General features: G+C 34.8%; 10 protein-coding genes and 1 pseudogene across 26 annotated transcripts; 7 read left to right on the top strand and 4 right to left on the bottom strand.

The window, feature by feature from the left end:
* Window positions 1-11,808: 11,808 nt before the first annotated feature.
* Window positions 11,809-14,293, top strand: LOC130954689 (isoliquiritigenin 2'-O-methyltransferase-like; annotated as a pseudogene).
* A 4,235-nt stretch (window positions 14,294-18,528) lies between these two features.
* On the top strand, window positions 18,529-18,936 carry LOC130957856 (isoliquiritigenin 2'-O-methyltransferase-like). Its single transcript, XM_057884700.1, has one exon. It carries the CDS (start codon window positions 18,529-18,531, stop codon window positions 18,934-18,936), a length of 408 nt encoding a protein of 135 aa, XP_057740683.1.
* Window positions 18,846-25,236, top strand: LOC130954190 (uncharacterized). 2 transcript variants are annotated; one of them, XM_057880921.1, is made up of 11 exons: window positions 18,846-18,932; window positions 19,222-19,852; window positions 19,926-20,282; window positions 21,115-21,324; window positions 21,394-21,687; window positions 22,339-22,622; window positions 22,843-22,971; window positions 23,626-23,748; window positions 24,118-24,225; window positions 24,653-24,831; window positions 24,917-25,236. In XM_057880921.1, exons 4-11 carry the CDS (start codon window positions 21,192-21,194, stop codon window positions 25,038-25,040), a joined length of 1,374 nt encoding a protein of 457 aa, XP_057736904.1. In that variant the 5' UTR covers window positions 18,846-18,932; window positions 19,222-19,852; window positions 19,926-20,282; window positions 21,115-21,191; the 3' UTR covers window positions 25,041-25,236. The 2 variants fall into 2 exon arrangements, with proteins under 2 accessions (XP_057736904.1, XP_057736903.1); XM_057880920.1 differs by lacking the exon at window positions 18,846-18,932 and having other exon boundaries at window positions 18,945-19,852.
* Window positions 19,207-20,225, top strand: LOC130957855 (flavone 3'-O-methyltransferase 1-like). Its single transcript, XM_057884699.1, has 3 exons — window positions 19,207-19,540; window positions 19,788-19,852; window positions 19,926-20,225. The coding sequence occupies exons 1-3, from the start codon at window positions 19,207-19,209 to the stop codon at window positions 20,223-20,225; spliced, it is 699 nt and encodes a 232-aa protein (XP_057740682.1).
* Window positions 25,237-25,877: 641 nt separating the features above from the next.
* On the bottom strand, window positions 25,878-30,509 carry LOC130956303 (peptidyl-prolyl cis-trans isomerase CYP40-like). The gene is made up of 9 exons (XM_057883343.1): window positions 30,125-30,509; window positions 28,854-29,354; window positions 28,584-28,671; window positions 28,427-28,479; window positions 28,135-28,239; window positions 27,966-28,041; window positions 26,797-26,834; window positions 26,639-26,715; window positions 25,878-26,151 (listed from the first exon to the last, which is right to left on the bottom strand). The coding sequence occupies exons 1-8, from the start codon at window positions 30,293-30,295 to the stop codon at window positions 26,662-26,664; spliced, it is 1,086 nt and encodes a 361-aa protein (XP_057739326.1). The 5' UTR covers window positions 30,296-30,509; the 3' UTR covers window positions 25,878-26,151; window positions 26,639-26,661.
* Window positions 30,510-30,958: 449 nt separating this feature from the next.
* Window positions 30,959-33,765, bottom strand: LOC130954155 (pentatricopeptide repeat-containing protein At2g15820, chloroplastic). Its single transcript, XM_057880889.1, has 2 exons — window positions 33,091-33,765; window positions 30,959-32,997 (listed from the first exon to the last, which is right to left on the bottom strand). Exons 1-2 carry the CDS (start codon window positions 33,559-33,561, stop codon window positions 31,153-31,155), a joined length of 2,316 nt encoding a protein of 771 aa, XP_057736872.1. The 5' UTR covers window positions 33,562-33,765; the 3' UTR covers window positions 30,959-31,152.
* Window positions 33,766-36,161: 2,396 nt separating this feature from the next.
* LOC130955653 (serine/threonine-protein kinase SRK2E-like) lies at window positions 36,162-39,224 on the top strand. The gene is made up of 9 exons (XM_057882573.1): window positions 36,162-36,629; window positions 36,956-37,030; window positions 37,118-37,219; window positions 37,311-37,364; window positions 37,458-37,550; window positions 37,698-37,790; window positions 38,211-38,315; window positions 38,395-38,493; window positions 38,692-39,224. The coding sequence occupies exons 1-9, from the start codon at window positions 36,444-36,446 to the stop codon at window positions 38,980-38,982; spliced, it is 1,098 nt and encodes a 365-aa protein (XP_057738556.1). The 5' UTR covers window positions 36,162-36,443; the 3' UTR covers window positions 38,983-39,224.
* Window positions 39,225-39,707: 483 nt separating this feature from the next.
* Window positions 39,708-42,504, bottom strand: LOC130956160 (uncharacterized). Its single transcript, XM_057883204.1, has 4 exons — window positions 42,321-42,504; window positions 41,386-41,808; window positions 40,639-40,890; window positions 39,708-40,348 (listed from the first exon to the last, which is right to left on the bottom strand). The coding sequence occupies exons 1-3, from the start codon at window positions 42,390-42,392 to the stop codon at window positions 40,684-40,686; spliced, it is 702 nt and encodes a 233-aa protein (XP_057739187.1). The 5' UTR covers window positions 42,393-42,504; the 3' UTR covers window positions 39,708-40,348; window positions 40,639-40,683.
* A 1,667-nt stretch (window positions 42,505-44,171) lies between these two features.
* LOC130954406 (putative disease resistance protein RGA1) lies at window positions 44,172-49,792 on the top strand. Of its 2 annotated transcripts, none has more exons than XM_057881144.1 (6): window positions 44,172-47,695; window positions 47,784-47,961; window positions 48,059-48,122; window positions 48,840-49,001; window positions 49,090-49,150; window positions 49,286-49,792. In XM_057881144.1, the coding sequence occupies exon 1, from the start codon at window positions 44,222-44,224 to the stop codon at window positions 47,681-47,683; it is 3,462 nt and encodes a 1,153-aa protein (XP_057737127.1). In that variant the 5' UTR covers window positions 44,172-44,221; the 3' UTR covers window positions 47,684-47,695; window positions 47,784-47,961; window positions 48,059-48,122; window positions 48,840-49,001; window positions 49,090-49,150; window positions 49,286-49,792. The 2 variants fall into 2 exon arrangements, with proteins under 2 accessions (XP_057737127.1, XP_057737126.1); XM_057881143.1 differs by having other exon boundaries at window positions 49,090-49,194; window positions 49,286-49,791.
* A 415-nt stretch (window positions 49,793-50,207) lies between these two features.
* LOC130956045 (uncharacterized) lies at window positions 50,208-60,979 on the top strand. Of its 13 annotated transcripts, none has more exons than XR_009076987.1 (5): window positions 57,824-58,328; window positions 59,093-59,295; window positions 59,603-60,149; window positions 60,238-60,344; window positions 60,444-60,979. XR_009076987.1 is itself a non-coding variant. In XM_057883066.1 (4 exons), exons 1-4 carry the CDS (start codon window positions 51,375-51,377, stop codon window positions 60,483-60,485), a joined length of 591 nt encoding a protein of 196 aa, XP_057739049.1. In that variant the 5' UTR covers window positions 51,092-51,374; the 3' UTR covers window positions 60,486-60,979. The 13 variants fall into 13 exon arrangements, 2 of the variants coding, with proteins under 2 accessions (XP_057739049.1, XP_057739050.1); XR_009076986.1 differs by having other exon boundaries at window positions 57,826-59,295; window positions 59,687-59,868; window positions 59,988-60,149; XR_009076990.1 differs by lacking the exons at window positions 57,824-58,328; window positions 59,093-59,295 and adding an exon at window positions 50,208-51,084 and having other exon boundaries at window positions 59,988-60,149.
* A 688-nt stretch (window positions 60,980-61,667) lies between these two features.
* Window positions 61,668-64,247, bottom strand: LOC130956043 (uncharacterized). 3 transcript variants are annotated; one of them, XR_009076978.1, is made up of 5 exons: window positions 64,078-64,247; window positions 63,149-63,571; window positions 62,400-62,651; window positions 61,871-62,110; window positions 61,668-61,779 (listed from the first exon to the last, which is right to left on the bottom strand). XR_009076978.1 is itself a non-coding variant. In XM_057883065.1 (3 exons), the coding sequence occupies exons 1-3, from the start codon at window positions 64,147-64,149 to the stop codon at window positions 62,472-62,474; spliced, it is 675 nt and encodes a 224-aa protein (XP_057739048.1). In that variant the 5' UTR covers window positions 64,150-64,247; the 3' UTR covers window positions 62,126-62,471. The 3 variants fall into 3 exon arrangements, 1 of the variants encoding a protein (XP_057739048.1); XR_009076977.1 differs by having other exon boundaries at window positions 61,674-62,110; XM_057883065.1 differs by lacking the exons at window positions 61,668-61,779; window positions 61,871-62,110 and having other exon boundaries at window positions 62,126-62,651.
* Between the last annotated feature and the right edge of the window lie 4,420 nt (window positions 64,248-68,667).

The following is a 68,667-nucleotide window of genomic DNA, read 5'->3' as shown; positions in this document are numbered from 1 at the left end:
ACATCAATGACTATGAAGTCTATACTCAGAGTCTTTGATTTTTCCCCTTTTCCAAAAGTAGTGTGAAGGGGTAAAAATCCTAGTGGTTTTATTGGCGTGTCCCCTAATCCGTATAGGGTGTCGGGGTAGGCTCTTAATTCTTTCTCATCTAACCCTAGTTTGTCGAAAGCGGGCTTAAAAAGGATGTCCGCCGAGCTTCCTTGGTCTACTAGGGTTCTGTGGAGATGGGCATTTGCTAGAATCATAGTTATCACTACTGGATCATCATGTCCAGGGATTATTCCTTGCCCATCTTCTTTTGTGAATGAAATGGTGGGAAGGTCGGGTGTCTCCTCCCCGACCTGGTAGACTCTTTTGAGATGTCTTTTGCGAGAGGATTTGGTAAGTCCTCCTCCTGCAAACCCTCCTGAGATCATGTGGATATGCCTCTCTGGGGTCTGCGGCGGTGGGTCTCTTCTATCCATGTCGTCTCGCTTTCTCTTTCCATGACCGTTCGACCTTTCTATGAGATATCTATCAAGCCGACCTTCTCTAGCCAGCTTTTCTATCACATTTTTAAGGTCGTAACAGTCGTTTGTGGAGTGACCATATATCTTATGGTACTCACAGTAATCGTTGCGGCTTCCCCCTTTTTTATTTTTAATGGGTCTAGGGGGTGGCAATCTCTCAGTGTTACAAATCTCTCTATATACGTCCACTATAGAAACTTTCAGAGGAGTATAAGAGTGATATTTTCTTGGCCTTTCGAGACCGAGTTCTTCCTTTTTCTTGGTTTCCCTTTCCCTTTCTTTTGTTGAGGGAGGGGGCCCAGGTCGCCAACTCAGGTCTCTTAATTTGGCGTTTTCCTCCATGTTGATGTACTTTTCAGCTCTTTCCTGTACATCACTCAAGGAGGTGGGGTGTCTTTTGGATATGGATTGCGAGAAAGGACCTTCCCTAAGTCCATTGACTAACCCCATTATTACTGCTTCGGTGGGTAGGTCTTGGATCTCCAAACATGCTTTGTTGAACCTTTCCATATAGGTTTGTAAAGATTCTCCGACCTCCTGTTTTATTCCCAGGAGGCTCGGTGCATGTTTCACTTTGTCTTTCTTGATTGAGAACCTCATCAAAAATTTCCTTGAGAGGTCTTCAAAGCTAGTAACCGACCTCGGGGGAGGCTATCGAACCACTTCATCGCTGCTTTCGATAGAGTGGTCGGGAAGGCCTTGCATAGGGGTGCACAGACCCGAACCGGCCCGGCGACCCGGCCCGGCCCCGAAGGAATTTGGGCCGCGAAGACCCGGACCCGAAGTGACCCGGGGTGGACCCGGGGAAAAAAAGTGAAATCAAAAGGGGAAGTGAAGCCGGGACCGGGCCATGGCTTGGGTCACCCGGACTCGGCCCGGTGGCCCGGCCAAATAAACATTACACACACAAATGCTGAAAGCCTGAAACGCGTTACTGGGCTAGGGCAACACGCATTCACAGCCTCGCCCTCGTGCCTCCTTCAGCAGCTCATGCTCAGCGCCTCAGCCCTCAGCCATTGAGGCTCACTCCGGCACTCCCCACGCCCCACTCCGGCACTCCCCACGCCCCACTCCGGCTCTGGCAGTCGCCACTCCCCACGGCGCAGGCTGATCCGGTGACCCTGACCTCATCTTCTCTCCCCACGGCCCACTCCAACTCTCGCGGCACGCAACACGCAGTCGCCGGCTCCTCCCTTTCTCATCTCTTCACAACCCTCCGTGTTTCACGCCGTCACCGCCGAAGCTCTTCGTTCGACGGACGACAGTGACGACGTACGGTGCTGCCCTGCTTCTCGGCGACGTTGCTCTGCTCTGCTAGTTCTGCTTCCTCTGTTCTGCTCTCTTCTCCGGTCTTCTTTTCAGGTCTTCTGCTCAGGTAAGTAATTAATTTTATTATGTCATTAATATTTTGATTAAGGATTAGGATTTTTGATAAACAGAATTTGTGAATTTTGGTTGTAGGTGTTGATTTTCATTATTAGAACTCTGATTAGGTGTGTGTGGCTGTTGATGTGTGATTGTGTGTTTAACTTATTTTTTGTAAGGGGTTTGAGAGAAAGGAGAGGTATGGGAAGCTTGAGAATTGGTAAAGGCGGCTCGATCTGGCCGGTTTTGTGAGGCTGCCTTTGAGAGACAATGATAAGTTGCATGCTAAGGAGGTTTTGCACAACTATGGACACAACAAATATATGATTAGAAAAGGCCATGGTTGCTTACTTGTTTGTTGGGGTGATAGACCCCTTTTCTCCATTTCAGCATGGAGTTTTAGAGGATTAAATCTTTCTTTATAAGATGGAAGCAATACCTTATCTCCTTATATATGTAATTATGTTTATCATTGTTCATTTGTTATTGATTCCAACTATTTATTACTCTTCTTATTATTAGATTGCTTGTAACTGTAAATGGATGTGGGATAGTTTAGTGCAGCACCTAAAATTTCTCATGCAACATATCTAGCATTGTTATTTTTTTTAATTATTATTTCAAATGGAAACATGTACATCTATTTCTATTTCTATTATTATTTGACTATTTGTTTGCTGTATTGGAATTTGAAGTGTAAAAAATTAAGTCTCACATTAGTCAAACTTAGTCTAAGTGAAGAGTATATATTGAATGAGTAGACATAGTTTCCATGTAAAGTGGATTCATAGAAACTGTCCTTAACTTCTTTCGTATCCTTAACTCCATCCACATTTGAATAAGAGTGATAACAGTATTATAGAAACTGTCCTTAACTTCTTTCGTATCCTTAACTCCTTAACTTCTAGTGTTTGTTTGGTTGATGATTAATTGTATATTTGTATGTAAGCATCTTTTTTTTTCTTTATTTTATAATCATTTTTGTTTGTTTAGTTGATGGCTTGATCATTACTTGTATGTAAGCCATTTTATAGAGTATTATAAACTAACTTTGGTTCTGGCCCCAGATTGGGGGTGGCGCTCTGATTAAAAGTACTTTACCAAATCTCACTTTCTAACATCCCTAGCAAGATCGAACATACATATATTAATAACGTTAAAGATATGGAGCATCTATAAGCATTGCTCATTATGATGTTAACAAAGATAGCCTGTCATGGGCCTCCACACTCTCTATATATTACATAACTAATTACTTTCTAGCTACAAATTTTGTCTTCACTTACAAATTGTCTCATAATTGACTCAATTCTTTTGCAGTTGATAATTAGTTACTGATTTTCTGGGTTTACTGATTTTGTACTGATTTCTAAATTTTTACTTGTGTTTACTGTATATTTACTGATTTGTTTTTTCATGTTTTATTATAAGATACTGTATATTTCTGATTTGCTGATTATTGTTGAATTTGTTCTTGATTTTGTTTGTTTAGCCAGTTTAGGTAACGAACAATGGAAGGAGGAGATAATTGCATTCCTTCAGAATTTATGGAGGAGAATAAAACAATGGAAATTGAAGCTGAAAATGTTGCTGATCCTGCAATTGATGCTGCCACAACTCCTGCTGAACCAGAAGCTATTGAAGAAAATTCTGATGAAAAAATGGAGAATCCAGAAGCTGCTCGAACAAGGGGAAAGAAATCGTATGTTTGGCAGCATTTTACTCAACTTCCTTGAACTGAGACAAAGGGACTGCACCAAGCTAAATGTAATCATTGCCAGAAAAAATACGGTTGTCATCCTACTAAACATGGCACAAATTCTCTAAATAAACATTTAAAGAGTGCTCATAAGTGGATATTTACAAAAGCGGGGAAGAAGGGTACACTTCATGGGTACATGCCCAAAATTGAAGAAGAGGATCTATGCAATGCTTTTAAGGGTTATAACTTAGAAGATTGTAAAAAGTCTGTAGCTGAGTTTGTTGTACTTGATGAAATGCCGTTTAAAGTGGTCGAGGGGATTGGGTTTCGTAGGATGTTAAATCGATTTGAGCCAAGATTTACGGTACCATCTAGGATGACAGTCTCAAGAGATTGCTTTCAACTTTATTTAGATGAGAATAAAAGGCTAAAAGAATGGTTGGCAAAGTCATGTGCTCGGGTTTGTTTGACAACAGATTGCTGGACATCAAATCAAAACTATACTTATATGAGCTTGACTGCACATTTTGTTGATGAAGAATGGATGTTACAAAAGAGAATTATAAATTTCTGTCAAATTGAGAACCACAAGGGTGACACTGTTGGAAGAGAAATCGAGAAATGCTTGAGAGAGTGGGGAATTGAAAAGGTCTTCACAATCACAGTGGATAATGCAACTTCGAATGATGTAGCAATTACTTATCTTCAAAGGAAATTAGGTGCAAGAGGTGGGTTAGTGTGTGGAGGAAAGTATATGCATGTGAGATGCTGTGCTCATGTTCTTAATTTGGTAGTAAATGAAGGAATTAAAGAGCAACACACTTCAATTGAAAGCATTAGAAATGCTGTAAGGTATGTTAGGTCCTCTCCTCAAAGGACTAAAAAATTTAAAGATTGCATTGAGGCTAAATTAATTGAATCTAAAAGTCTTGTGTGCTTGGATGTTCCAACTAGGTGGAATTCTACCTATCTAATGTTGGAACATGCCGAGAAATTTGAAAAAGCTTTTGATAGACTTTATGATCAAGAACCTGATTTTGTTAGATGGTTTGGAGAGGATAGTGGGGGAAAAAAGAAAATTGGTCCACCTACACCCCTAGATTGGCAACATGCTAGGTTATTCATGGATTTTTTGAGAGTTTTCTATGAGATAACTTTGACTTTCTCATCTTCCTTGCATGTTACATCTAACATATGTTTTCATGAAATTGCATCTGTTGCTTCTCAATTAACATCTTGGAGCCACAATCAATCTGATTTGTTAGGAAGTATGGCATGCTCTATGAAACATAAATATGATAAATATTGGGGACCGGTTGATAAATTTAATCCATTGTTACTTGTTGCTGTTGTATTGGATCCTCGGTACAAACTAGATTATCTCTGTTGGTGTTTGGAGGATGTCTATGATAAGGAAGTATCTACTAGCATGACTGGTGTTGTTAAACTCACATTAGATACATTGCATAAGTTTTATGAAAAAGAGGTTGTCGATGATAAACGAAGGGATGATGGTGGAGATTCATCTAGTATTGTATTGGATGACAATATTAAAATCTCAGCTGGTGCCAAGGGCGTTTCTGAAAATCGAGTGAATATGTGGAAAAAACAAAAAAGAGAGAAGGCTAATGCAGATAGCAAGTCAGATGTGGAGAGATATTTGGCCGAGGATACTGTGGAAGATGAAAATTTTAATATATTGACTTGTTGGAAAGTGAATGCTTCAAAATACAGGATTCTTTCTCTCATAGCCCGCGACATCTTGGGTATTCCGGTTTCAACTGTTGCTTCTGAATCATGCTTCAGCACCGGTGGACGTGTGCTTGATGTCTTTCGTAGCTCTTTGTCACCATTAATGGCTGAAGCTTTGATATGCACTCAAAGTTGGTTGTGCCCTTCTAAACAAGACGTTGGAGATCAAGAGTTTGATCAATTTGATAACAGTCAGAAGATTGTTGAAGGTATGTAACACCCTACCATACAGAGACTTATGCTTAAGTCATAATTCAGAGATGGCAAGGTATTACGACCTCTAAAATAAAAATTTAGTACGTATAGTAGTATGAATGATTGATTATAACTAGGAGCCTTTGTAGAAAAAGGGGTAAACAAAAACCGCAACTCAAAAGCGCAACACTCCGATCGAAAACGTAACGATTAAGGATAAACCATCGCGAGATTATATATATACAAAGAGTGTCAAAAACAGGAATATCAAGGCTCAAGATCCGGCTGCGAAGATAACCGGTCCGAGCATAGTAATATGTACATATGATAAAATAAGGAAAACCCCAAAGGAAACCCAAAGGGACACAAATACATAAAACCTATTCTCCAAAACTCTCCCATAAGAGGAGTCATCACAGTTTGTATTATTTAACGGAGATAAAAGTATCTAAGCAAAACATATAAACCAAAACATAGTCCCCAAGAACAAGGAATCTTCGCAAATCTAGAAGTCTCCAGCATGCCTCAGCGGGAAACCTCACGTCCTGCATCTGAAAACCACAAAATCCGCATGGGTGAGAACCAGAGGTCCCCAGCATGGTAACAGCTTCCACATATATAATACATAATAATAGAGGAAAGCCAAAGGCAATCCTAGAACTTCCTCCAGATAATATCAAAGCTTATAAACAAGCTAAACCATATAAGGGCATCTGACTAAAGATTCTTCAGTCTAACTAATACTTCCCTTTCCAATTCCTTCAAACCTCCCAACCACCAGCAGGAGTATAATATATCAAACACAGTTATATCAGACAAAGAATATACAAATAGGAGCAGTTAAGGCATTTAGACAATTAGCAAGTAATATGCAGTCAAATAGGCAATCTCAAACAATTCACATAGTATGCATATGATGAATGCCTGTCCCTAGTGGCCGATGATATCATCTTGTCGGTTATATAGCCAACCCGACAAGTCCTGGTCGCTAACCATTGGACTGTCCCTCTGTCATGCATCCCCGAACTCGAGTTATACTCGTTATAAACTTGATCATAAACATGATCCATATCCATCACCCTCACTGGTGAATATTTACGGGGGTTCGAGCTCATCCGGGCCTTTCACAGTGCCCGGCCAAACTTATGACATAGGGTTAACAGAGCTTCGAGTCTCAACCTGGATCACGTGGTGGCTAGCCACTGCTACTACCCAGGGAAACTCGTACCTCAGATAGTGGAAGTGCAATTCACAATTATCAATAATTCAGCATAAACATGCATGAATTCTCATCCATGGATCAACATCCATATCAGCCATCCGGCTCACGGTTAAATCCATAACCAGCCAATACTCATAGCATACACAGCTATTCCGGCTCACGGTTCAATCCAGAACCAGCCAATTCATAAACAATTACGGCCCTTCGGCCAATGGCATAACAAGCACTTCCACCACCACCCTCCACATCTCACGTAATCAGCAATGATCCTCAATGATCATTCATATTTCCCTTGCTTCACTCGCAAGTTACCTCATTCACTAGCTCCTTTCTAATAGCTAGGCATGTCATAATGATTTAAGACATAAATGGTGAGATCGGAGGCTTAGAAGTATGAGATTTGGCTTTTAAAACTCAAAAATCAATTTTTGGATGAAAACAGGGCCGCGCATACGCGCACTCCACGCGCACGCGTGGATGGCCTCAAAAACTCATCGACGCGTAAGCGTTCTGCCCGCTAACGCGTGGATTCCAAACTTGCCCATCGACGCGCACGCGTCACCTACGCGTACGCGCGGGTGTTCTCGTGCCCCAAGCACAACACCGGCACAGTTCTGGCATAACTCTCTGGAAAATGGCTGGGCATTGGGTGCAGCACAATCGGCGCGCCCGCGCACTTCACGCGTACGCGTGGATGGCACTTTTCGGAAGATCGGCGCGTACGCGCCAGGTGCGCCCACGCGCAAGGGGTCATTCTGCTAAAAATTTTTCTAAGTTAAAAGCTGCAGAATTCACAGATTTACACCCCAATCTTCCAACGGACATAACTTCCTCATTTTAAATCGTTTTTCACCCGTTCTTCGAACGGCATGGACATCCCGGATCCAATTTCATTTCTAAATAGATTTGGTACAAAACGGAGATCCGTAGTCCAAGTTATGTCCCGTCAAAGTATGCCCAAAAACCATATTTTCATACAAAACCACAATATGCCATTTTCAAAACAAACCACTTTCAACTCTTTTCAAAATCAATCAAAACATGCCAATTTCATCCCTTTTCTTTGAAATCAATCAAATGCATCAAATTTAACATCAAGCCTCCTCAACTCACACATTGACACATAACCACAATATACCAAATCACTAACTCATCATTTTAGCCCACTTCACCCAAGTGGCTCAAACTCAAACATATTGACATATCATATACTATTCCTCATGCCAATTCTCAACAACATCAATTCCAATAAATCATTATTGTACACAATCAACATCATACTCACCTTCAACATGGTCCAACCCACAATTCAACCATAACCAATCATCAAGCATATATCACAACATGCATATTTCTCATACATCATACCACCAAGGCATCAATAATCATCATCACATATATGACCACATCATATGTCTCAATCATTCAACAACATCCACAATTCAATGCCTATCTTAGGGCCTCTAGCCTAAGTATTTCCTACCACATTACATATTAGATACGGGAAACCGAAACCATACCTTAGCCGAATTTCCCAAGCTCCACCGGAGCACTTCCAAACCACTTAACCACAAGCTCTCAAGGCCTCAACACCTCCAAGAACAGATTTTTCACCACCAAACCCTTTCCAAGCTTTTCAAAGTCACCAATCAAGCTCCAATATTCACATTTACACAACCTAAGCCACAACCATTATACCCATACACAACATCTCAAAACCCAAACATCATAAAACAACAAAATACACTAGGGTTGAGAATCTTACCACACCCAAGGTCCAAGGAGACAAGATTAACCTTCTCCTTCAAGAGAGTTGGGTCCTATAACATCAAAGAACCCAAAATCTCAACATTTTACTCATGAAACTCGAAAATAAGGGCTGAGATTTCGAACAGCAACATGTGGCTTACCTCAAGATTGGTTGTATGGGTTTTGTAGAGCTCTCTGCGGTGAACGCGTGGCCGCAAACGGGGCGGCAATCGGAGCTCTAGATCAAAAGTTATGGTGGTTTGAAGATCAAGTGAGAGAAAGAACTTGAGGGAGTGTTCTTCTCCCTTTCTCTCTAATTTTCAGCTTGTGTGTGTAACAAATGAGGAGAGAGAGTGTTGAAAACTAGGGTTTTGGTTAAGTTATGTTGGGCCAAGGGCCCACTTTAGGTCCTATTGGCCCGGTTTGGCCCGTTCGGTCCAATCTTGGTCCGAATTCTATAAAATTGGTACCAAAATTCTCGTCTCAGTCTCCTCTATCACATTTAGCCATAAAAATCACATTTTAGGCTTTCTAGAATAAATTCTCATTTATGGGTTAATTAGCCGTTAATTAACCGGGTTTTACATCAGAAGATTGTTGAAGGTACATTTATGATATCTTTATTATTTGTGACTTATTTATTTCAAGTAATAATCATTTATATGAAAAATGAGTTACTTTATATGTTTTGTAGGTTTCACTAATGCATCCACATCACAAGGAACAAGTTGACAACATTAATGGCTATTGATAGAGGATGATTATTCTTATGTATTGTAAACCTTAACATTTTATTTGTATTGACTTAAATATTATTGTGTTATTTGTATTGACTTTAGACTAATGCATATTATTATGTTATTTGTATTGACTTAAATATTTAGTGTTATTAGACAATATTAGTATTGGACTATTGATTGTGATGATGCTTTGGTATTGATTGTGATTATGTTTTAATTTTGAAGAAGGGTTGGTTATGGCCCGGTTTTCACCCGGTTTTCACCCGGTTTAATTGTGGCCCGAAAGGCTGTTGGTTTCATCGGGTCTAGGGCCGGGTCCGGGTCTAATAAATAGACCCGGTCTATATTTCGGGCCGGGTCTGGGTCACCTAAAACCCGGCTTCACCCGGCCCATGTGCACCCCTAGCCTTGCATCATGTCGCGTCGGAAGCGTCAGCTAGGTACATCCGACTTTTAAAGTTGCTCAAGTGATGCTTCGGATCCGTGGTCCCGTCATAGAGGTCCATGTCAGGGCTTTTGAAGTTTCTCGAAACTTTAGCCCTCATGATGTCCTCGCTGAAGGGATCCTCTCCACCTAAAGGTGGCTCTTCGTGTTCATCGCGGGAGTTGCGACTTTTGAGGGAGGATTCCAACTGTAAGAGCTTTCTTTCTAACTCTTTTCGTCGTTCCATCTCCTCTTTTAGGCTCTTTTCAGTTTCCTTTTGTCGTTCTCGCTCCTGCTCTAATTGTTCCAGGCAGCTGTGGACTAATCCCATGAGTTCAGTTACATGGGGTGATCCTCCTTTTTCTGATTCGCGCCCTTCTGAGGAGTTCACCTTCGGGTTCTTTACTCCGGAAGTGCCTTCCCTATGTTGATTATCGATTTCTTGGTGGAGGGTGAGGTCCACATCGTTGTTGCCTGTGTCCAGATTCTCTTGTTCAGAGTCTGTCTCCACATGGCCTTCTTCGTGAGATCTATCTGCCATCGTTGGATGATCTCTCAGGTCCCCGGCAACGGCGCCAATGTTACGGTGGGTAACCGGAGATTAATAAGATGGATGGCTTTGGTTGGCCCAATCGTCCGCGGATGGTGGCTTCCGAGCTGGTTTGCACGTTGGAGCCTCCTTCCGACTTGCGCTCGTGAATGAAAGGGGGGTGGTACCTGCAAAGACACTCCAATGCCTAAGTTAGCAAGGGTGTGAGCAGGTCTAGAGAGTATTGGGCTTAGAGATACCTGAGGGGTGTCAGTGTATTTATAGTGGTGAGCCAATAACCACCGTTGGAGTAGTGCCATATTTTTAGGGTGTTAACCGTCCCATTATCTTAGGGAGGTTAAGATATGGCTCGATAAAGTAGTTAGAGAGATTTTAGGGGCAGTTACTCATTTGAATGAGTGCTTATCTGCCAACTATTCTCCATCCCGACTTCTTGGGAGTAAGTCGGGTTTGGCACCGACTTCTTAGCGTGAAGGTTGGTGCTTAGTAAGGCTCAATCCTCTGGGCTAGGCCTTTTATTTGGACCTGGGCCTTCATTATTGGGCCAGGGTATGAACACTTACAATATTTAAGAAAAATTTTTAGTATATCCTTTTGGAATATTCTTCAAATATTTGTTTTTAAAGATTCTAATTAAAAATAATTTAACATATATTTGGTGTGTGTTTTATTTTTATTTTCAATTTTTATATTTATTTTTATTAAAAGTTTTGTTGTTTTATAAAAGAAAAGAGACAATAATAAAAATAATAAAATCATATTTTATATTATTTTTACTTTTTTTTCTCGTTCACAGGATTTGGAAAATAAAAATAAACAAGAAAAACAGAGACCAAAGAAAGTCCATGCATGAGCTCAGTGTAGAATAATCTAGAAAGATGACTTTTCTGCTGTTAAATGTCAGCCTCCGCAAATGACGAAAGGCTACAATGAAAGCTCCATTACGTTTATATTCAACTTTTTAATGAATTAGGATGCCGTCTGATTTAATCTTTGACAAAGTGCTCAATAATTCATGGAATAACAGTACCAACAAGCTAAGTGAATGTTTCAACTTTCAAACGGTATATTTATACGGATCTCGTTAAAGAGACAATGGACTATTTATACAATGTGTATAATGGGCTATTGAGTTATAAAATGAATATCTTCCATAATATTTAGAATAATCATCCAAGTACTACGGATAATAAACATCTTTCCAAAAACTTAAACTGATTTTGGAGTTCACCAAGAATCGACTCTTTATCTTTCGAATCTAGCTCTCTAATACCATGTCATGATACTACTCATCCCAAAAGCTTTAACAAACAGAAAAAGGTAATACTAATTATTATATCTCTAATATTCCATAAACCTTCGTTACAAATATTCCATTGGATCCTCATACTTTCCTTATTTATATATATATATATATATATGATAAGTGATTTAGGTAGATTATTATTACTCCCTCCTCTAATTTGAAACATTCATTCATTATTTTAAAATTGTCATTCATCTATCACAAACAAATATTTAATTGAAAGAGCATGTAGTCAAATTTTATGGAATAAAAAATCTCTTAGCGTGTATATATATATAGAGAGAGTGATGAGTGACTACTGACTAATACATACACTAAATTAGAGTGAGTTTAATTAAAGAGTAATAATAATTAAGGTAGGTAGCATATATGAATATGATGAGTTCAATAACCACCAAGGAGGAATACGATGATGCTTTCACCAAAGCTTCTTCCTTCGCATTTGCTCAGGTGTTTCCTGCAATCTTGAACGCTGCTATTGATATGAACTTGTTTGATATCATATCAAAGGCAGAGAGTTCGTTAGGCATGTCAGCTTCTGAGATTGCATCTAAGATTCCAAAGCAACACAGTGAGATGGGTAGCAGACTTGAACGCATGCTGCCATCATTGGTGGCTCATTCTCTTCTGACTTGCTCCATTCGCACCATTAATGAAGACGGTGACACTGAAAGGGTTTATGCAGTTTCTCCTGTTGGAAAATACTATACTAGTCATGAACAACGAGGCTCCTTGGCTGCAATGTCAACTTTAGTATATCGAGGATACCGATCATCTTTGGTAATCTTACATATTTATTACTACAAAATGATATTTATACACTAAAATAAGTGGTATAAATATAAGTATGATTTAATTTATTTTTAATGTGTATTTATATTCTAACATATATTTTATACTGATGACTTGATTTGGTATATTTTGATATACATACAATATAGTCGTTATTACTTAATAAGTAATACTAGAGGGTCATCAGAATTTATTAGCTTTGATAATCAGTTAGCCCTCAATATTTATAAGTATGTGATAAAGTATGTTGTTGAATTACTAGACGAATTAAACTAAAAAAATTGAGTTGATGACTGAGGATAAAAATTAAGATGTAGCCAACTTAGAGCTAATTAGTTGAAAAATAATTTTGATTTTTAATTTTAAAATTCGAAAAACTGTTCAATTAGAATCAATTAGGAGAGTAACAAACTGGAATCAACTAGTTGAAAAACATGAAGTTTATTATAAAAAAGAAAAAACAACTGCCCACTACTCTAATTTTTCAAATTTTAAAACTAAAAATATAAAGAATTAACTTAAATTGGCGTATGTTGTAGTTATAGTTTTTGGAGATAGTGGAGAGTTAGTTTTTTTTTTTTTTGTAGTAGACTTATTTTTCAATTAATTGACTACTTTTTAGTTGATTTATAAGAAAATTGATTCTTTACTTATGTGTTGTCTTTTACATTATTGACCAAAATTTTAATTTCAATTTACTTGTCAAACCAAATAACACAATATAGACTAGGAGCATCATATATATGAAGAAAGTTATAAAAATTGAAAAGAAAGTATGTAAATTTTAATGATTCTTATTTTAAAAAAAAAAAAAAACAGGACAGATACAAAGGATGCAATATTGGATGCTAACAATGACAATCATTTCGAAAAAGTGTATGGAAAGTTGCCATTTGAATATATGGAGACAGATAAAGAGTTAGGTAATCTTTACGAGCAAGCAATGTCACAAGCTGGCTCTTTAGGAATGAAATCAACCCTTAATGCATATAAAGGCTTTGAGGGAGTATCAACGTTAGTTGATGTTGGAGGTGGATACGGACAAGTCCTCAAACAAATTCTCTTCCACTATCCATCAATTCAAAAAGCAATTAATTTTGATTTGCCTCGTGTTGTGACAAACGCACCCCCTCATCCAGGTAATTCTTTAGATGGAAATTTATGTACAGTCGACTTCATGTGAAGTTAATAACTGAGAATTGTTAGATGAAAATTCAATAAAATCAGTTAAATCATTTAACTACTCTTAACTATCAAATTTATGTGAAGTTTATTGCACCTGAATTTCTACCAATTCTTTATCACTAATTTCATCTCATGTATGCCAAATACAAAATGAAAAAATATTGATTTAGAGAGCATGCACTATTTTGCATGATCATTGATCAGGGATAGAACATATTGGAGGAGACATGTTTAAAAACGTTCCAAAGGGTGATGCCATTTTACTCAAGGTTAGCATTTTATAATAATTCAAATTTATTTATTATCTAAGTCATGAATATATTATATATTAATAAAATCTAACAAGTTGACATCAATATTATTTCAGCATGTATGTCATAATTTTGGAGATGAAGAATGTGTCAAGGTTTTAAGGAACTGCTATGAAGCTTTGCCACCACATGGGAAGGTCATAGTTTTGGATACTTTATTGCCAGAAATTCCGAAATCAACATCGTCTAAGGATACTCATGCTGTGGATCTGGATTTTCTTATCTTTCTATTTCATGGTGGAAAGGAAAGAACTGAAAAACAATTTGAGAAATTATGCAAGGCCTCAGGATTTTCAAGGTTTCAGGTTGCTTGCAATGATTCCTCAGTTATCGTTGCAGTGATGGAGTTTTACAAATAAAAATTAGAGTAAAATGACAAATAAATTTTTGAATATTCATATTTTAAATATATATATATATTAATTCTGAAAAATATATATGTATAATTAGTACTGTGAATGAATAATGATGATGGCGTCAAATTAAAGTTTCATATATGTCTATTTAAAATCCAAATCCTTATCAACTTGCATTAATTTGCTTCTTAATTTGTTGCTTTTCATTCCTCTTCAATTTTTTTTTTTAAATAAATTCTGCAAAACATTGAAACAAACTCTATGGCTACTAAGTTACATGGTATTCGATCTTTAATTTTTGTAACATAGAATTTACCCACCACACATGATTAGTCACAATATAAAATATATATTTAAATATAAATACATATTAAAAATAAATTAAATTATATTTATATTTATATACAAATATATTGATAATTAATTTTAATAATTAATTTTAATGTACAAATAATATTTTTATATATTTATATATAAATATATATAATTTAACTTATTTTTAATATATATTTTATATTTAATATGTATTTTATACTAATAACGAGTTAAACCCCAAAATGGTCCCTGAGATTGGCATTTTGCACTCAAATCGTCCCTGAGATTCCAATTGCACTAATTACGTCCCTGAGATTGAAAAAAATGCACCATAGTAGTCCCTGACCTATTTTCCATTAACGACGTGATGACATGACATGATGACATGGACTGTAAGTGACACGTGTCACTTCATGATTTGGCCACGTGTAATGGTAAGATGATGTGGTGACCAGTGACACGTGGCATGCTGACGTAGATAGTTGTGCCACGTGTCGCAACAGTATTCGTCCACGTGTCATCCATTATGCCATCGTTGTATATGCACCAAATTAGTCCCTCACTTTGCATTAAGTGACTCATTTTAGTCCCTGAAATTGAATGTCGCGCACCAAACTAGTCCCTTCATCAATTTTTTCTCATTTTTTTCTATAAATTCAAAATTCTCAATATTTTTGAATGCATTAATTTCAATTCTATTTTTTCACACGTTTTTCAAATAAAAGTGTTTTCAAGCACCTTCACTACCATCTCCAACCTCTTTCAGTACTTTTATAAAATATTTTTTTTCTTGCGGATACCTCTAATAGCCGCTGTCTTGGAGTTGACGTGAAGGCATTTCAAGCTTTCCTCATTATCATCTTCGACCTCTTTCGTCTAGACTGCAGAGATCAAAAGTGGTAGTGAGGGTGGTTGAAGTGCCTTCAATCTAGCTCATTTATACATAACGAAAACGTGTATTTTATAAGAAAAAAAATATTTATTTTAATTATTAATTTCTTGTTAAAAACACATGTTTTTTTATAAAAAAAATATGTCTAATCAATCATATAATTATTTTTTTATAATAACATACTTATATATTACAAAATTTACTAATATTAAATTATTAAAAAAAATATATAATTAAAACTAAAATCTTAAAATTTTTTATAAAAGCACTTGTATTTAAACGATATATGAAAAAATAGAATTGAAATTAGTGTATCCAAGATATTAAATTTTTAAATTTAAAAAAAATGAGAAAAAATTGGTGAAGGGACTAGTTTGGTGCACGACATTCAATTTCAGGGACTAAAATGAGTCACTTAATGCAAAGTGAGGGACTAATTTGGTGCATATACAACGATGGCATAATGAATGACACGTGGACGAATACTGTTGTGACACGTGGCACAACTGGACACGTGGCCAAATAATATTGTGACACGTGGCACAACTATCCACATCAGCATGCCACATGTCACTGGTCACCACATCATCCTACCATTACACGTGGCCAAATTATAAAGTAACACGTGTCACTTACAGTCCACGTCATCATGCCATTTCATCACGTCGTTAATGGAAAATAGGTCAGGGACTACTATGATACATTTTTTTCAATCTCAGGGACGTAATTGGTGCAATTGGAATCTCAGGGACGATTTGAATGCAAAACGCCAATCTCAGGGACCATTTTGGGGTTTAACTCTACTAATAACTGATTTTAATATTAATTTTGCATCAAAGTATTCTCAATTAGTGCTCAATAATCAACGCAAATAAATGATATGGGCAACCACGAATAAGCATTGCATTTGCAGCCGACAACACGGATAAATGAATGCTTCAACTTTCAACTGTATGTATTAAAATACAACGTGTGACATGCCTCAAATTTTGTATATTAACTTATGTATAAAAAATAATTAAATTAGATATATATTAAAATTAATTACTAAAATCAGTTATTAATATAAAATTTATGTTAAAATATAAAATATATATTAAAAATAAATTAAATAATATATATTTATATATAAATATATAATGACTAGTTCTGATTAATAATTTTAGTATATAAATAATATTTTTAATGAAAAAAACTCTATCCACCAAATTAGGTTCACCAATGTTCTTTTTATTTACGGTGTCTCAATTAATTAAGCGGAAAATATCCACTATGTCCAATGCATAACAACCGCCAATAATCATTATTTAATATAGGATTTAGTTAATTGATGTTTTAAAAATATATGTTAAGATTATAAATTAATTTTTTTTATTAAAAATATAAAAAAAATTAATTTATAATATATTTATTTTTTATTTATTTAAAAAATTTAAAAATTTTCACTAACATAAATCTTATTATATATTCTTAAGACACATGTTAATTAAATTCTTATAAAATCTAGGTGGTAGTTATCATTACTATCATCATAAATACACACAAGTCAAGTTGACTTTTTTAACATTAATTGTTTTTTGAGGACTTAGTGTGTGTTTGGATTACAGTTTGCAAACGGGAGTTTGCATAAAATTGATTTTGCAAACTTGATTTTGATCAAAAGTAAGTTTGTGTTAAAGTGATTTATGTTTGGTAATTTTTGTATCAAAGTGAATTATAGTAAAATAAATGTTGTTTGGCTTATACCATTCAAAATCACTTTTAGATAAAAAATTACTAAAATGGACATCAACTTAAATTTTTTTTATATTATCCTATTATTTTAATTTAGATATTTAAATACATCTTATTAGTTAATTTTATAATAAAATTAATATTTACTTACTAAAATAAAAATAACATATAAAAATAGATAAAATATATTTTTAAATAAAAATAAAAAAATATAAATTATATATATATAAAAGAATATTTAATCAAATATGTTACATTTTCTAAGTATTAAATGTTACTTTAGTATTTTTTACATCGTACTCTTATTCTAGTACTCTCAATAATCTTATTCTTAGTATTAGTTTGGAATCCAACGTTTATTATTATCTATAATTAATTTTTTATTTAATTTATCTTTTTTAATAGAATCATAATCTATATTATAAAAAATTACACTAAAACATAGTATACGAGAATTACAATTATAAAAGAGAATGCTAAAAATAATAAAAAAAATTAAATATTTACTTTATAGTGATTGAAACAAATCCAAAAATTTTTGATGATCTTTTTATATAATATATTTTTAGTATTTTTGGTACTTATTTTTTAGTATATTATAATTTGTTATTATTATTATTATTTACAATTAAGTTTTTATTTAATTTAATTTACCTAATAGAATTAATAAATTATATTATAAAAAAATAATAACAATCATAATACACAAAAATCACAATTATAAAAGTGTATAATGTTAAACAAATAATTGAAAAAAATAAAAATAATAAATAATAGAAAATAGAAGTATAAATAGAAATAACAAGAATTTTATAATTAATACAATAACATATACAAAGGATAAAGTTGGTAAAAGGTAAATAAATTGTTAGTATTTATGGCTAAAAGCCAGTTAAGAAAACGCAGAAGCTACAAATAGTTGCTTCCTGTAAACGTGGTTTTGGCAGCAAAATCACTTCTGCGTTCATGAGAAAAAAATTTGCCAAACCAAAAATTGAAGCTTTCAAAAAATTTAAACGTGCTTCTTCCTTTCAAACGGGTTTCCCAAACACACCCTTAGTAAATATATAATCTTTAGTTATTATTATTTATTTTTTAAAATCTTTTAGTTTAACAAAAAAAAAATAAATTCACAAAAAAATTAAATTTTTATTTTTGTAAACAAGTTTTTAATTACTAATATAATTGATAACAAGTGAGAAAAAAATATGTAGAAAATTTTGTTTTTTATATGACAAAAGAAAAGATGTACACTTTTTTTTTTTTATCCACAACCATTATTTGTTGTTGATAAATATTTCTAGCTTGTAGGCTAATTTGGTAATATGCTTATATGGTTGGATGCTATATATACAGTGAGCGTTAGTCAATCAAGCAAGATCATACAAAGATACACTATACAAATCAGTATATAATTATATATAGAAATATGAGTTCCAGCAATAATAATTCCCATGATGATGCTTTCACTAAAGCAGCTTCATTAGCATTTGCTCCAGTGTTTTCTTCAATCTTGGAGGCTGCTATTGATATGAACTTGTTTGATATCATATCAAAGGCAGAGAGTTCGTTAGGCATGTCTGCTTTTGAGATTGCATCTAAGCTTCCAAAGCAACACAGTGAGATGGGTAGCAGACTTGAACGCATGCTGCCATCTTTGGTGGCTCATTCTCTTCTCTCTTGCTCCATTCGCACCATTAATGAAGCCGGTGACACTGAGAGGGTTTATGCAGTTTCCCCTGTTGGACAATACTTCAGACCTAGTCATGATCAATCGGAAAACTCCTTGGCTGCAATGTCAACTTTATTCTTTCGGGGATATCGTCATGTTTGGTAACCATGAATACATTACTTAGCTTTAAGTTATTTACTTTATTCACAGTTCTTATAACCGAACAAATTAAATTATGTGTGTTAGAAACAAGAGACTAAATTGGAGAAAGAATTTGTGTATTATTGAGTGTATTCAAGTTGTCTATTCAAGTTGATACAATGTAAAAGAGTATTTATAGGTGCTAAGAGAATCGAAATAATAAAGACGTAATATCCTATAATAAATATTTAGATATGCTAAATAATGCTAATTGATCCTAATTATATTTTAACAATGTGTATAAATAAGAAAGATACGAAAGATGCAATATTGGATGCTAACAATCACAACCACTTCCAAAGAATGTACGGAAAGATGGCATTTGAATATATGGAAACAGACAGAGAGTTAGGTAACCTTTTCGGAGAAGCAATGTCTCAAGCAGGGCCTTTAGGAGTGAAATCAATCCTTGATGCATATAAAGGAGGCTTTGATGGAATATCAACGTTAGTTGATGTAGGAGGTGGATATGGACAAGTCCTCAAACAAATTCTCTTCCAATATCCATCAATTAAAGGAATTAATTTTGATTTGCCTCATGTTGTGAAAAACGCACCCCCTCATCCAGGTAATGTCCGCATTATTATATTTACTAATGAAGAGTGCTAGGGGCAGCAACTTTTGTGATTTGGAGTCATTAAGTAATTATTAATGATGTTTTTAATAGCGTGAAATTTCATCCAATGGTGTAGGATTACTCATTCTTCTTTTGCTGGTTACATGTTGGTCAGAATTTAATAAAGTTGTTGGCTCTCTGAACTTTTCCTTCACTAATTTATTTGATCTCATGTAATTATTTTATTTTACACATGAAGGCATAGAGCATATCGGGGGAGACATGTTTGAAAGTGTTCCAAAAGGTGATGCCATTTTGATCAAGGTTTGTAGCTGCAAAAGAATCATTTAAATTTCTTTATCAATCTATCCATTAAAATAATTGATTATTTGATCAGCGTGTATGTCATAACTGGGGAGATGAAGAATGTGTCAAGTTTTTGAGAAAGTGCTACGAAGCTTTGCCAGCAGATGGGAAGGTTATAGTTTTGGAGACTTTAGTGCCAGAAATTCCCAAGTCAACATCAAAGGATATTTGTGCTGTGGACATGGATTACAGTATGTTTCTAGTTCATGGTGGAAAGGAAAGAACCGAGAAACAATATGAGAAATTATGCAAGAGATCGGGATTTTCCAGATTTAAGGTTGCTTGCAATGATTCAAGTGCCATTGATGCAGTGATGGAGTTCTACAAATAAAAATGAATTCCCTTCTGTAACTTGTTATCCTTGTAAAATTTGGTGTAATTTGAGAAGGTGAAAATAATGAATCCAAACTAACATACAGTTAGTTACAGAGTTACTGTATATAGCTTATCAGTTATGTTGCAACTTGCATTACCTAACTAACTAACAAGTAACCATTACTGAGTCCCCTCTTGGCTCTTGCTATTTCATTCATTTGCCCTTGCACTAAAACTATCAATTGGATTCTTTCGCTTTTTTCTCTTAATTCATAATGTTAAGTGTCTTTTATTATACTTGTGCTGTGGATCTCCATTTTGTCATGTTTCTAGTTCATGATGGGAAGGAAAGAACTGAGAAACAATTTGAGAAATTATGCAAAACCTCAGGATGAAAAAGTAGTCTAATTAAAAAAAAGTATTATCTAACTTAGCTTGCATTGTATGTATCATTAGATTTATATTAGGACAATGTATGATAAACACACTATTTAAACTCCCTTAATCTAAATCTAACTTCCAAGTTAAAAGTGTGGCTTGGGTTACTTTGGAAATGAAATGAAATATTAAAATATATATATAAGTAGAAGTGGAACTTGTAAAGATTAACTTTTTTTGACAAAATGAATCTAAAGAAATATTTTAGCCTCTTAAAGGTTGATTTTGTCAGACAAAATTTATAAAAATCATTATATTTTAACGCAATTTTATACGAGTTTGTATAAAAAATTAAGATATTTTAATCTTTTAAATTTGATGATTTTATACTTAAATAATTTTTTCTTTTGAAAATTTCTTTTATACGAATGACCAAAAGTTTAGGGGGGGGGGGGGGGGGGGGAGTCTAATAAAAATCAAAATTTACCATAATTTTTAATCTCTAAATTAGTGTTTTCATTTTTCAGTTTGCATTTGGTTCAAAAAGATTTGAAGCGAAAGGTGAAGTGAACTAGTGAAGTGAGAGAGAGAGAGGAGAATAGCGATGGCTCGTTCGATCTCGCAAGAAGCGTTCGACGAGCTGGTGAGAGAGAACATTGACGACCTCGGAATGGAGCCTTCGGAGGCCCTCCAAGACGCCATCCACACCCTCTCTCTCCAAGGCGTCAACCTCTCCGGTTTCTCTCTTCTCATGTCGTTTCTCATTTCCCGCTGTCGTTTTGCCTTCTTACTTTTTTTTTTTGTAGGTATTGTGACTTGCCTTCCGGGAGAGACCAGTCCCGTCATCCGGTGCCTCGATAAGCTCAAGCAGCAGCTGCCTTCTCAGCTTCGCGATCCAGTAGACGACGTCGTTTGGGCTGACATCGCGGTGTCGTTTGATGAGCTTAGAGCATTGTGCTCTCAAGACAAAGCCAATGCTGCTATTGCCACTAAGAATGGTGCGGTGGAGTTGCTTTGCTCTCTTTGTTCTAAGATTCCCGCTGCTACTTCTCAAGCGGCGCTTCTTTCGGCTTTCAATGCTTTGACTGCTTTGCTTCATGGTGAGGATCACTTGATGTTCTTGATGCTTCTTCCGTTTATTGTTTTCTGTTTCCAAAGAAGTTGAAATTTTAATTCGTTGTCTGAGGAAATCTGTTCATGCTCTGCTTTGATGTAAATCTTTAGTAGCCGATCCAAAAGTTAGATAAAACAGAATGATTCTGTTTGTGTGAGACAGTGATTTATAGGCAATGTAGAACTTGGTTGTATAGTTGTGATTTACTGTTTGGAGGAACTCAGTACCTACACTTAAAATGGTTCAGATTTTATATATACTAAGAATAAGAATTGGTTATGTATGACGATGATTTCATGATTCAAGCAGGATGATTGAATGAGGCTGATGAGATGTTCAAATGGTTGTTGACTAATTGCTTCCTCTTTAATAATTTTTCATTTTCCATTCCCAAAAAGGCAAAATTTTCTTAATTGAAGTTGTTACAATTTTCATTTCCACTTGCCAAAGCAATATTTTCTTGGGTGTTGTATCTTGTTTTAACAAAAGTGTCATATCTGGAATTTCAATTTAAGTATTGGAAAGTTCTGGCCTTAGTATTGTATTTGATTTTTTAATTTACTGATCCTCAAATTCAATATATATTGCTTATATCATGCTTCTTTCTACCATAAATTGTATGCCCTTGTTACTGCAGATGTTCAAAGTACAGGAACATTTAAGATCAGCAATGGACCAAGGATGATAATTGGTTTCCTAAATGATAACAAGCAAAATATAGATGTCTTAAATAGTGGATTTGGCGTTGTGGCTTCAGCAGCAACTGGTGATGAGATTCTCAAGGAATCATTCATGGAGTTGAAAGTTGATGAGCTAATCATGGAGATAATGTCCATACATAAGAATGCTGGCATTCAAAATTTATATGATGCTATTCGTATATTGTTAACACCCGATGATAGTCGAGTTGTAGCTTCACAAGTAAGTTTCCCCTGAATATGTATGTGTTCAGGGTTGAAGAAATAGTGTCAGGCATAGATACAAGAAAAAATATATACGTACTTAGAAAAATAATTTGGTGGTTAGTGACTAGTGATTAGTGATTAGTGATTAGTGAATAGGGATTCTCCATTTATCCTAACTTCAGGTTTTGCATTATGCTATATCATGACTTAAAGTATCTATTATATTCCATTTTCAGGTCTATGGTTATGCAAGAAAATTTGCAAAGATTGGTATTGCAGAAGCTCTTGTGGATTCTCTGCGTGCAGGACTCAGCTCCCCTGACCTAGTTTCAGCATGCATCACTTTGAAGGCCATTGCTGTAAATGTAAGTGAATTAAAATCTAATCCTATATTAGCTAAGAAATATTGAGGTTGTTTGAAAAACTAATGGAAAAATCACTATTAGATCATAGTAATTCAGTTGGGTGTTTTTAAGTGATATTTGTGGGTGACTGGTCCTACAAATTGTCATCATTATTCTTGATAGTCTCAACATTCCCATTGAAAGCCCATAATCTTTTTATGTATGCTGTCTATGCCTATGAATATGAATGTATGATTCCATGGGTTGAGTTGCTGCAATTTTATTTTATTTGTTTTTTTTTTTGGCATTCCTTTTTTGTGAATTGTTATTAAGGAGATTTCACTTGAGCTTATGGGAAGATTTCCCTTTGCACCTATAAGATTGGTTATGTTGTATGATAATAAGCTAACCAGAAATATCAGATTTATATTGCAATACAAAAGATGATTTGTTGGATAAATGGACATATTTGACAATATAGAAATAGAAATTAATGCATCGTAATCATGGATCAATCTATGGCTTTGATTTTGATTCATTATATTTATATATTTTTTCACTATTTGGAGTTGCTATGTTGTCATAGATGGTAGGCTGTCTAACATCTTCAAATTGAGAGATCATTCTGCATTTTATTGTGCTGCTTTTGCTGAGTATTTATATTCTACGTTGCAGGATGAAATATGTAAATCTATTTCTGAAATAGGTGGTATTGATGCAATACTCAGATGTATAGAGGACAGTGGTGAGCAAGGCAACAAAGCTGTGGCCAAAGTGTGTTGCTCATTACTTTCGAAGGTATAAGTTGAAACCATTTCTCCTCAAAGGCACCTGGAGGGGGAAAAAAGAGAAAAAGAAGAGGGGGGGGGGGGGGGTTCTATGCAAAATAATAGTTTTCCTATTTTATTACCCATGGTTCTTTTGAGCTGAAGTTTATTTTGGTATTTATATTTTTATTTGTTAAAAAGAAGCTATATCACTTGGAGCTGAGTCTGTTATAACCGTAATGTCCTTGCATATGTTACATGATTGCCATTTTTCACACTACACCCAACTTTGAAGATATTGTCAACTTTAGCAAAACATCTTTCTAAATTTGAATGTAAACATCATTCTTTTTTAATGTTGAAAAGACTCACCTTGTATCTTAAATGTTTAATTAATCAGTTGGCAGGAAGTGATACAAATAAGAGTGAAATTGTTGGGAAAGGCGGGATGGATAAGCTAATCAAACTTTCAGCCAGGTTTAATGATGACCCTTCTGTTTTGCAAGAGGTATAAACCTGCAATTTCTATTGAGAGCTTGTGTAAAATAGTTCAAACTATTAATGACACTATTTTGTAGAGATTTAGTGAAAATTTCCTGGTTTAGTGTAAATTGTGCTGCTCCAAATGGTTTTACTTCTTTATTATGCTTAATTGTATCATTATGCTTCCGTAGCTTTATTAATCCAAACTGCAAAGGATGTGAATTAACTGATTCTACTGTTACTTTTGAAATGTGGAAGGAAATGCTGAAATTCAGATTTATTATGCAGATTCCTGTCTTCTGATAGATTTGATCCTTATGATTGCCAATATTTATAAAATCCAGTGCATGTCCTGCAGAGACTTTTACAAAAAAGTTTCCTGATATACTTGGATTTGTATCATATCGTGCATCTCAAAGCTTTCCATTTTATCGGTTTTATTTGTGATGCAGATTATGTCCATCATTTCTGTGCTTTCGTTAAGAGCTCCAGAAAATGCAGCCCGTGCTGTTGAAGCAGGCGCTGGTGACCTTGCTATTCAGGCCATGCAGAAATTCCCTGCAGCAGCCCAAATGCAAAGAAACTCCTGTCTTATGATCAGAAATCTAGTAGTAAGAAATCCCGAGAACAGGCAAGTTTTATAAAACAATGCAAATCATTCTTTCTTTCCGTCATAGTTTTCTTAATTAAACACTAACAAAGTTCCCTTTGGACAGGACTGTACTGCTGAATAATGGAGTTGAGAAATACATAAGGAAGGCCAAGCAAACACACGCTAATTGTAAGGATGCTGCCACTGATGCGCTCAGGGATTTGGGTGTTGATGGTTACAACTTGTAGGTGCCATTTTTGTTTTCTATGTGTGTATTATTGCTTTATTTCTAACATGAAACTTGTTCTTTTTTTGTTATTATTATTTTGGGTGCTTATGTGAAAGAATGAGTGCGGATATGTGACTGATGCGAGATTCGGTGTACAAAGTTGAGGCTATAATAGGCTTGTTTGGATAATACGCTTCCCGACTTTTTTCATCTTTTCATGTTGTTTGGATAACACTTGCACAAAATCATATATTCTTGAGATTCAAAATCCAAAATCCTAAATATTTAGCGGTAGGATTTTCAAAACTCAATAAGATAAGTATGCTTTTAAAACTCCAAATTTATACACTTTTTACTATTTGAATCCGAAATAAATTTACAACGATGTTACATGATTAAGTCATTTTAAAAACAAAGTTTAACCAAGTTAGCCAATAACTTGTTGGCATAATAAAAACCAATTGAAAAAGACGACAGATATGCATAAAAAGGAAAAAATATTTTGTTAGACTTGATTACAAAAATAACTTGTTCATCTAACAAAATTTATAGTCATAGATTTTCAAAACTTTCACGATATTATTTTAGTATAATTTTTTGGACTTAAAATTCTAAATTTATATTTAAGCTTTTGAAATCCCAAACAATTCTGTAGTAGGATGCTAAAACCCTTACAAAATGACCATATTTTTTAGTATTTAAAACCCTAAATTTATATTACATGACTTGAAACCCTTAATACTATAGAAGGAAATAAATGTCCAAAAAACATGAATATTTGTTACGGGTTAAAATCTACGATATTTTTTTTTTTAAGCTCATGTCAAGTGCATTTTTCAGGGACTAAATTCCTAATATGATCTTTAAGTAACTCGGTAATTATCTTAAATCATAAAATGAGAAGTGTACAAAAACCGAACTTGGGAATTTTGATGACCCATAAAGCTTGAAAGCTTTTCAAAAAATAGAATCACCAAGACAAAATTGTTAGCAGAAAATTTCATCTAAGAACAGTAACAATCCATAATCCACTTGTTAGTCCTCAGTTTAATTTCTGGTACTTCTAATAATGATGGGATCAAGATAGTATCTTTTGCATTCCATGCAGCTTTCCACCCTTGAAGATGAGCCTGAAAGGAAGAAACACAAATATCAGTCACGGAAGGCTATAGGAAAACTAATTGGAACCAAATGATTTATTAGTGCAAACTTAAATGAACTTATTCGAAATTGAAAACTTCACGCATTTGTTGTTTTTGTTCTCAATTTTGTTAGATAAATAGTGAAAATAAAAAACGAAAATAAGAATATATTTTCTATTTTTAAAGTCAACAAAAGATTACCTATTTTCTATTTTTATATCATGCTTTCACTTTTTAAATACAAAATCTTGTAAAAAATAAATCCCTGAATAAGACCAAAAAATATAAACAATAATGGAAGATAGAAAATGAAAGTAAATACCAATTCCGCCCTAAAGTACTGAAAAATGAAAAAGGAAATCAAGTAGATCTCAATGCTTCACATGAATTACTTTTGAAGTTTAGGTAACATGCAAATTGAATATCTTTCAGGTTCAAGGTAATTCATATCCCTAAAAGTTTATTTGAGTGTTACCTTGCTTAGCCTACGGGAAATGCTTATTGAAACATCTTGCTATATGCCTTTTTCTCCTGGTCACGCCTATCAGCAACCTACAACATAATATAACCAGTTAAATTCGCAATACGCTTATAATGCACCTTCATGATTGCTCAACTTAGATATACACTCACCTTCTTCCTGGCAGCAGCAAGTTCCTTCTTAATCCCAGCTGTAAGTAACAAGGTATCAAGTAAGCAATCAAATTTGGAAGACATTTTATCTCGAGTTCAGTGGAAAATTTCATTCATCATTATTAAAGAGATATTTATTACTTATTGTCCAAACATAACCATTTAGGTCGTTTCATCTTTTAAGTATATATTCCCCCCCCCCCCCTTCTTTTATTTGGATTTCCTAACAAATTCAAATCTTAATAAAAATGACAGTTAATTTCATTTATGTTCAGATTGTATTGAAAAGGTGTTTCATATAAAGAAAATAATAATTGAACACTTCTGATAAATCATGAACCTACCAGATAGATGACAAAATTAAATGTCCGCTTATATAAGTACAACTAGGGTTGCGATTGTTTTTGGAGACAGGACAGGACATGACACTAAGACAGAGACAATAGAACAGAGACACTAAAAATTATTTGTTGTATACGGATACGATGGACAAGACACTAATGTAATGTCCTGTATTATGTTTGGATAGACATGGACAAAACAAAAATATTATGCGAAATGACTAAAATAGCCATGTGATTCCAAATTTTTTACATCAAGTACAAATTAATTTAATAAAAAATAAGAGTATGTAGGAGTACAGAAAATTACAAGAAAAATTGGTTTATGAACTAATAAGATAAAAATGGTATTAAAGTAACAAAATTAAGAATAAATAAAGTAACGTAAAGTGGAAGAGTGAATTAAGTCTCTGCTAATACAGCATGCCATAGAAAAGAGAATGAACGATAAAAAGGAATAAATTAATTATCTAGTCAAGTAAAAAATTCTACCAAAAAAAGAGAGTATCTGAAAAAAAGAACGCAGAGAAAGAAGAACTACGATGTAGAGAAGAAGCTAAAATAAGAAGAGATAATAGTAAAATAATAAAAAATATCTATGGATAGAAAGAGAAAAAATTTTGATAAAAAAATCCGTGTCCACCTTCTCAAATCCCGTGTCCATCATTGTCCTTCGTAAAAGAGTGGACACAAAAATATAAAATAGTGCCCTGGAGACAATGTGTTTTTTAAACATTCGTTGTCCATGTCTTTGTGTTCTGTCTCCGAAAACAAGCGCTACCTAGTAGTTCTTGTCTAACTAAGGCCTTATACAAAATCACAACTTACCATCATTTGGCTCTAAGACCAGTGCATTTTTAAAGCTTTCAACTGCAGCATCTATGTCATGGAGTGCCATATGTGCCTGGTAAGTTCAAAGCCACACAGTTATCATAAAGGAAAGTTGGATAGATTTAATAAAATACAGCCAAAAAACCTCCTCAATTCAGATATCAACCTGTCCTTGCCGGAATAATGCTTTGACATTGTTGTCCTCTTCACGCAGTGCAAACTCAGCATCGAATAATGCTCCTTTAAGATCTCCTAATTTTAATTTACAGGCCTACAAAATTGTATACCAGAAAAACAACATTAAAGAGAAGCACAAACACAACAGAGAAAAAAAAAGGGGGGGGGGGGGGGCAAGGGGAAGAGAATCAGTTCTATTATGCAGATTAGAAACAGGACTTGATGGAAAATGCATTAAAATGAATGCATTTTGAAGTATAGAAATAGTAACTTAAACTTACAGAACTGTTTGTAAAAATTTGAGACTTAGTTTTCCTCAAGGCTATGCTTTTCTCTGCAAAATCATAAGGATGTTACCATAAGTGGATGAAGTGGTGAGCATCTGCAGAATAATCACTATACACTCCATTCATTCATTTATAGGAAAAGCTAGCATACCTCCATCAATCCCTTCTTTCTCCCAACAAACATCCAAGTAGCGCAAAGCCTTGCGATACTTTCTTTGAGCCATTTTATAGTCTTGTTTCTATCAGAAAAAAAGAAAAAAATCCCCGGAAGGAAATTGAGCAAACAATAATAATCAAGGAACAATTATAGGCTGAAGAACAATCTCCCATTCAAACTCTTAGGAGAACTTGATCATTTATTTAACAGTATGGAATAATACAACAAAACTAATAACATGAGATGGATCGTAACAAGCGATACCTTGTAATACCCATTTCCAAAAGTTTTAATAGAGTCTACAGCATTCATCCACCACTGAAGCTCATCAGGTCTCTCGTCAAGGTCTGCTGGCCAATCAGGGAAAGTATCACCATCCTTGAAAAAGTCAAGTATTCCATCATCTTCTCCTTCAGGAATTTCTCCACAATCCACGATTTTAACATCAAGTGTAGGACAATCATTATCTCCAGTTGTCACATGCTCAACCGAGCGGACTACTCCCATTCCTTTGACTACTTTCCCAAATACAACATGTTTGCCGTCTAGATGAGGAGTTCGGGTAGTTGTGATAAAAAATTGAGACCCATTTGTATTGGGACCACAATTCGCCATGGATAACATCCCTTTCCTTTCATGCTTCAACTCAAAATTTTCATCTTCAAACTTCAGTCCATAAATCGACTCTCCTCCAGTACCATCTCCAGCAGATATATCACCTCCTTGGATCATAAAGCCCTTAATAACACGGTGAAAGCGAGAACCCTGAAAAGATAACCAATATGAATTAAAGTTTCGAATTGATATCATCAAGAAGGAACCATTGTAACTTCATTAGTACCCTGTGATTTGGGCACAAGCCTCTATTTAGCTTTCACCGAACCCATTACCTCAAAGTTTTAAACAGCCAACCAGATGCAATTACTCTTCACATGTCCAAAAAATGTCAGAACAAAAAAATTACACTAGGAAGGAAGTAATAACAGGAAGTAGTCCGTCCCATTTGTATTATTATGAGCAAAGCAAAATGCATACAATAATAACTCACTAATCATATCCTAACATACAATGTAAAATCATCATAAAGCATAAGTTATAATTCAAAAAGCATACATTACTAATAAGAGAATAATGTGTTACTCTTATACTATGCTCTGGATTTTTTTTTCCCTTTCAATATATAGCTTAGCATTAGTGTTTGATGTTTATCTTATTTTCCATCAAAGAACACTTTTTCCAGCAAAGGAGTCTCATAAACCACCTCAAAATCAAAATAAGATAGCAAATAGTAGTATAAACACATAGTCAAGGGCACAATCGTCTTTTCCAACGTCCTCTTTCAAAAACAATTGGAAAAAAGAGGAACCTTCAACTTAAACCCTTTCTGTAACCGCAAAAGCAAAGAAAACATCACAAATTAAAACAGATACAGAATCTTCATAGTTGGAAGGAACCTCCTTACATGTTATTTAAAAGGAAAAGTTATTAACTTTATAGTTAGTGGGAAAATAGAAGGAAGGAAAGAAAGTAAAGACCTTGAAATGAAGGGGGACGTGAGTGTTAGGAGCAATGCCTTTGTTGCCAATGCAGAGAGCCCTAAAATTCTCAGCGGTTTTGGGAACCACGTCATCGAAGAGTTCAATCACTATTCTTCCTTCTAACTCGTCGCCAATGCTAATGTCCAAAAAGCACCTTGGTCTTCCCATCTTCAATTCAGCTTATTGATTTACCCTTTCTGCCCCTGCCTCTGCGTCTCCGTCTGAGATTCAGTGAAGTCAAGTTCAAGTTCGGTGTTAGGGTAGAAGGAAGAGGATGAAGTGTTGAGATGGCAGTAGAAACTTTAAAGACCTTCTAGAATCTTCGACCAAACTTAATGGCAAAGAAGCGCAAGTAGTTTGAAAACTGAAAAATAGTGAATCCTTGCTCTTTTGATTTGAAATAACCACGAAACCCAAATTCCTCCTAATTAACCCAAAGAAATATCGCTGTCGCTATTAAATTAAATAAAAAAAATGAAACATTTAACTTAAAGCTTTAGGGAATTATATATATTTTTTAAGAAATAGATAAAAATTATATTAAAAGCCCAAACTTGTATTTCTTTAGAACTATTCATTTCCATGTTTTTTTATTTTATTTTCAGCTACGGTATTTCCTATTTTTAGGATTTTTTGGAAAATAAAAAATAAAAACCTGTTTATTTTCGTCATTTTATTTATTTATGAAAATATAAAATATAAAAAAATTAATCAAAAAAATAATTGAACATTACTATTATTACTTGAAATAAATGAAATAAAAATCTAGTCTTAATAAGATTCATGAATATCCCAAGAAGTGCTACATAATATTATTGATTGATTAATATGTAGAATAACAATAATAGTTCAATTTATTTTTATAACTAATACAATGAAAGTCCATTTCTCTATGCAATTGGGGATTAAGAATATACAAAAGGGGTATTTCAGAAGTTTGCAACATAGCAGCCACTTCAGTGTCAGTGAGAAGAATAAAAGCAGCTCCAAATCCGATCATGATTCATGAATGTGGTGTATGTTCATCAGTCAGAATCACTATTGAAATTAATGTTCTCATTTTCCATTGAACCCCCCTCCAATGTGTGGTCACCTGCTTCAGGAAACACCCTTACATCTTCTAAAACATAAGGTTCAACCAATTTCCAGAAGGAAGATGAATTGCTTCCCAGAAAACCAATCCAAAATACCCTCCCTTTCCTCTTTACCTTACAGTCCAAGGACATGGCTTTGAACTTTCTGACAATGTTCTCAACCCCCTCGCGCCTTCCCTTTATCTTCAGCAGGATATCCCCTGACGAATTTCGACAGCCTCCATACATGTACCAGTATGCAAGAACACATGGTGACAACCACCTATGGACAAGTGTTGGAATTGTTGGCTGACCCTTTGACCAAAACTGTTCTGCATAGAAACCAAAATGAGAGCTTCCAATGGTACAAAACTTGTTTGGTATCTTCTCATTGTCAATGTCACCACTCAGCTTAAAAGAAGGATGCAGCCACTCATAGAACTGGCGATGTATATGACTCTTCAGGACATAATGGTAGCTAGAATTAACCTTAAAATCGAAACGGATAATGTGATTCTTCCTTTGGTCATCAGAATCAATCTGCAAACCACCCAAAAGCAACCCAATTAATATTTCCCTCTGCTCTTTGGTTAGCTTCAGGCTCATTGGTCTTTTAACAACTTTCCTATTCAAGCTCAAGAGATGGTCAAGCTTTTCCATCAAGGGAGCTTCAATATCGTACTTTTTTAGGCACATGAAGTCATAGATCTTTGCAGCCTTCAAGTGATTTCCAGAGGACAGGTATCCACTCAAGATAATGTTGCATGATCGGCCATTAACACCAACAGATCCATCGCGATTCATTTGGTTAAATATATTCTCAGCCTTTTCAAGATTACCAACCTTCACCAATGAATCCAAATATATACTGTATACAGTACAGCTATGACGACATTTCTCCTGGCACTGGAAGAATGCCTCTTCGAGTTTATCATGTAATTCCAAATTGTAGTACATGTTTAGTAAACTAATATAAGATGGTGTCAGTGGCTTCAAACCACTATTCAAAAATTCTGTCATAATGGATTCCGCAGATTCCAATTCTTGTGCTTTGCATAGTATCTCTATTATTTTGTTATATGCTGCAGCACTTGTTGTCTCTAGTTTCTCCTGCATCTCTTTAAATATCTCCAAAGACTTCTTAGGCATACCAACCTTCGAGTAGACTTCCATTTTATACACAAACGCATGAGGCGGGGGATCAATCTCAAGCTGAAGAAGTTTGGACCAAGTCTTCTCAGCTTCCTCCGCATCCCCCACCTTTGCACAAACCCTCAAGATGGATATTAGCACCTCCCCTCCCTGCTCAATTCCGGCACGTACCATCTCTTCCCTTATTTCGTCTATCCTTTCTTTATCTACAGAATCCTGATAACTATGCAGCCAAATTAAGCCACCATAAATATCTTTATGCACTTGAAAACCGCTTGTAACCAAATGATGATATACAAACTCAGCTTGCCTAAGGTAATGTTTCGAAAGCATCCCGGGTTTGCTGACAAGAGCTTTGAAGAGGGAATTATGCAAGCTGAGACGAGGCTGGTAACCACCCAACTGAATCATACGATTGTAAATGCTGCATGCTTCATCCAAACAACCTTGAACAGGAGCACTAAGATAAGCAACAACTAATATATGGAAAGTTGACTCACTAGGAACACGACCTTGATTGATAATATCATCAAATACCTCGCGGCACTTTGAAAACTTTCGGTCTCTACCAAGAAAATCAGCTAGCTTAGTGGCAAGAGCAAAATCAAATCGGTACCAACTCTGTTGCATCATCCACTTGTATACCTTGAGAGTGAATTAAAGCAATTAAATTTCCCAACATGTAAATAAGAGTTGCAGTAATAAGAAATTAAGTGTGAAGAGGAAAAGTGAACTGACCCTAAAAGCAGTTTCATTCTCGCGAATGCGCATGCAATGGACGGCGAGATACGTGGCATCTTCCTGCCTCATCCATTTCCTCTGCCCATTCAGTATCTTCACAGCCGTCGACTTGTGCGCCGGAAGGTCCTTGCACAGCCACGCCAGCCTCGCCCTTCGCCACTCCTCCGGCAGCTCATTCAGCTCCTTCACCTCCACCTCCGCCGCGCTTGACACCTTCCTCATATCTTCCGCCGCCCCCGCGCTTCTCTCGAATTCGAACGCCTCGATTTCCGGCAGCAGCGATTCATACTCTTCTTCTTGTTGTTGTACGGAGGCGGCGGAAGTGCCGGAGGAAGCGGAGAGGCGGGGAAATTGGCGGGGACGGCGGGAAAGTAACGGCGGCGGAAGGGAGATGCGGCAGGGGGAGTGGCGGAGATGTGAGAGGGAGAGGGAGAGGGAGAGTGAGAGAGTGTGGGTGGAAGTGCGCATGGAGAAAGAGGAAGAGGACTTTAGATTATTGTTAGGGTTAGACAAACACTTGAAGCTCTTCACTCTTGAGCTCTTATCTATCTCACTCTCATCACCATCTTCTTCTTCTTCTTCTTTGCTTCTTTCTACTCTGCAATTCCCCCAATCACTTCAAATTTTTTTTTTTGGATTATCTTTTTGGTTTTGACCATATTATGCGATTATCTAAACTCTAAAGTAAGTTTTGTTCATCCAAAAAGTTCGAGGTTTTAATACCCAGAAAATCTCTTACAAAGGGTTGAAAATTTACTTCTTCTAACATACTATAATTGTTGGATAAGATTTCTAAACTCGTAAAGTACAAGTTAATTATTTTTATTTTTTAGATTTAGACAATGGAGTTTATATAGGATGAGAATTACATATTTAATTATAATTAATTTTTTTTATCAATTTATAAATTTTAATTTTGGAGGATCTAAATTTATAATGGTAGTTATTTGTACACTAATTGAATTAAATAAATTAGGAATTAATTATAAAATTATTTTTTAAGATACTTTCTCAAACAATTAAGTTATAGTGTAAATGTTCTATTATTGTGTGAAAAATAAATTAAAAGATGAGAGGTAGTGATGGTTCTTAGAAAAGCGGGTGGTTTGAGAGTGGGAGATGCAGTGATTAGGAATACAATTCTACTGTTTAAGTGGTGGTGGAGGTTTTCGAAAGAAGATTGCCCCTTGTAAAAGAGAGTTGTATGCTCTTGTCATTAGCATGAATCTTTCTGAGATGCTATGTGGCCAGCCTGTTCCTACAAGAGGGGGTCCTTAGAAGGATACTTGTCAGCTCTAAATTAGGGAGCCACAAATCAGAGACTTATCTATGGATGTAGGGAATGGCAGAACAATGCGGTTCTGGGAGGATGCCTGGTTACCTAGTGGTATGTTGAAAGAGAAGTTTCCAAGACTTTTCTCGATTTCAAACTTTAAAGGATCTGTTATAAGGGACTATGGGTTTTGGGATGGGTTAGATTGGATATGGAGCTTCCAGTGAAGAGAGAGTTATTCCAATGGGAGTTGGATCTTTTACACCAACTCCATGAAGTCTTACAGTCTGTAAGGCTAACAACTGAGAGAGAGGACAGGGTAGTCTGAAAATTAGTTGAGAGGAGTTATTTTCTTGGTTTGTATTAGTTGAGAGGGTGAATACTAAGGAACGACTAAGCAGATTAGGTGTCATTGATTAGCATGATAATATGTGTGTTTCATGCTATAAGTCTGTTGAGTCTGCTTTTCAGTTTTCATCTATTTATTGGCTGTGAGCTCACGTGGCAAGTATGGTGTGCTTGACTTTTCGCTCTTGGAAGGACATGGACTATGCCAGGTACACTAAAACAACACTTTGAGAGCTGGACGAATGCTTCCCAAGAATGAGAGGAAGAGATGGTTCGTAGCATTCTTTGCTGTCTTTTGGGCTATTTTGCTAGAAAGAAATGGTAGAATCTTCAATAATCAAACCTCAGATGTAGTGGAAATTATAAATAGGTTGTTTATGCTATCAGACGAGTGGCTTAGTGATGAATCTTTTGGTTGTTGATGACAATGTCAAAGATGACTAGAGAATCCTTTACTTTTTAAGTTGTCTGATATTGGTGTGTACTTTGAGTTGTCTTTTGCTACTAGACTTATGTTCCACCCTTGATATGTTGAGTATTTTTTACTTCAAAAAAAAGAAGTAAAATAAAAAATGTTTAGTTATCTCTTTTCTAGTTTCTCTTATACTGGTGTGGACTAAATGATGAAAATAAAATTTGGATTTGATTAAGGATACTTTAAGGAATTAATAAAAGAAAACATTTAGTAAAATAGGACAAAAAAAAAAACAATTGCTCTTAAAATAGGGCAAAATTATTTGTCAATTAAAGAAATTAGATTACTAAAATTGAGTTAATAGATCAATAATGGTCAAATAATAAACTTTGATGATCTTTAATAATTTTTTGATAATTGAATTTTTTAAAACGTTTATTATGTGAATAATGTAAAAATAAAAAAATCAATTAAAAAGTGGCATATATCTACTTCTACTCGAGTGTCTGAAATGAATTTCTCTTTAACTTTAATATCAGTATCTCTTTTCTTTTAAACTCCCAATTTCCAAAGTATTTTTAGAGACTCTTCATTCCTATTTATCTAGATCCTTACCAATCTCAAAAAAATTTTTTAGACCAAATAAATAGAGTTGGAGTTTTTACTCAATAATTTGTCATTGGGAATTGGGCATTTTATTTTCCGGAAAAGACGATGAAGATTATTTCCGTGATGCTTGTTTCAGACACAAATGACAAATCTAATTTTCTCTCTTTCTTAATTCTTCATTGTTATTGCCCCCACAAGAGGATTAAAAAAGAATAAAAATATAAAGAAATTAGAAATTACATTGATTTATGACGCATGCATGTAATAATAAAATATAAGTGGAAGGTGTGGATAAAATCAAAGACCAACAAAGAAAGAAAGACAACGCAGCACCATCTACTCTGACACACCAAAGAGAAACACTTAATAAATAAATTATTTAAATTAATAATATAAGAGGGGGGTTCACACTTTCACAAGTTCACATTCACGAGCTTATCACCGTGTTTTCTTTTTTGTTTTTTATTTTATTTTATTTTCCAACTTCAACTTCAAAGTTCAGCTTCCCAGCTTCAACCACTGCTTCCACTCCAAACCAAGTTCCCATTTTTGGTTTGGAATCTCACAAACTTGACCACTATAAAGCTTCAATTTTCTATTTGGTTGATCTAATCTTTTATTTTTGCCTTTCATCCTCGACATGATTGGTATCTCAATGTGAAAATTGGGTTTTTATAGTTTTTGTATTTTAACCAAAAATTGGGAATGGATCGACCTGGAGGTGGTGCAGTGAATGTTGGTGTTGGAATGGATATGGCGATCATGCACGAGAGTGAAAGGTATGAACTTGTTCGTGATATTGGCTCTGGCAATTTTGGGGTGGCAAGGCTTATGAGAGATAAGCACACTAATGAGCTTGTTGCTGTCAAATATATTGAGAGAGGTGATAAGGTTTGAGCTTCGAATTTCTTTCTGATTCCTCTTTTTGTTCTTGTCTATTAATTGTTATTGCGGGTCATGAACTCATGATTTGGCAGTTGAGTTATTGACTTTCAATTTTAATGTCAAAGATCATCCCTTTTTGCTTATTTTTGTTACTTGAAAGCTTTTGTTGATTTGTATCATAGTTTTAAGCTGAGATTGCTCTGCAATCAGTACGATTTTGAAAGATTTGCTGGTAAATGCAATTGATATTGGACATAATTAACTGATCTTGTTGTGCTGTTGACTGTTGAGTGAATTGATGTTAAGTTATTAACTTCAATTTCTCTTAACAGATAGATGAAAATGTGAGAAGGGAGATTATAAATCACAGATCGCTGAGGCATCCAAATATTGTTAGATTCAAAGAGGTCTGCTATCTGTATACTCCCAATGAATTGTTCTATTTAGTCCTACTTAAGTGTAATTTGATAAGTTATCTTACTGGGCGAGTATAGGTCATATTGACCCCTACACATTTGGCTATTGTGATGGAATATGCTGCTGGTGGAGAGCTATTTGAGCGAATATGCAATGCAGGACGGTTCAATGAGGACGAGGTTCTTATCTACTGCATTTGTTTAGTTGCATCATACTGCTGTTGCCATTATATGTTATATAATGCCTATTATTAATTATTTTTCGTTTCAGGCGCGCTTCTTCTTCCAACAACTTATCTCAGGGGTTAGCTACTGTCATGCAATGGTATGCAAGTTTGGTACTGTCGTGCATTTGTTTCACGGAATATATAGGCGAGAAGTCTAACCTGAATTTCTCTGTTTATCTTCTTTAATGCAGCAAGTATGCCATCGTGACTTGAAGTTAGAGAACACATTACTAGATGGCAGTCCGGCTCCTCGATTAAAGATATGTGATTTTGGGTATTCTAAGGTCGGCCTCTCTTTTTCTTGCTGCTTTTATCTGTTTAACATCTTCGGTTAATGGAAATTTTAGTTTCCTCCAAGATCAAGCAAATTTCTTTTTCTGATAAAATTTGTGATATCTATAACACAAATCTTTGCTGTTTTTCTTTCGCAGTCCTCAGTGCTACATTCACAACCAAAATCTACAGTTGGTACCCCTGCATACATTGCTCCGGAAGTTCTACTCAGGAAGGAATATGATGGCAAGGTATTTTGCTGCTATGAGGCCAAATAAATATATCACTGTGAAATTCTAATAATTTCCAATTGAGATGTACTTCGATTAGCTTCTGTGTCCGCAAATTTATATTTCCATCTCATTACACCTTCTGAACACATCCATCTGCTAATTGGTACAATCTGCCAACTTCTTTTCAAGGAAAGCATTATATGTGTTATTCACTTGTTTAGCATCATGCTGTCGTCCACTTGTTTTGTTTAATATAATCGGATCGCCACTGCATAAAGATCTACTATATAACCTTCAGCATAGTACAAGTGATTCTATGCTTGTCATACTTTAAATATTAGATGTTAATGCACAATAACTGCATTTTTAGGCTGGCTAGCATTGTTTTTCTTCTTTACTAATGCTTTACACTGATGCTGCTACTCGATTATGGCTCAGATTGCGGATGTGTGGTCTTGTGGTGTGACCTTATATGTCATGTTGGTGGGCTCATACCCTTTTGAGGATCCAGATGAACCAAAAAATTTCCAGAAGACAATTCATGTAGCCTTTTGCATCCTTTCTGGTTAATGCGGTAATATTATTGAATTCCTTTTCTAAAACTGTTGATTTTTGCTTGCAGAGAATTCTGAAAGTCCAGTACTCAATTCCTGACAGCATTAGCATATCACCTGAATGCCGTCATCTGATTTCAAGGATCTTTGTCGCTGACCCTGCACAGGTCAGTTTCTATCATGACATTTTCCCTATGAAACTTATGTTCTTTACTAATATACATTTTCCTTAGACCGTTAAAATGAAATGGATTTTAAATGTTCTAATCTACAATTTTGCCGCATTTTCTTTGTTTTCTTCTCTTGTTGCTGTGCACATGTGGCATTAACATTGCAGTTGGAAACTAATGTTCTTTTAAAAGCAGAGAATAAACATTCCTGAGATTAGAAACCATCCGTGGTTCTTGAAGAACCTCCCAGCTGATCTCATGGTTGACTATACAAACACCCAGTTTGAGGAGCCTGAGCAACCAATGCAGAGCATTGAAGAAATCATGCAGTTAATTGCCGAGGCTACAATTCCCGCAGCCGGAACTCAGTCTCTGAACCGTTATCTAAACGGCAGCTTGGATATTGACGACATGGACGAAGACTTAGAGCTCGATGATCCCGACCTTGATATCGATAGCAGTGGAGAAATAGTTTATGCAATGTAAGCATGTTGAAGAAAAAGGAAAATTGGCTTATTGGACCAATTTTAATGTTTAAATATCTTGGGTTTAACTTGTACAGGGTGTAGAATATGTAGTTGAAGAAAAAGTTTTTAATTCAAGAAGCAAGAGTACTGTACTAGAATGTTTTATGAGATCCATCCTGCTTTGCTTGTATTTTGTGATCTTTGTTGATTACATATGGTGCTCTATATATTTATTGTGTTATCTTGCACACCTTCAACCTTCATGGAAGTAATGCTTTTTTCTTGTCATATGATCACTTGATCACTTGTTGATTATTTTCTGTCATCTATCACGAGTTGTGATCCCCCTGCTATGAATTTGATGCTGTTTAATCCATGCTTAATCAGTGCTTTGCTCATGTGAAAAAAATGAACAGTTTAGGTTTTCTAATGCTTGAAAATTAAGTAGTGAAGTGCATAATGGATGAAAACTTAGCGCTTTCTTTACTCATCAAAATATAAAAGCAAATTACCGTTGGGTATGTCCTTGTGTTAGAACTTAGAACTTTGAATGGAAAGCATTCTTATCCAAATGGTCCTATTTGTATTTGGCATTCTTATCCAAATTACCCTTTTGAATAATCTTTTTTTTTTTCCTCACCAGCTTTTGCTTTTGTTATTTTGGGTAATACTATCTCGTATATCATAATAACTATCATTATCACAATAAAGAATAACAAGAATAAAATTAAAAGGGGATAGCTTCAAAAAAATTTGTTATATAAAGATTAAATTGAAAATAAAATAGTATGTACATGAATTGGATATTTAAACCCATAAGACATTTCTAATTATTCAAATCAATGTGGGAACCAAATTAACTAAGACTCAAATCTCAACTTTTGGCATTGGATGGTGCCTTGAATAAGATTACTTTAAATGAAAGACATTATTGAAGAATTTTAAATGAAAAACTCCAACAAAGGATGACACCAGTAGATTAGAAATAGAGTTTCACTGCTTAATGATCTCACTAGAAGGGCAACTCAAATAGAATTCCCGAGTTTACTGAGCTGAAAATTGGATACAAGCTCCATATGAACATGCCACATTGACCAGAAAATAAAGAAATGTCATCCCAGAAACTTCTCTTTACACAAAAGTTTAGTCGCCAGTCACATCTACTTCTCAAGTACAGCATGCTACGTTCTGGTAAATTGTAATGCCTATAAACCTATTTATCTGGCTCATCCAGTTCTAATAGAATCAAATTTGCCATTCCCCTGAAACATAGTAATCAAGCATAGCTTTCTACATCTTTCTCAACAAAGACATTTGTAATTTCAACAAGATTCTCAAGGACTGCCTAGTGCTCCAATTGAATTTTCATGGGTAATAGCAAGTGTCTGCAGTATCAAACAAAATTCTTAATGATTAATTTATCAATAACATTTCTAATAAGCATCTGAAGTCAATCACAAGATCTTGACATGCACATATATTATGTAATGCTCGTATCATTTACCATATATTCCCATATATATAACAAGATCAATATCCACAAAAGACAAAACATAGTCTTTACACATCAGAGAGAAAAGCAATTATCATAGCCTTGTAGAGACCCAAATCACAATTTTTCATACATGTAGTGGATTCGGTGATATGAAATATAGAAAAAATTGATGGTACTTACTGCATAAATTGTTCTTCAGGTTGGTATCATAGCTCAGGGTGTGTACTAACTATCATATGTAGAATCTGATATCTTCAATGCTTTTTGAGGCCTTCTATACCACATAATTGCAAACCAGAGAGTCCTTAAGAGAACACCATTTACAAAATGAGGAATGATTATGCGTCCCCAATAAGGGTAATACGGACCGGGCAATTTGATTAATGTGAAGAAAATTGCAATTGCAAGTAAATGCCATGGAACTTCTGCATCCTGAAAATCAAACTAGTTTAAATCAGGAAAGTCAACCCGGACTTAAACATGATCTTGAGACATAACAATACCAATTTAAGCCCCTAACAGACCTGCCCAGTAATACAAGGCTAGCATCTAGGGGTATTCACATATATCATTAAGACAAGCTAGATGATAATATTGGAATTTGGAATCCACAGTAAACGGGCACAAAGGGAAAATCTATTGAAACCATTGTGCTGTTAATTCATTGTCACATATCTGCAATGTGAAAAACTTCATAAGAAGCATGCTTCCTTGTTAGCAATTCAAACCACAGAGGCAATGTGGCTACTCAAATCCTTTTGGAAGAAAAAAAAAGAAATGGAAAGAATGCTCTATGGAGCTCAAGTATCACAACTGTTTTTTCAGAATTCGGAAACTATCTACCAAAAATAAAACAGTTTAATGCTCCATTCAACTATTCTATCTAATATCTAGATTACAGAATGGTACATAATCAATGATTTTTACCTTTAGTCGTGGAGATAATTCTAAAGCAGTCTTCTTAAGGACCCCAGCAACAGCAACACCAAAGAGAAATGGAATAGGAACAAGAGCCAGCTTCCTTTCATGTCCACAGTAAGATAACTCACTAATGGAGGTAACTATGAACACAGGTACAGCTAGGTATTTTACTACGGCCAAAACGAGATCAAGAATGAGTTGAATGAAGTTGTCCAAGGCTCTATTCCACGGGAATTTCTTCACCGGCTCGGGTGAACTGTCCCAAAGCCTTTGTGCCTTGTCTCTTAATTGGTTCAATTTTATCTTCCCATGGTCATCTGATTGCTGTGCAGACATATTATTCATAACACACAAGATCTTTGGGCGTGTCTTCAAAGAAGCAGAAAATGTCTTAACACTTAAATTCTTCTGAACAGAGCATGATGAAACCTGCCACGGTACAAAGAAGAGTTTTCAGCAGATGAAGCCAATTCAGCAGACTATAACCAATGAATGCCTTAGCTAATTGTACCCTAAACTGCAAAAAGAAATCATTTCTAAATGGAGTGTAAATTTTGTCAAAAGATTCATAATGTTCAAACCAAATAATAACAAGCACTTTTCAGATTTGATTAATTCCATAATACACAATCACAAACAAACAAAGAAATAATATATGTAAATAATTATTTACACTTATCATTTGATTACTGTAAACTGTTTTAACAGAATGACCGAATTCAAAAGGGTAAAAATTAAGCCTTTTTTTTTTCTTTTTTCAAATATGCATACGAAATACCTTTCATTCAGATTACAAGATAATATGAACACTATAGTAAGAAAAGAAGCTCTACCAGCAACTGAAGCAATGGGTTTTGTACTTTAATTTAATAATATAAATAATAACAGAATAGGAAGCTTAAAGCATAAAGAGAAATGCAAAAGGGTGAAGAAAGGCGCACCTTGAATCCCAGGAAACGAGAGGAAGAGTTAGGAGACAGAAGGTGAGAGGGAGAGGGGAGAAGAGCAGCCATGTTTGTGTGAATTCCAAAGATGAAAACTTGAAAACCGAATCAATTCAATTCTACTCTTTGGGCTGAATACTACACACTCAGTTCAACAAAATGAGCTTTTCTCACATGTATAGTGTATACAGGGTATTTTATTTAAATAGATATGAAAAAAAAATTAATTCATAAAAACTTCTCAAAATACATATGAATTTTCTTTTTTATTAAAAAATTCCTATAAAATACTTTTAGTATCAACTTTTTTTAATAATACCCAATTATATTAATTATTTTAAATAATTTAACTATATACCATTAAATATTTATATATAACTCGTTCGTATTGTTGGAAATTTAATTTAAAAAAAATATGAATTCTTTTATTACAAGTGACAATTATAAAGGCATTCATATTTAGTTATTTGCTATTGTTGGTTGAAGTGATATTAGATGTTAGATTTGATTGTCTTTAATTTTATGAGTTAAATATCAAAACCTGTTCTAAATATTTAATATTCAACTATTTTAAAATTAAATGTGTTAAACTATTATCATAACTATGACATGATGTAATCTTAAAAGAAAAAAAATTATATATTAACACAATTATAAGTAACTTAACTATTAAGATAAATTTTATATTAATTTTTAAATTATCACTTGCTAAATTATTTCCTATGAAGGGAGTCATTTAGATAAAGATGTCAAAAACATCTTTTTTTTAAATATTTTTAAAAATTAAAATTTAACACATATAATCAATTAAATTATATTATTTTTATTAAAATTTGACTGGATAAATCAATTTAGCAAAAAATTAACAAATTAAATTTTTAAACCGGTATAAATTAATATTTTTTATTAAAACTTACTACAATATCTCTATTATAAAACACAACTAAAATATTCCTATCATATATATATATATATATATAAATTTTAAAAACTTTAAATTCTAACTCTATAACGATAGAGAAGAAAAGGGCTAGAATTTAGAATTTTCAAAATTAATATATATAATAAGAGTATTTTAGTCATTTTATATAATAAAGGTATTGTAATTATTTTTTATAAAAAATAATATTAATTTAAACGAATTCAAAATTTGATTAACTATTTTTTAATCAAATTAATTTGTCTGATATAATTTTGACAAAAATAACATAATTTAAATAATTATATATATTAAATTTTAATTATTAAAAAATATTTTAAAAAAAATACATCTTCTGCGTCTTTACGAGAGCATCCCTCCTATAAAATGTTCATAGTCATCAAGCGTAAGTTTTATTAATGGATTCTTATATAATAGACTAATAGTTGACCCATTTGTTTGTTATTGATCGTCTTGCAATTCGTTATTAGAAATTCTTATACCTACATATTCTCATTTAATATTGATTATTGTAGGGTTACTTATTTAGCTAATAAAATATCAGTTAATGCAATTTAAATTTTTTAAAATAAAAAAGTTGATAAAGTGATAAATTGAGATTAAATTAACATAATAAAATATATTTAATAAAAATTATAAAATTAATAGTAAATTCTTCCTTTTATTATTTTTTACTAACTTTTCACTTTAAAGGATTTAAATTGATAATCTTGTTAGATTTGACGTCCAATTAATCCAAACCGTTTGTTTTCTCATGATGGAGCGCAATAATTCTAAAGTAATCCCAGAGAAAGCTGCCAAGCATTTGCTTGTACTTTTTCAGTTATATTTTAAGAAAAAGTATAGCGGGATTGATTTTATAAACACCGCGTACTCTGACTCTCCACTCATTGCTTGCAACCCCTTCCTTCAAACACTGTGTTTTACTTTCATCTTTTTCCTTCGACACTTGAGAGAGATGGCTGAACAGATCCCCTATGGTGTTGCTACTTCACTCATCAACAAGATTGCTTCACTTGCCTTTCGTGAAATCGGGAGGATCTATGGAGTCATGGATGACCTTGAGAAGCTGAAGGACACTTTGGAATCCATCCAAGTCGTGCTTTCTGATGCTGAGCTCAAACAAGGCCAGAATGCTACTGTTGCCCACTGGATCAAAAGGTTCAAACAAGTGCTCTATGATGCTGATGACTTGCTTGATGACGTCTTCATCAAAGACTTGCGTCGCAAAAGAATGAGTCAGGTGCGTGGCTTCTTTTCCAAATCTGTGAATCCAATTCTTTTCCGTGCTAAGTTAGCTCGTAAGATTACGAATATTCGAAAGGAGTTTAATAATGTTGCTGAAGAGATGTCTAAGTTGAACCTGAATCGGAGTTCGGTAATTCTTAAGCAAGATGAGTGTGCCTGGAGGGAAACAAGTTCTTCCGTTCTGGAATCAGAGATAATTGGAAGGGAAGAGAATAAGAATGAGATTGTTAACCTGCTGAAGCAAACTCATCCGAACCAAAATGTTTCTTTAATTGTTGTTGTTGGTATGGGGGGTTTAGGCAAGACAACCCTTGCTCAGCTAGTGTACAATGCTGCTAAAGACCAGAACCTCTTTCAGAAATATATATGGGTGTGCGTTTCAGAAGATTTCGAGGTGAAAACTATTTTGAAGAAGATGCTGGAGTCTTTAAAGAAGGATGCTGGTGGTGACTCATTAGAGGCCCTACAACAGAAGTTGCGAGAAGAATTGAATGGGCAAAATTATATGCTTGTGCTCGATGACGTGTGGAATGAAGATCATTTAAAGTGGAGTGATTTAAGAACTCATTTGATGTGTGGAGGTCATGGCAGTAAGCTATTAGTAACGACTCATAGTACATTGGTTTCTCAAGCAATGGGTATTGACGAGCCGTATGTTTTGAGAGGTTTGACAGAGGAGCAATCATGGACATTGTTAAAGAACCTGACATTTGGTGAAGATAGCAGCAAAATGAGCTCTGAATTGCAAACAATCGGAGAGAAAATCGCAAAGAAGTGTAGAGGAGTGCCATTGGCGATCAAAACAATAGGAGGCTTCTTACGGATAAGGGTTGAAGAAATTGATCAATGGTCAAGTCTTTTGCATGGTGATATTTGGAGGTTATGTGAAGAAGAGGAGAGTATCATGCCGGTGCTAAATTTGAGTTACCGAAACTTGCTTCCTGAACTAAGACAATGTTTTGCTTATTGTTGTCTATATCCAAAGGATTCAGTAATCAAAAAGGATGAATTGATTCAATTGTGGATGGCTCAAGGTTATCTTGCAAGTCCAATTGAAACACAATCTATGCAAGATGTAGGTAATCAATATGTCAAGATTTTGTTAATGAGATCATTTTTTCAAGATGCATCATCAGATAAATGTGGTCATATTGAGTCCTTCAAAATGCATGATTTGATGCATGATCTTGCAACCTCCGTAGCTGGAAATGATTGTTACTTGGATATTAAGGGAAAAGGAATTGTTGGAAGACCCATACATGTGACATTTGGAATTCGCACCTATCGTTCATTGGATGTGTTTGATGTTTGCAAATTACGGACAATCATCCATTGCGATTTCCCTACCAATTTATTGGCCAAACTCTCTTCTACGAAAAAGCTGAAGTACCTTCGTGCTTTGAATTTCTCATTTAATTTTATGAGACAGCTACCAAAGTCCATTGATAAAGTCAAACATTTAAGATATCTTGATCTTTCATCCTCTCTGGCAATAAGAAGTTTGCCTGAATCGATTGGCAATCTTGGTTGTTTGCAAACATTAAAATTAGAACATTGTCATTGTTTAGTTAGTTTGCCTGAATCGATTGGCAATCTTGGTTGTCTGCAAACATTAAAATTAAAAGGTTGTAAATCTTTAGTTAGTTTGCCTGAATCGATTGGCAATCTTGTTTGTTGGCAAACATTAAATTTAAAAGATTGTGAATCTTTAGTTAGTTTGCCAGAGTCGGTTGGCAATCTTATTTGTTTACAGTCATTGAAATTAAATGATTGTGAGCAACTTGTTTTTCCAACAAAAATTATTTCAAAATTGATCAATTTGAAGGAGCTCGACAATGAATGTTGTAAAGCCTTTGAAGACGGCATGCCAGTCGGATTGGGGAAATTGATTTCATTGCAATCCTTACCAAGTTTTGTAGTAGGGAATGACAAAAAAGATACAAGTGGCAAATTGAATGAACTGAAAGAGTTTGACCTCAGAGGCAGATTGACCATTCGTAATTTGGATTTGGTAAAGGACGCGGCATCGGAATCTCATGAGACAAATATGAGATCAAAGAAACACATCCAAGACCTTTCTCTGTTATGGGGGCCAAGCTCTGATGATTCCAGTGAATATGAAATAAGAAAGAGTGAGAGCTTGGTGTTATTGGATAATCTTTGTCCCCATCAAAATCTGAGATCACTACATTTGGAGGGCTTTCCAGGAGTGAGGTTTTCAGATTGGCTTATCTCGCTAATTCATGTTGTTTGCATATCTCTTGAGGATCTTCCCAATTGCAAGCATCTCCCACCTTTGGAAAGACTGCCTTGTCTTCGTGAACTCAATATTGAGCATATGGGATCGCTGGAGTGGATGGATTATTATGAAAATATTGGTGATGTGTTCTTCCCGTCTTTAGAGCAACTCAGCTTCCAATTCTGTGAGAACCTGAGGGGATGGGAGATGTTAGGGGATGATAAGAATGAAAATGAGACTCAAAACCATCTTTCTCTACCTCCTTTTCCCCGTCTGTCTTCTCTCGTAATTAATGATTGTCCAAAGTTGACATGCATTCCTTCTTTCCCACACGTTGAGGAGTTGGAGTTAGAATGGGATAGTAACGTGAAGCCGATGTTGGAAACATGTATGGTTAAGCATGACTCTTCATCCATCTCTCCTCTCTCTCATCTCAAGCGCTTGTGCCTTGTGGAAGTTACAGATATAGAAGCAATGGCAGAGGACTGGATGAAAAACCTCACATCGCTCCAGAGTCTCCGCCTCAGTGGATCGTCAGCCATTCAGATTCTGTCACGACACTTGCAATATCTTCCTTCTCAACTTCAACAGTTGGATATAAGTTTCGATGACGACAAGCTTGACCTCTGGAAACACACACAAGGTCGTGGTCCTCCTCATGCGCTCTCTTCTCTGCAGACAATCTGCTTCTACGATTGTGAGAACATGAAGGCTTTACCAGAGCAGATTGGCAACCTCCAATCACTAAGGGTTTTAGAGATTAGCGATTGCCCTAAATTAGAGTCATTGGATGAAGGTGACCGTTGCCTTCCCAACATACACAAACTGGAGATCTTTAACTGTCCAATCCTAAAGCGCAAATACGACCCTGATAGTGGAGAAGATCGGGCCAAGATAGCTCACATCCCAAAGATATACATACACTGTGTTTGATCCCCTCAAAAGGTAATAACATTGTTAGCTTTTTTCCATTTTCATTACAAATGCAATATATCTGAAACCCACATTAAATTTCTAATTTTATTTGATGCAGGGGATTCTTGCAAATCATTTTCTTCTTGCCATACTTTCAAATTTCAATAGGCCCATGTCTGCTGCTTCAATGGGAAGATACAAATATTTGGTCTCATCATTCCATTTTGCAAAATGTTGAATCTTCAAGATGGTCAAATTCTGACCCAGTTCCTCCTTTGGGTGCAACAGAGATTAAAGTATTGTTCATTTCATTTTTTTCAATTAAAGCATCTTTTTTTTTTCTTTTTAAATTTATGAAATCAATATTTAAATGCAGTTTATTTTCTTGGTTAGGTAGCATGCAAAGGAAGTTACATTCAGCTACAAGCCAATTACCACTAGCTTCAAACTTATTTAGGTAAGAACCGTTTATGTGATTCGAACTATTTAGAGTTGATTATCCCACGTTTCCATTTCTGAACGTACGTAAGTGATGTATACAGCAGTATCTCTGACTTTCTGGAACTTGATATAAAATAATTCTCTTTGTGAATGTACTAGCAAACTTGTCTTAGAAATAAGTGGAGAAAACAGAAAATACAGAAGAAGAATAATGAGTTATGAACTCAATTTAGCAATATTGAAAGGTTGAGTACGCAAAAGCAACAATATAATTGTTTGATAAGAAATTCAATTTGCTTGTTTTGTTGCTTAGTTTGAAACAGTCGCTTAAATTCCCCTTTTATTTTTTATTTTTTGATTACTGCATACTCTTATCCACAGTTTGTGGAATAACCCGGTTAGCACATGAGATGGAGTGTTATGTTTACAACAAATCGTGTATGTAAATGCATAGGCATGGCTTATCCTTCAGATTTCAGTTGTGGCATCTAAAAGTAGTTATGGAAAAAGAAGAGGATTCCAACTTAGAAAATCGAAAGATGTTCTTATGATGAATATTTACATCAAGGGAACACCACGTGTTTAGTTTGCACAAAGCATAAAGCAAGACAATTAGCATTGATTTTTTTTTCCTAACATTTTAGTGGCATGTAAATTTAAATTTATTTGTGGATTGTTATGAATAGTTGTCCTACTTCTTGATTATCTGTTTTTATTCTGGTTTGCATTGTAGATTATTTCCAGAAGAAGCATCAGAGATGGATTAAGAGAAATGTTGCTGGTATTGAACTACTTGATCTGCTTCTTCTGGTGTGGAACACCTCTTATGTCATCACCTGTCTTAATTTAGTTGGAGCTCCTTCCAGTCTTTGCAATATTTGCGGAGAAAGAAAAGGTCAATTTCTTTTGCTATCAGAAACCTATCAATTGTTATATTTTAAATTTTGTTTCATAGTTGAAAATGTTTCGATTATTGCTTGCAGTTCTTGGGCAATGATACTAACTCACTATCCAATAGAGCGCCAGTTCTTAGAAGATTATTGGGTTTGGATTCTCATATTGCCTCTTCATTTTCCTTGTTTATAATTGTATGTGCTTTCCCATTTTTTGGTTTATATCCATCATTTAGCTGGATGTGTCAATTTGGTATAATTTACATTTTCTATATGTTTTCCCCAGAAATTTTCCATTCAAGCAAGAGCATTATCTGGCTTCATGTGATAACGATTAAATGACTAGTTGGATCCATATATGGTTTTGTGGCATCTCCTCCTCCTGATGGCCATGCCGAAGGGAGCGGGTAGAGTTTCTCAGCAGGTCATTTCAAGGCACAGTGGAGATTGTTTTATTTCTTGCTTCATGTGAAAGATTTTTCTACATTTGATTTTAGGTTGGTGATTATGTAATATGGGATGTTGCTATTAGAGACGCAACATGGTAATAGGAGGTTGGGTATGAATTGGCATGAGTGTTTATTGGGATAGGCTTATTGTACGAAAATTTATTGTTCAAACTTCCCATTTTTATGTATGTTGTTCTATGATCTGTGATGTGATATCTTAAACTTTGATGTATCACTTACTGTGTTTTCCTCTTGTTTTGGAAGCACACTTTATTTGAGGAGTGTTACGGGGTTATTAAATTTTATGATTTGCAAACATTAATTAGTTATTATTGATGTTTTTAACGGTGTAAGATTATATAAAATTATTCATTTTTTATTTGCTAGTTAAATCCTAAACTTTTTCCACTTTATCTATCTAAAACTAGGATTATCACAATTCAATTCTACTCTTGGGCTGAATACTACACACTCACAGTTTAACAAAATGAGGTGCTTTTCTCACACGTTTTTGCACATAGTCCATAGGTAGCACATGTATACATGGTATTTTATTTAAATAGATGTGAAAAAAAATTAATTCCTAAATTGCAAACATTTTTTTCTCAAAATACATATGAATTTGCTTTTTTATTAAAAAAAACTTATAAAATATTCTTAATATCTGTTAGAATATAATTAAGATCAATTAGTATTATTTAATATATCTAAATATTTATTATAAGAGATTACATCTTTTATCATTGGCCGTATTCTTTTTCGCAGATTTGTTGCGCACTGCTTCACCGCCACGGCCATCGTGCCCCAAACATTCTTTCCCAACTGAAGTGCTTCCAACTTGTGCGGCTTAAGGTTGTCCCCTTGCCGTTCTTCTCTTTTTTTAGGATGTTCTCAAACTTCTTCAGCCGGCGGATCTTATCATTCAATTGCATGCATGATACATTTGCCCGAATCAAATTTAACCCCTTCATAAAATCGTAAAATTCATCAACGCATTTATAGGGTTCCTTCCTGTTTTCGGGATGAACTCAAACAGGCCTTTCAAGATACCTATCTCATCTTCCTCGCTGAAAACTCTCTGAAAGACGGATTTGAACTCCTCACGTGATTTCTGCGGATCCTATATCATGCATGCAATTGAAGGATAAGCGGCTGAAGAAGAAGTTTGAGAACAACCTAGAAAAAAGAGAAAAAGGGCAAGGGTTGAGACTTCAACTTTGGAGAGGGTTTAGAAGAAGATGACGGGTTTGGAAACCTTTTGCGGTTGAGGCTTCCTGGGAACCAGCACGTGTTTCTCACATTCATCTTCGCCTTCGTCTGTGTCTTTGTCCTCGTCAGATGAAGTTGCTGCTTCTTCTTCCTCGCTGCTATCTTCTTGTTCGGGCTGAGGCCTGGGAACCTGCGATTCGTCGTCAGAGTCTTCAGGAGCGACTTGCTTCTGCTTCGCCATGGAAACTCCGAAATTCAGGAGGGAAAAAGTGAATTTAGGATTAGGGTTTGTCTTAGTTCACTCTCTGGACAGTGAGAGAGGATCCGCAGAAATCACGTGACGAGTTCAAATCCAGATAAATATTTAGTACATCTGAATATTTAGTACATCTTTATCAAAGACTTGCGCCGCAAAAGAATGAGTCAGGTGCGTAGCTTCTTTTCCAAATCTGTGAATCCAATTCTTTTCCGTGCTAAGTTAGCTCGTAAGATTGAGAATATTCAAAAGGAGTTTAATAATGTCGCTGAAGAGATGTCTAAGTTGAACCTGAATCGGAGTTCGGTAATTCTTAAGCAAGATGAGTGTGGCTGGAGGGAAACAAGTTCGTCCGTTTTGCAATCAGAGATAATTGGAAGGGAAGAGAATAAAAGTGACATTGTTAACTTGCTGAAGCAAACCCATCCGAACCAAAATGTTTCTTTAATTGTTGTTGTTGTATGGGGGATTTAGGCAAGACCGCCCTTGCTCAGCTCGTGTACAATGCTGCTAAAGACCAGAACCTCTTTCAGAAATATATATGGGTGTGCGTTTCAGAAAATTTCGAGGTGAAAACTGTTTTGAAGACGATCCTGGAGTCTTTGAAGAAGGATGCTGGTGGTGACTCATTAGAGGCCCTACAACAGAAGTTGCGAGAAGCATTGAATGGGCAAAATTATATGCTTGTGCTCGATGACGTGTGGAATGAAGATCATTTAAAGTGGAGTGATTTAAGATTGAGTTGAGTTGTATTGCTCTTGAATTACTTGGATATGTATTGCTCTTGAATTATTTGTGGATTCTTACGAATAGTTGTCCTACTTTTTGATTATCGGTTTTTATTCTGGTTTGCATTGTAGATTATTTCCAGAAGATGTATCAGAGATGGATTGAGATAAATGTTGGTATTGAACTTGTTCTGCTTTTGGTGTGGAACACCTCTGATGTCACCTCTTAATTTAGTTGGAGCTCCCTTCCAGTCTTTGCAATATTTGCCGAGAAAGAAAGGTCAATTTCTTTTGCTATCAGAAACCTATCAACTGATATATTTTAAATTTTGTTTCATAGTTGAGAATGTTTTGATTATTGCTTGCAGTTCTTGGGCAAATGACATATAACTCGCTATCCAATAGAGCACCAGTTCTTAGAAGATTATTGGGTTTGGATTCTCATATTGCCTCTTCATTTTCCTTGTTTATAATTGTATGTGCTTTCCTATTTTTTGGTTTATATCCATCATTTAGCTGGATGTGTCAATAAGTCAATTTGGTATAACTTACATTTTCTATATGTTTTCCCCAGAAATTTGCCGTTCAAGCAAGAGCATTATCTGGCTTCATGTGATAATGATTACGTGACTAGTTGGATCCATATATGGTTTTGTGGCGTCTCCCTCTCCTGATGGCCATGCCAAAGGGAGCGGGTAGAGTTGCTGGCTTGGTTATTTCAAGGCACAGTGGAGATTGCTTTATTTCTTGCTTCATGTGAAAGATTTTCCTACATTTGATTTCAGGTTGGTGATTATTAGAGACGCAACATGGTAATAAGAGGTTGGGTATGAATTGGCATGTGTGTTCATTGAGATAGGCTTATTGTACGGGAATTTATTGTTCAAACTTCCCATTTTTGTGTATGTTGTTCTATGATCTGTGATGTGATATCATAAACTTTGATGTATCACCTACTGCGTTTCTCTTTTGTTTTGGAAGCACACTTTATCTATCTAAAACGAGGATTATCACAATTCAAAGCTCTATTAGTACTGTTCTTATTGTAACATACACTCATTTTCATTGAATTAATTTAAGAGTTCCTGATATCTATTTGCACTCAAACAATTAATTGTGCCTTGTGTTAAACGCAGATGCTGTTTTATAACAAACATGGTTTGAAAGCCTGTTACTACTGCTTGGATTGTGAACATTATAAAATTAAAGCCGTGTCATTATATTTCCTTGAAATAAGTATTGTACTTGCCATGAGATTCAAACTAATGCGTAAACAAAGCAGTGCTGTGGTTATCAAATTTGTTGATTTACACGAGGTTCACCATATCACCTACTGAAAAGTGAAAACCAACAGTAATATTGCTTCATATAAGTATCAAAAGTAAGTAAATGAAGCATAACATGATTTCCATAATCCCTCTCTTCATCTAAACCTTGAAATGATAAATTTGAATATTTTCAACATCAAGCTTCATGAAATTGCTGCGCTTTACGAAAAACTTGCCCTAGTTGTAAGGTTTGTATTTGGCAGGGTTGTTCTCATTTACCAGCTCCTCTAATGGTTCCACCATGGTGTAGTGTGAAGGATTCAAAAAGAATGGAATTGAAAACCTTTCTTTTTCAGAGTTCACCATAACTCTATGCTCAACACTTTCATAAACTGCAAAAAGAAATCATTTCTAAACGGAGTGTAAATTTTGTCAAAGATTCATAATGTTGAAACCAAATAATAACTAGCACTTTTCAGATTTGATTAATTCCATAATACACAATCACAGACAAACAAAGAAATAATATATGTAAATAATTATTTACACTTATCATTTGATTACTGTAAACTGTTTTTAACAGAATGACCGAATTCAAGAGTGTAAAAATTAAGCCTTTTTTTTCTTTTTTTCAAATATGCATACGGAATAACTTTCATTCAGATTGCTATCAAGACGAAAAGTAGCATCACGATGTTGAATATGGCTGCCAGCATTAGTGCATTAATGAGGTCCCATACATGTATATCACCTACTGCAAAAACTAATAATGCTGCATAAAAATATACAATGCAAATTATGTATTAAAAGTCTAAAACTACAACAATGGACAAAGGCGTGGGAATCCTTTTAGGACCACATCTTTTCTTTTCTTTTAAATAATTCCTAGTTACGATTTTAAAAACCATATAATTATTAAAAGTATATATCATACCAACAGATAAATATGCCTAACGCTTTAACAAAAAATAAGTCATGTAGACTCTACTTCAAGAAAGATCAACTAGTACAAAGATTTCATATTAAAATTTTGAGTAAAGTATCGTTTTTGTCCCTAACCTTTGGGCTAAATCTTATTTCTGTGCCTAACGTTTAAATCATCCTATTTGTATCCCTAATGTTTGTAAAAGTGATTCAATGTTATCTTGCCGTCAATTACACATCATGAGTGCTTTAGTTTGAGTTTTAAAAACTTCTTTTTGAATTAGAATATAAATGTTTGGGATAGAATTGATGATCTACTCCGAAAAATAGCTCATCAAATGTTAAAACTAAATCCTACAACATTTACATAATTCACTTTTCTAAGGACATAATTGAATCTAAACACAAATAGTGGGTATAATATTAAAATCGACCACATCCAAGTGAGACCTAATTGAGAATGAATACATCCAAATGAGAATAATTGAAAAGTATAATTGATTTGTTAGTATAATTGATAGTAGGATAACATTGAATCACTCCTATAAACGTTAAGGATACAAATAGGACGATTTAAACGTTAGGAATACAAATAGGACTTATCCCAAACGTTGTGGACAAAAACGAAACTTTACTCTAAAATTTTATTTGGCATATAGTGAATTATGAAATTCAATTGCATGATTTGCAACTATTATGAAAATAAACTCAATTGCTTATTCTAATAATTTTACCCTTCATTGTAAGGTGATTGTGCTTTTAAGAGGACAATAGAAAGGGCAAAAACCATTTGGGTTTGAATAGATGTGGTTAGCTATAGCCTATTGAATGTGTTCAGAGTAGAGTTTAAAGAATTTGTTTAAAAATAATTTGTGAATCTTGGCTTTAAAATAAGGACTGAAGCTGTTTATGTTACAGCTGCTACTTTTATTCAAGACGAATAAAATCTAATTGAAAAATCTTTGGGTCAAATCAGATATTGCAAAAATTTAACTAAATGCGAAAATATATTTTTCTTCTTTAAAAAATTTACAGTTATTTTTTTATATGATAAGGAGAACTAAAAATTATATAAAAATTATACAAAACTATTTTATAATTCCAAGTCTCATTTTTTTATGTAAGAGTAGACCACTAATGTAAAAATATTTAGAAAAATGTATTATCTTTCATAAAATTCTAAATTTATAATTTAAAAATAAGTAATACTATGTAATCAATAAAAGTGATCATATTTTGTTAATATTTGGTCAACACTAAATTTTGACGAGCCATATGTTTTGAGAGGTTTGACAGATGAGCAATCATGGACATTGCTAAAGAACTTGACATTTGGTGAAGATAGCAGCAGAATGAGCTCTGAATTGCAAACAATCGGAAAGGAAATTGCAAAGAAGTGTGAAGGAGTGCCGTTGGCAATCAAAACAATAGGAGGCTTCCTACGGATAAGGGTTGAAGAAATTGATCAATGGTCAAGTTTTTTGCATGATAATATTTGGAGGTTATGTGAAGAAGAGAAGAGTATCATGCCAGTGCTAAATTTGAGTTACCCAAACTTGCGTCCTGAACTAAGACAATGTTTTGCTTATTGTTGTCTATATCCAAAGGATTCAGAAATCCAAAAGTATGAATTGATTCAATTTTGGATGGCTCAAGGTTATCTTGCAAGTCCAATTGAAACACAATCTATGGTTAATGAGATCATTTTTTCAGGATGCATTAACAGATGAATGTGGTCATATTGAGTCCTTCAAGATGCATGATTTGATGCATGATCTTACAACGTTGGTAGCTGGAAATGATTGTTACTTACATACGGAGGGAAAAGGAATTGTTGGAAGACCCATGCACGTGGCATTTGAAACTATCACGGATTGTTCATTGGATGTGTTTGATGTTTGCAAATTACGGACAATCATCAATTGTGAGATTGCCACCAATTTAGTGGCCAAACTGTCTTTTATGAAAAAACTGAAGTGCCTTCGTGCTTTGAATTTATCATTTCGTTCTATGACTCAGCTACCAAAGTCCATTGATAAAGTCAAACATTTAAGATATCTTGATCTTTCATACTCTCAAGAACTAAGAAGTTTGCCTGAATCGATTGGCAATCTTGTTTGTTTGCAAACACTAAAACTAGAACGTTGTAGATCTTTAGTTAGTTTGCCTGAATCGGTCGGAAATCTTGTTTGTTTACAAACATTAACATTAGAATATTGTGGATCTTTAGTTAGTTTGCCAGAATCAATTGGCAATCTTATTTGTTTACAGTTATTGAAATTAACTGAGTGTAGGCAACTTGTTTTTCCAACAAAAATTATTATAAAATTGATCAATTTGAAGAAGCTCGACATTGAAGGTTGTAAAGCCTTTGAAGGTTTGTAGTAGGGAATAACAAAAAAGATACAAGTGGCAAATTGAATGAACTGAAAGAGCTTGTTGACCTCAGAGGCAAATTGACCTGCATGCCTTCTTTCCCACACCTCGTTGAGTTGAAGTTAGAGGAAACATGTATGGTTAAGCATGAGTCTTCATCCATCTCTCCTCTCTCTCATCTCAAGCACTTGCGGCTTTGGGGTGTTACAGAGATAGAAGCAATGGCAGAGGACTGGATGAAAAACCTCACATCGCTCCAGATTCTCGAACTTGGTGGATCGTCAACCATTCAGATTCTGTCACGACACTTGCAATATCTTCCTTCTCAACTTCTAGAGTTGGATATAAGTTTCGATGATGACAAGCTTGACCTCGGGAAACACACATGTCGCGACCCAAAATGAGCCATGATCGGCGCTCACGAAATAATCCCCAAGCAAGCCTAACCGACTCAAATATAAGTTGAATAAGAAAATTACAAATATTTTAAATAAATTTACAATGTCTAAAATGAATAATTACCTATTTTTAACAAACAAAAAATAAAATAAATATGGGTGGATCCTGCCTGTGACATATGGAGCAGATGACGTCTAAGAACTTAACAACGAATAGATACCCATTGCAGATCATTACTCTTGAATAGAAAGACTCACATAATCGAATATTTATTCATGAAAAATATTTTAAGAAGAACGGAGTGAGTTTTGCAACCCAGTTACTAGACAGTATATCTATAATTCACATGAGACCATATAAATATAATTTTAGTTAGAAGATAATAATTTATATAAATAAGTGAATCAATAAGGGAGTTCTCATACAGAAATCAAATCAAAAGTCCACAATTGGGCGGCTCCACCTCTATGGGTAGCCCTTTCCTCTTGTGTGTCCTAACGGAATATCAGATCTAAAGTGTGACTTACACGTTAGGCTAGCAACACCCCTACTAGCTGGAGTCTGAGTTAGATGCATCTAAGTTAACGTCATAATCGCCGTTAACTACGGTTTTCTAATACAAGCCTCCCAAACCAATTCAAAACATATAAATTCAAATATAATAAATATTTGATCTTTCAAATACATACGGTATTGAATCAAATTAAATAGTACTTTCTCATAAGAAATCTTTTCTAATCATAACTTCTTCAATCATAAGTAATTTCAAACACATTTCACAATTTCAAAGTCAATAAGTACTAACAAATACTTCAATACTTCAAAAGTATATATTCGAGTAAAATCAAATGTTCTAAAATAATATAAAACTTCATCAAATATATATATAGTCTCATGCAAGATTTCTAAGATATGAACTTCATAAAAACATTTTTTTCAATCATAATAAATTAATTATTCTAATCAAATCAAAATTCTTCAACAATAATTTTATAAATATAATTAGAAACTTAGAATAGCATAAACCAAAAAAATTAACAGTTATAAATATAAAGCCTACTCACAAATTGGTCCAACCGAAGAAACCAAACCAAAATGTCAAAGAAGGTTGAAGTAGAACGGAATGAAAAAGCACGAAATTTGGACCGAGATAGTAGTAACAACTTCGATTTCTCACTGCAGCAACCTCAACAAAAGCCCTAGTATCAATAACATAGAGCACAACAGTAACCTCAAAGAAATTTCTTTTCTTCTCCCTCTCTGTTTTCTCTCGCTATTTTTCTTTCTTTTATTCTCAGCAGTCAGCAGGGTATGTGTGTGTTAGGAGAGGGTTAGGGTTTAGAAAAGGGATAAAAGGTAGTTTATGTATTTTGATAAAATTAAAGGGAATATGTAAAATATTTTAAAAAAACTTGAGATGTTACAACACACAAGGTCGTGGTCCTCCTCATGCGCTCTCTTCTCTGCAGAAAATCTGCTTCGGTTATTGTGGGAACATGAAGTCTTTACCAGAGCGGCAACCTCCAATCACTAAGGCGTTTAGATATTTATCATTGCCCTAAATTAGAGTCATTGGATGAAGCTGACCGTTGCCTTCCCAACATACGCACACTAACCATCTCTCCTAAAGCGGAAATACGACCGTGAAAGTGGAGAAGATCGGGCCAAGATTGCTCACATCCCAAACATGTACATACACTGAGATTCATCCCCTCAAAAGGTAATAACATTGTTTGCTTTTTTCCGTTTTCATTACAAATGCAATATATCTGAGGAGGACGAAGACACAGACGAAGGTGAAGATGAACGTGGTTCCCAGGAAGCCTCAACCACAAAAGCTTTCCAAACCCTCATCATCTTCTTCTAAACCATCTCCAAAGTTGAAGTCTCAACCTTCGGCTTCTGTCAGTCAAACCAAATCCGGGTCAAAGCGCGCAGCCGAAAACAGTATCGACCACTCGAACCAACCAAAACGTGGGAAGAAGGCACAGGAGGATCACGCCGTCGGCTCCGTTGAAGAGGATCCGCAGAAATCACGTGACGAGTTCAAATCCCTCTTTCAGAGGGTTTTCAGCGAGGAAGATGAGATAGGTATCTTGAAAGGCCTGTCTGAGTTCATCGCGAAAACAGGGAAGGAACCCATATACCATCAAGCATCAAGGAGCCGACGGCGTGATCCTCCTGTGCCTTCTTCCCACGTTTTGGTTGGTTCCAGTGGTCGATACTGTTTTCGGCTGCGCGCTTTGACCCGATTTAGTTTGACTGACAGAAGCCGAAGGTTGAGACTTCAACTTTGGAGAGGATTTAGAAGAAGATAACGAGGGTTTGGAAACCTTTTGCGGTTGAGGCTTCCTGGGAACTAGCACGTGTTTTCTTCGCCTTCGTCTGTGTCTTTGTCCTCCTCAGATGAAGTTGCTGCTTCTTCTTCCTCGCTGCTATCTTCTTGTTCGGGCTGAGGCCTGGGAACCTGCTATTCGTCGTCAGAGTCTTCAGGAGCGACTTGCTTCTGCTTCGCCATGGAAACTCCGAAATTCAGGAGGGAAAAAGTGAATTTAGGATTAGGGTTTGTCTTAGTTCACTCTCTGGACAGTGAAAGAGGATCCGCAGAAATCACGTGACGAGTTCAAATCCAGATAAATATTTAGTACATCTTTATCAAAGACTTGCGCCACAAAAGAATGAGTCAGGTTTGTAGCTTCTTTTCCAAATCTGTGAATCCAATTCTTTTCCGTGCTAAGTTAGCTCGTAAGATTGAGAATATTCAAAAGGAGTTTAATAATGTCGCTGAAGAGATGTCTAAGTTGAACCTGAATCGGAGTTCGGTAATTCTTAAGCAAGATGAGTGTGGCTGGAGGGAAACAAGTTCGTCCGTTTTGCAATCAGAGATAATTGGAAGGGAAGAGAATAAAAGTGACATTGTTAAGTTGCTAAAGCAAATCCATCCGAACCAAAATGTTTCTTTAATTGTTGTTGTTGTTGGTATGGGGGGTTTAGGCAAGACAGCCCTTGCTCAGCTCGTGTACAATGCTGCTAAAGACCAGAACCTCTTTCAGAAATATATATGGGTGTGCGTTTCAGAAAATTTCGAGGTGAAAACTGTTTTGAAGAAGATCCTGGAGTCTTTGAAGAAGGATGCTGGTGGTGACTCATTAGAGGCCCTACAACAGAAGTTGCGGGAAGCATTGAATGGGCAAAATTATATGCTTGTGCTCGATGACGTGTGGAATGAAGATCATTTAAAGTGGAGTGATTTAAGATCAGTTGAGTTGTATTGCTCTTGAATTACTTGGATATGTATTGCTCTTGAATTATTTGTGGATTCTTACGAATAGTTGTCCTACTTTTTGATTATCGGTTTTTATTCTGGTTTGCATTGTAGATTATTTCCAGAAGATGTATCAGAGATGGATTGAGATAAATGTTGTTGGTATTGAACTACTTGTTCTGCTTTTGGTGTGGAACACCTCTGATGTCATCACCTCTCTTAATTTAGTTGGAGCTCCCTTCCAGTCTTTGCAATATTTGCCGAGAAAAGAAAAAGGTTAATTTCTTTTGCTATCAGAAACCTATCAACTGATATATTTTAAATTTTGTTTCATAGTTGAGAATGTTTTGATTATTGCTTGCAGTTCTTGGGCAAATGACATATAACTCGCTATCCAATAGAGCACCAGTTCTTAGAAGATTATTGTGTTTGGATTCTCATATTGCCTCTTCATTTTCCTTGTTTATAATTGTATGTGCTTTCCCATTTTTTGGTTTATATCCATCATTTAGCTGGATGTGTCAATAAGTCAATTTGGTATAATTTACATTTTCTATATGTTTTCCCCAGAAATTTGCCGTTCAAGCAAGAGCATTATCTGGCTTCATGTGATAACGATTACATTACTAGTTGGATCCATATATGGTTTTGTGGCATCTCCCCCTCCTGATGGCCATGCCGAAGGGAGCGGGTAGAGTTGCTGGGTAGGTTATTTCAAGGCACAGTGGAGATTGCTTTATTTCTTGCTTCATGTGAAAGATTTTCCTACATTTGATTTCAGGTTGGTGATTATGTAATATGGTTGTGGCTATTAGAGACGCAACATGGTAATAGGAGGTTGGGTATGAATTTGCATGTGTGTTCATTGAGATAGGCATATTGTACGGGAATTTATTGTTCAAACTTCCCATTTTTGTGTATGTTGTTCTATGATCTGTGATGTGATATCATAAACTTTGATGTATCACCTACTGTGTTTCCCTCTTGTTTTGGAAGCACACTTTATCTATATCTAAAACGAGGATTATCACAATTCGAAGCTCTATTAGTACTACTCTTATTGTAACATACACACATTTTCATTGAATGAATTTAAGAGTTCCTGATATCTATTTGCACTCAAACAATTAATTGTGCCTTGTGTTAAACGCAGATGCTGTTTATTAACAAACATGGTTTGAAAGCCTGTTACTACTGCTTGCATTGTGAACATTATAAAATTAAAGCCGTGTCATTTTATTTCCTTGAAATAAGTATTGTACTTGCCATGAGATTCAAACTAATGCGTAAACAAAGCAATGCTGTGGTTATCAAATTTGTTGATTTACTTTCAAAATTGCTACTTTTATTCAAGACAGGTAAAAAATATACATCAGCATTGCTTATTTCTAAGTAAATGAAGCATAACATGTTTTCCATAATCCCTCTCTTCATCTAAACCTTGAAATTATAAATTTGAATATTTTCAACATCAAGCTTCATGAAATTGCTGCGCTTTCTAGTGACTAAAAACTTGCCCCAGTTGTAAGGCTTGTATTTGGCAGGGTTTTTCTCATTTACCAGCTCCTCTAATGGTTCCACCATGGTGTAGTGTGAAGGATTCAAAAAGAATGGAATTGAAAACCTTTCTTTTTCAGAGTTCACCATAACTCTATGCTCAACACTTTCATATGCTTCATTGCTCCAAACCTGTGCAACAATACACAACTTTTTATTGTTACAATGATGCCACATTATTTCTAATTTTTCAGATCAATATTTAAAATCACTTTGACTCAATATTAGTGAATTAGTACCTGAATCATGTCACCAACATTAAAATGGAAAACTCCAACAAATGATGACACCAGTACATCAGAAATAGAATTTCACTGCTTAATGATCTCACTAGGAGGGCAATACTGAGCTGAAAATTGGATACAAGCTCCATATGAACATGCCACGTTGACCAGAAAATAAAAACAGAAAGAAATGTCATCCCAGAAACTTCTCCTTACACAAATGTTGAGTCGCCAGTCACATCTACTTCTCAAGTACAGCTTGCTACATGCTGGTAAATTGTAATGCCTATAAACCTATTTATCTGGCTCATCCAGTTCTAATAGAATCAAATTTGCCATTCCCCTGAAACATAGTAATCAAGCATATCTTTCTCAACAAAGACATTTGTAATTTCAACAAGATTCTCAAGGATTGCCTAGTGCTCCAATTGAATTTTCATGGGTAATAGCAAGTGTCTGCAGTATCGAACAAAATACAAGTTAATGATTAATTTATCAATTACATTTCTAATAAGCATCTGAAGTCAATCACAAGATCTTGACATGCACATATATAATGATCCTATCAATTTACCACATATTCCCATATATATGACAAGATCAATATCCACAAAAGACAAAACGTAGTATTTACACATCAGAGAAAAAAGCAATTACCATAGCCTTTTAAAGACCCAAATCACAAATTTTCATACATGCAGTGGATTCGGAGATATGAAATATGGAAAAAATTGATGGTACTTACTACATAAATTGTTCTTCAGGTTGGTGTCATAGCTCAGGGTGTGTACTAACTATCATATGTAGAATCTGATATCTATAATGCTTTTTGAGGCCTTCTATACCACATAATTGCAAACCAGAGAGTCCTTAAGAGAACACCATTTACAAAATGAGGAATGATTATGCGTCCCCAATAAGGGTAATACGGACCGGGCAATTTGGTTAATGTGAAGAAAATTGCAATTCCAAGTAAATGCCATGGAACTTCTGCATCCTGAAAATCAAACTAGTTTAAATCAGGAAAGTCAACCAGGACTTAAACATGATCTTGAGACATAACAATACCAATTTAAGCCCCTAACAGACCTGCCCAGTTATGAAAGGCTAGCATCTAGGGGTATTCACATATATCATTAAGACAAGCTAGATGCTAATATTGGAATTTGGAATCACAGTAAACGGGCACAAAGGGAAAATCTATTGAAATCATTGTGCTGTTAATCCATTGTCACATATCTGCAATGTGAAAAACTTCATAAGACACATGCTTCCTTGTTAGCAATTCAAACTGCAGAGGCAATGTGGCTACTCAAATCCTTTTGGAAGAAAAAAAAAAGTACTGGAAAAAGAATGCTCTATGGAGCTCAAGTATCACACCTGTTTTTTCAGAATTACAAAACTATCTACTGAAAATAAAACAGTTTAATGCTCCATTCAACTATTCTATCTAATATCTAGATTACAGAATGGTACATAACCAATGATTTTTACCCTTAGTCGTGGAGATAATTCTAAAGCAGTCTTCTTAAGGACCCCAGCAACAGCAACACCGAAGAGAAATGGAATAGGAACAAGAGCCAGCTTCCTTTCATGTCCACAGTAAGATAACTCACTAATGGAGGAAACTATGAACACAGGTACAGCTAGGTATTTTACTACGGCCAAAACGAGATCAAGAATGAGTTGAATGAAGTTGTCCAACGCTCTATTCCACGGGAATTTCTTCACCGGCTCGGGTGAACTGTCCCAAAGCTTTTGTGCCTTGTCTGTTAATTGGTTCAAATTTATCTTCTCATGGTCATCTGATTGCTGTGCAGACATATTATTCATAACACACGAGATCTTTGGGCGTGTCTTGAAAGAAGCAGAAAATGTCTTAATACTTAAATTCTTTTGAACGAAGCATGATGAAACCTGCCACAGTACAAAGAAGAGTTTTCAGCAGATGAAGCCAATTCAGCAGACTATAACCTATGAATGCCTTAGCTAATTGTACCCTAAACTGCAAAAAGAAATCATTTCTAAACGGAGTGTAAAATTTGTCAAAGATTCATAATGTTCAAACCAAATAATAACCAGCACTTTTAAGATTTGATTAATTCCATAATACACAATTACAAACAAACAAAGAAATAATATATGTAAATAATTATTTACACTTATCATTTGATTACTGTAAACTGTTTCAACAGAATGACCGAATTCAAGAGTGTAAAAATTAAGCCTTTTTTCTTTCTCAAATATGCATAGGGAATACCTTTCATTCAGATTACAAGATAATATGAACACTATAGTAAGAAAAGAAGCTCTACCAGCAACTGAAACAATGGGTTTTGCACTTTAATTTAATAATATAAATAATAACAGAATAGGAAGCTTAAAGCATAAAGAGAAATGCAAAAGGGTGAAGAAAGGCGCACCTTGAATCTCAGGAAACGAGAGGAAGAGTTAGGAGACAGAAGGTGAGAGGGAGAGGGAAGAAGAGCAGCCATGTTTGTGTGAATTCCAAAGATGAAAACTTGAAAACTGAACCAATTCAATTCTACTCTTTGGGCTGAACACTACACACTCACACTTCAACAAAATGAGGTGCTTTTCGCACACGTTTTTGCATATAGTCGATAGGTAGCACCTATTTTATTTAAATAGATATGAAAAAAAAAATTAATTCCTAAAATGAAAAAAAAATCTCAAAAGACATGAATTGGCTTTTTATTAAAAAAAAATCCGTATAAAATACTTTTAGTATCATCTTTTTTTAATAATACACAATTATATTAATTATTTTTAATAATTTAACTATATATGATTAAATATTTATATGAGTATTTATCCATTTTGGTCGTAAAAGAATTTTGAACTATATACTTTAGTCCCCAACTAAAATTAATTACTCGATTGGTTTCTAATAATTGATTCCATCAGTCACTTAGGTCCTTTGCGCTGTTAACTCTAATGGGGGACAAAATAGTCCCTGACAACTCTAACATGGGACAAAATGGTCCCTGACCTCCTTTGTTTGGAAACGACACTGTTTTCTTCCAATTTTCATCATATCACTAACAGTCTAACACTATAACTTCAAGCTACACAATGCACATTCTGCAACTTCAATGTTCACAAGAAGAAAAAAACTTCAACTTGTTCTCAACCAATTCATACTCAGAAAACTAATGACTATGTCTCTCAAGTACTTGTAGTCTTCGATGGATCCCATGAAGCTAGACAGCAAGTATGATTTGTTAAGACCCGTCATTGTTGTCGCCATCTCCCTCCTTCTCTGCCCTATCATCTCCATGACCACATTGTCCACCACTCCAATCGCTTCCTTCAACTTCTTCTCCGAACCAATGTTCAGTAATCGCTTCGGTTTTCATATGAGTGGCAACGGCGATATTGCTCATTGTACTGATAGCTTGGATGCGAGGTTGAAGCTGTCTGCCAACTTGGACTCCGAAAGATAAGGAATGAAGCACTCGGGGTCCATTTCAAATGAGAATTTGCATATGATATCGAAGAATAATCTTCTCATGATGTCCTAATGTCCAACAATCTATATTGCTTGTCGGAGAGTGGAGAAAGGCATGCTCTTGGGGTAGTTATGGAACTTGGTCTTGAGGATGTGGTGGACGTTGTCGGGGTTGGAGGTGATGCTGTTATTGAGGACGTGGAAGTGGATGCTTCTGGTGGGTGAAGTGCGGAGGAAGTGGGTGTACCAGTCACAGAAATTTAGGAAGTACGTGATCCATGACATATTGAGGTAGGTGCGACATGTGTGGCGGTTACACCATAACTTGATCTTGGAGCTGAAAAAGATGAAGGAAAATATGAAAAAGAAGACTGTGAAAATGAAGAAGAAGAGCATGAATGTTAAGGTTATGTGAGATATGATAAAAATTGGGAAAGTTTTCGAACAAAAGGGTCAGAAATTATTTTGTCCGCTGTTAGAGGACTAAAATGAGTAAATAGTCTATATATATATCTCGTTCATATAGTTGGAAATTTAATTTAAAAAAAATATGAATTCCTTTGTTACAAGTGATAATTATAAATGTATTCAGATTTAGTTATTTACTATTGTTGCTTGAAGTGATATTAGATGTTAGATTTGATTGTCTTTAATTTTATGAAAAGCTGTTCTAAATATTTAATGTTCAACTATTTTAAAATTAAATGTGTTAAACTATTATCATAATTATGACATGATGTAATCTTAACGGAAAAAATTATAAGAAAATTTTTAAATGTACCTAGAAGACTGATGTTCTAATAATTTATCGTTGATTTTAATTAATATATATATTATAGTTAAAATCAATTGTTAAAATGACTGAAATATTAGTATTTTAGACATACTTAAAATTCTTCCAAAATTATATATTAACACAATTATAAGTAATTTAACTACTAAGATAAATTTTATATTAATTTCTAAATTATGACTTGCTAAATTATTTCCTATGAAATGTTCATAGTCATTTTGGCCATGCTTTATGTGCGGATGCATATCCAATTTAAGTTTATCAATGGCGGGTGTAAATCAAGCGCGAGTTTATTACTGGATTCTTATATAATAGTTGACCCATTTGTTTTGTTATTGGTAGTCTTAAAATTCGTTATTATAAATTCTTATACCTACACATTCTCATTTAAATAGTTAATACTGATTATTGTAGGGTTACTTATTTAGCTAATAAAATATCAGCAAATGCAATTAAAATATGTAAGAATTGAGATTAATTAACTGTCTAATTAAATAATTAATATTGTTCAAAATAAGATCTGATAATTTAGAATAAGAATTGGAGGATTTAAATATGATTTTTGAATTTAATGGATTTTTTTTAATTAGAAAATGTATTTTTAGAAAATGTATTTTCTGTGAAAAATCGAGTAAAATCGCGAACTGGCAGTTAAACCGGTCGAATCGATTTAAGTCTGCTCGAGGCTGTGAGAGAAAAATTAAAAACAGTAGAAAAGATTAGGAAAATATCTAAAGTCGAAAACCGGGCATTAATTTTAAAAATTTGGCTCAAAGTTGGACTAAACGGAATAAAAATACTAACGGGTTGAATCAGACTCAAGTTAGGCCCAAGCCCAACATATATAACCCATTACCCTCTCATAAACACAACACACACCAACTGTATTGAGAGGAGAAGTATTGAGGATCAGTCTTGCTAAGCAGTGGAAAAAATAGAGTCTGCAATATAAAGAGAGTTAGAGTTTACCGTTGAGAATAACAAATTATTGTTAAAATTCTGTTGAGCCTGTTTAATATAAGTAGTAGCCTTACCTCCTATCTTGGTGGGTTAGTTGAGATTTGTAATTGACTTCCTCAAAGTATTGAGTGCACTCAAAAATAATAGTTGATTAGTTTTTTTCTGGTGAAGAAGAGTTCTTCCTCTCTGTACACGTTTCAACTTTATGGTCTTTTGTTCTCTGTTCTTCTTTCTTCTTCTCTAAAACAATCTCATTTGAGTTTCTATATGGTATCAAGAGCTTCTGGATTCTTCAATCATGACAGATGCATCTGTCAACTCTAATCTTGGGAATTCAAATTCCTCCAATTCTGCAAATTCAAACCCTAACAACAATGTTCTTGCAAACAATTTCTCTTTCCCATCACATCTATTAAATTCGAGACCTTTCAACCCCATTAGTGACAAGCTTGGAGAAAAGAATCACAAGACTTGGGAACAGCAGGCATTAGCAGCTATTAGAGGTAAAAAATTAGAGGATCACCTGTTTCCAGATCGTGTTCCACCTCAATATGCTTCCACTGAAGATCAGCGAAATTTTCTTGAATCTGTTACCTATCAACAGTGGCTCCACGATGATTATAACCTTCAATCCCGGTTGCTTGCTTCTATTGATCCTGTGTTCAAGAACAAAATGGTTTGATGCACACTTAGTCATCAAATTTGGAGAATGATTGAGGAGTACTTTGCTGAATCAACAAGATTTTGAGTGAAGCAGCTAAAGGCTCAACTCAAGGCCATCAAGAAACAAGGTCAAAGCCCCACTGATTATGTTTTCAAAATAAAAAATATTGCTGATTCATTAGCTGCACTAGGATTTTCTTTAACCACAGAAGAACACAAAGAAGCTCTTCTTGAAGGATTGAGTGAAGAATATCAAATGATTCTCACTACAGTCAATACAAAACTAGAATTATACAGTCTATGTGAAGTTGAAACCATCATCATGTCTTATGATGATATGCTGAACAAGTTTCGCAGATCTACAAACCGTATGGTACAAGCTAACTTCACCCAATCCTCTTTTCCATCAATTCCTAATACTGGCAGAGGTTTTAGAGGTCAAAGAGGTCGTGGTGGTAGGTCACAAAGTGGTGGCCGATCCTTTTATTCCTCACCAAGGCCACAATGCTAAATTTGTGGACGCTTTGGCCACATTGCTTGGCATTGTTTCAATCGTTTTGATCAGAATATTCCTCCACTGTCACAAACCTTTTAAGAAAATCAACCAGGACAATTTTCAAATGCTACAAATACTAATTCTTCTACAACTAATCAGAATTCAGCCACCACACCACCACCACCACCTCCCCCATCATTCCATAATCCTACAGCATACATAGCAGCCCCAGGAACTATTGCAGATCCTTCTTGGTATCCAGATATAGGGGCTTCTCATCACATTACACAAGACTCATCAAACTTCATTTCCTCTTCAGATTACACTGGTCTTGACAAAATACAAATTGGTAATGGTGCAGGTTTGCATATATCTAAAGTTGGAAGTTCTTATCTATATGCTTATGACTCAAATAGATTTTTTCAATTGCAGACATTAATATACTCACCTGAAATCACTAAAAATCTAATTAGCATTTCTAAATTTGCTAAAAATAATAACGTGTACTTTCAATTTCATGCTCATGTGTGTTTTGTTAAATGCCAGTGGACTGATAAGGTGCTGTTACAAGGGTATAGAAAAGGAGGAATCTACAAATTCTATAATGTTGCTGCCCCTAACACATCTTC

This window comes from Arachis stenosperma, chromosome 10, assembly GCF_014773155.1.
Source record: "Arachis stenosperma cultivar V10309 chromosome 10, arast.V10309.gnm1.PFL2, whole genome shotgun sequence".
Classification (NCBI taxonomy): domain Eukaryota; kingdom Viridiplantae; phylum Streptophyta; class Magnoliopsida; order Fabales; family Fabaceae; genus Arachis; species Arachis stenosperma.
The sequence above is the reverse complement of the archived record's forward strand: the minus strand, read 5'-3'. Positions and strand labels throughout refer to the sequence as shown.

Bases quoted from the DNA above. Each gene is read 5' to 3' on its own strand.
- LOC130957856 (XM_057884700.1), top strand. From the start codon at position 18,529: ATGAGTTCCAGCAATAATAATTCCCATGATGATGCTTTCACTAAAGCA.
- LOC130957855 (XM_057884699.1), top strand. From the start codon at position 19,207: ATGTGTATAAATAAGAAAGATACGAAAGATGCAATATTGGATGCTAAC. The intron at 19,541-19,787 runs GTAATGTCCGCA...TTACACATGAAG, and splicing joins AAACGCACCCCCTCATCCAG to GCATAGAGCATATCGGGGGA. The intron at 19,853-19,925 runs GTTTGTAGCTGC...TTATTTGATCAG, and splicing joins GTGATGCCATTTTGATCAAG to CGTGTATGTCATAACTGGGG.
- LOC130954190 (XM_057880921.1), top strand. From the start codon at position 21,192: ATGGCTCGTTCGATCTCGCAAGAAGCGTTCGACGAGCTGGTGAGAGAG. The intron at 24,226-24,652 runs GTATAAACCTGC...TTTGTGATGCAG, and splicing joins ACCCTTCTGTTTTGCAAGAG to ATTATGTCCATCATTTCTGT. The intron at 24,832-24,916 runs GCAAGTTTTATA...CCCTTTGGACAG, and splicing joins GTAAGAAATCCCGAGAACAG to GACTGTACTGCTGAATAATG.
- LOC130956303 (XM_057883343.1), bottom strand. From the start codon at position 30,295: ATGGGAAGACCAAGGTGCTTTTTGGACATTAGCATTGGCGACGAGTTA. The intron at 28,240-28,426 runs GTAAGTTTAAGT...ACAATTTTGTAG, and splicing joins AAATTTTTACAAACAGTTCT to GCCTGTAAATTAAAATTAGG. The intron at 26,716-26,796 runs GTGAGTGTATAT...ATTATGTTGTAG, and splicing joins TTGCTGCTGCCAGGAAGAAG to GTTGCTGATAGGCGTGACCA.
- LOC130954155 (XM_057880889.1), bottom strand. From the start codon at position 33,561: ATGCGCACTTCCACCCACACTCTCTCACTCTCCCTCTCCCTCTCCCTC. The intron at 32,998-33,090 runs GTCAGTTCACTT...TTCACTCTCAAG, and splicing joins AGAATGAAACTGCTTTTAGG to GTATACAAGTGGATGATGCA.
- LOC130955653 (XM_057882573.1), top strand. From the start codon at position 36,444: ATGGATCGACCTGGAGGTGGTGCAGTGAATGTTGGTGTTGGAATGGAT. The intron at 37,031-37,117 runs GTCTGCTATCTG...GGGCGAGTATAG, and splicing joins ATATTGTTAGATTCAAAGAG to GTCATATTGACCCCTACACA. The intron at 37,220-37,310 runs GTTCTTATCTAC...TTTTCGTTTCAG, and splicing joins GACGGTTCAATGAGGACGAG to GCGCGCTTCTTCTTCCAACA.
- LOC130956160 (XM_057883204.1), bottom strand. From the start codon at position 42,392: ATGGCTGCTCTTCTCCCCTCTCCCTCTCACCTTCTGTCTCCTAACTCT. The intron at 41,809-42,320 runs GTGCGCCTTTCT...GTACCGTGGCAG, and splicing joins CTCGTTTCCTGGGATTCAAG to GTTTCATCATGCTCTGTTCA. The intron at 40,891-41,385 runs GTAAAAATCATT...TTTGATTTTCAG, and splicing joins AATTATCTCCACGACTAAAG to GATGCAGAAGTTCCATGGCA.
- LOC130954406 (XM_057881144.1), top strand. From the start codon at position 44,222: ATGGCTGAACAGATCCCCTATGGTGTTGCTACTTCACTCATCAACAAG.
- LOC130956045 (XM_057883066.1), top strand. From the start codon at position 51,375: ATGGGGGATTTAGGCAAGACCGCCCTTGCTCAGCTCGTGTACAATGCT. The intron at 60,150-60,237 runs GTTAATTTCTTT...TATTGCTTGCAG, and splicing joins TTTGCCGAGAAAAGAAAAAG to TTCTTGGGCAAATGACATAT. The intron at 60,345-60,443 runs GTATGTGCTTTC...TGTTTTCCCCAG, and splicing joins CATTTTCCTTGTTTATAATT to AAATTTGCCGTTCAAGCAAG.
- LOC130956043 (XM_057883065.1), bottom strand. From the start codon at position 64,149: ATGGCTGCTCTTCTTCCCTCTCCCTCTCACCTTCTGTCTCCTAACTCT. The intron at 63,572-64,077 runs GTGCGCCTTTCT...GTACTGTGGCAG, and splicing joins CTCGTTTCCTGAGATTCAAG to GTTTCATCATGCTTCGTTCA. The intron at 62,652-63,148 runs GTAAAAATCATT...TTTGATTTTCAG, and splicing joins AATTATCTCCACGACTAAGG to GATGCAGAAGTTCCATGGCA.